Source organism: Hoplias malabaricus, chromosome 11, assembly GCF_029633855.1.
Source record: "Hoplias malabaricus isolate fHopMal1 chromosome 11, fHopMal1.hap1, whole genome shotgun sequence".
Lineage (NCBI taxonomy): Eukaryota > Metazoa > Chordata > Actinopteri > Characiformes > Erythrinidae > Hoplias > Hoplias malabaricus.
The window spans coordinates 8,686,770-8,743,378 of NC_089810.1; the positions used below are offsets into that span (position 1 = coordinate 8,686,770).

At 40.9% G+C, this 56,609-nt stretch overlaps 2 protein-coding genes and 1 pseudogene across 3 annotated transcripts; all 3 read left to right on the forward strand.

The window, feature by feature from the left end:
* Nucleotides 1–505: 505 nt before the first annotated feature.
* On the forward strand, nt 506–8,652 carry ctsh (cathepsin H). The gene is made up of 11 exons (XM_066685565.1): nt 506–666; nt 866–897; nt 1,056–1,161; nt 3,130–3,200; nt 3,282–3,473; nt 4,995–5,050; nt 5,234–5,315; nt 7,210–7,278; nt 7,383–7,489; nt 8,064–8,189; nt 8,340–8,652. The coding sequence occupies exons 1-11, from the start codon at nt 519–521 to the stop codon at nt 8,407–8,409; spliced, it is 1,059 nt and encodes a 352-aa protein (XP_066541662.1). The 5' UTR covers nt 506–518; the 3' UTR covers nt 8,410–8,652.
* Nucleotides 8,653–11,567: 2,915 nt separating this feature from the next.
* LOC136709881 (E3 ubiquitin-protein ligase TRIM39-like) lies at nt 11,568–26,831 on the forward strand (annotated as a pseudogene).
* Nucleotides 26,832–26,997: 166 nt separating this feature from the next.
* Nucleotides 26,998–32,260, forward strand: LOC136709882 (E3 ubiquitin-protein ligase TRIM39-like). 2 transcript variants are annotated; one of them, XM_066685439.1, is made up of 8 exons: nt 26,998–27,205; nt 27,349–27,626; nt 27,714–27,800; nt 30,748–30,843; nt 30,930–31,160; nt 31,261–31,283; nt 31,369–31,487; nt 31,669–32,260. In XM_066685439.1, the coding sequence occupies exons 2-8, from the start codon at nt 27,399–27,401 to the stop codon at nt 32,199–32,201; spliced, it is 1,317 nt and encodes a 438-aa protein (XP_066541536.1). In that variant the 5' UTR covers nt 26,998–27,205; nt 27,349–27,398; the 3' UTR covers nt 32,202–32,260. The 2 variants fall into 2 exon arrangements, with proteins under 2 accessions (XP_066541536.1, XP_066541534.1); XM_066685437.1 differs by having other exon boundaries at nt 26,999–27,205; nt 27,349–27,800.
* Nucleotides 32,261–56,609: the final 24,349 nt, after the last annotated feature.

The window sequence follows — 56,609 nt, forward strand, 5'->3', positions numbered from 1 at the left end:
AGATCATCAGTGGAATCAAGGGAGCAATCACCAATGGGATCAATGCATTATCTTCTTCAGACCTGCATTACACTGCCCACAAACTGAATTAACTTGATTCTGCAGGCCAGGTTTCCCATATTGCTATTAGCTTGGTGAGTTCTGGCAGTGGAAAGATCCATCAGAACTACATCATGCTCACACCTTAAATATTTTTCTCTCACTGCTTAGTAATTAATACTCACACCTTAAATATCTTTATTAGTCATTCCTGTGCTTAAAATAATCAAGACCCTGGCGTTACATTTTTTGTAAGAGGTTCGCACGTCTTATTTTGTTAAGGTGTTATTTCTCCAGCAAGGCTCGGTTAGAAACAGCAGCAGAACATTCAGGACCTTCCTCTTCCTCCACCTCCTGCTCCCTAGGCCCCTCCTCCTCCACCACCTCCTGCTTCCTAGGCCCCTCCTCCTCCACCTCCTGCTCCTCAGGCCCCTCCTCCTGCTCCTCCCTCCAGAGCGCTGTCAGCGGTGTGTCATGTGATGGAGGGACTTTTATTCCTCCTCTCTCCTCTCACACCTCACTCCAGCAGCAGCATCTCCGGCCTCGGGATGAAGAGGCTCCTATTCGCCGCGTCCTCGCTCCTGATCCTGCTCTCCACCTGCGCCATCTCCCTGCCCTCGGAGACGGGTAAGAGTTAACGCGTTTACGGATTACCGTAAATACATCGCCATCGCGCACTCACAACGCGCCTTCACTTTCACTTCTGTTACTGAGCAGCTTTCTTTAGGGGGAGCTGACCATAGCCACCTGCTGAGAATCTGTGTGGTCAGTTTAGGACCTGTCTCATGTATAATATCTCACTCCAGGCCTTTCTTCACTGTTTCAGATGAGTTTTTCTTCAAGTCCTGGATGTCTGAGGTAAGACCAGAGACTGTGTTTTCAGTGTGAGATCAAAGTGTTCTTTGTAACTGCACAAGGAAGTGAAACTGAGCCAAAAACATCTCGAACCTGACAGGCTGACTTGTGGATAACTTACTCTGTGTGTGTGTGTGTGTGTGTGTAAACCCTGCCCACAGCACCATAGGAGCTACAGCTCAGATGAGTACTACCAGAGGCTGCAGATCTTCACGGAGAACAAGAGGACAGTGGACCGGCACAATGCAGGAGATCACAAGTTCAGAAGTAGGACTGATCTTTATCTCAGGAGGCTTTCAGGGAGATTCCAGTGTCTGTAAATAAGCCTGAGCCTTGATGTGGTGCTTTGTAGAAGATATGACCCTAGGGTGGTAGAGGAACCGGGTGCTCCACAGCCTTGTTATCAGTAACTGCAGAGGGGTGAGATGTGAGATTGCGCTTTTACATTAATTCAGTAGCTAGGCTGTCATTTGGCTGTCAGCCAACATTGCTGTCACACGAGGTGTTGCAGGACTCCTCTTTGTTCTGGGGCACACACAGAGCTCAGAGGAGCACAGCTGTACACATCTGCTCTCCAGTAAAACATAGGGTCACAACTGTGCATCCTGTAAACACCCTGTTAAACACTAAAGCTGAAGAGATTTAACTCTAAAGTGGAAGGTACTCTGCTGTGGATGAGAAATGAAGGACAATTTAAAACTAAAGAAGTTACTTTTAATTGCATTCATTCTGTTTACTGTGCACATTGACCTAATAAAAAACAGAAACCGTTTTAATCTGTTTCACCCCATTGACCAAAACTGCATCATCATTTCCTGTGATTCATAGGGTCCACAGAAATGAGAACTGTTCGACTTATTTACCTCCTGCAGTTCCTAGTTTAATACAATGCTGTACAGAAGTGAACAGTTCACTAACGACAGTCTTAAAACGAAGATGATCATGTTGATGTTGTGGGGGTTGCTCTTACCATTATATTCCGAGGGCAGGGAATGTTAGACTGTTTGATTTAGTGATGTATTATGTATATTAGTAGATTATATGGTTATAAACAGCAATAACCAAAGCACATGGCTATGATCTGTCATTACCTCTCTGCTGCGTGGATGACTTACTTTTAAATATTTGCTAACATCACGCTGGAGCAGCAGGTAGTGTCTCTGTCACAGTTTCAGGGTCCTGGAGGTTGTGGGTTTGAGTCCCGCTCCGGGTGACTGTCTGTGGTGTGGCTGAGGAGTGTGGTGTGATCTCCCTGTGTCTGCGTGGGTTTCCTCCGGGTGCTCAGGTTTCCTCCCACAGTCCCAAAAAAAACACGTTGGTAGGTGGATTGGTGACTCAAAAGTGTCCGTAGGTGTGAGTGTGTGTGAATGAGTGTGTGTTGCCCTGTGAAGGACTGGTGCCCCTGCAGGGTGTGTGTAGAGAATCTGGTGCATTGTGGATAATGTAGTTCTTGCAGTGAATGTGTGTGGTGTGCGGCAAAGCAACATTTTACTGGGGCCATGCTGCACTGAACTCGGCCTAATGACACCCCACTAGAGTTTAGTGGGCAGCCCCCTGGATGAGGAGAAAACCCCCAGAGCAGGAGCATGTGTTCTGTTCATATGAGCAAAAGAGGAGGAGCTCTTATTGTCATGTGCTGCTTTGATTTTAGTTTATTTTGTAGCCAGTTAAAGCAGCACTAGGTAGAATTTTTACCTTAAATTTAGGGCTTTAAATCTTTGTGATGCTCCACTGAGCCGTAAGAGGGAGAGTAGAGCCTCTGTCATTGCAGTAGAGTAGGAATCTACCCCCCATCCCTCCCCCATGGCCTTGATTTCAGGACGCTGCTGTAAAAATGAATTACTCTCTGCAAATGTAGGGGCTGCCCAGGACCAGAAACACCCAACCTTACCTAGTGTTGCTTTAATAATACCCAGTAAAATCCTGGACTAATGGGAGAATATGAACTGATGATTTTATTCATAAGCTGCAGTAACTTGTATATTGACAATATTGGTTTAGTTCTAAAAAGAGGAATTTCTTTAAATAAGAGTCATTAAATGCTGTGGACATCTGGTTCCTATCAGCTCCACTGTGGACTGTTCTGACTCCAAGTTGTTGTTGAATGGAGCATTTTGCATCACACCACTCTGAGTGGCATCACAAACTCCCTGGTGATTTGATTCAGCAGAAAAAGACTTTTCCTTTAAAAGTAACAGATGTAATAATCTTATCCCCAGTTGTCTTGTTCCACAGTGGGACTGAACCAGTTCGCAGATATGACCTTCTCAGAATTTAAGAAGAAGTTCCTGCTGACAGAGCCTCAGGTATCCAGCACCACACACCTCTGAATTCCTCGACTCATGCTAATGCTAGACGTTAATTACTTTTTATTTCAAACGCGGCAGAACTGCTCGGCCACCAAAGGAAACCACGTTCGCAGCAATGCTCCATACCCAGACTCCATTGACTGGAGGAAGAAAGGGAACTACGTCACTCACGTAAAGAACCAGGGCCCCTGTGGCAGCTGCTGGACCTTCTCTACCACAGGATGTTTGGAGTCTGTCACTGCCATTGCCACAGGGAAGCTCCTCCTGCTGGTGAGCAACACGTCCTCAGCATTGTACTCTGTACACCCTCCATTTTACTCTGCAAGGCCATTAACCCTGTGGGGTCTAAGGACATTTTCTCAATATTTGCAAATCTTCTAGAATTTACATTTACCTTAACTTCATCTCCAAAAGTTAAAGGAAAAAAAGGAAAATATCACCCCATAGTGGTTTGAGAAGTAGATACAGTGAGGTTTTAATTGCCCTGTGAGACATTTACATGTATGCATTTGGCAGACGCTTTTATCCAAAGCGACTTACAAAAGAGGATCTAACATTCAAACTACAGCACAATTTATACACCTCCAGACCGCCAGGAGAAACAAGAGTGAGGTTTATTCACCCATGGTAGATTGAGGAACAGGCAACTCCAGGTTTAATTGCCCCACAGTAGTTTAAGGAGGTGTCAGAGTGAGGTTTAATTGCCCTGGGGTGGCTTTAGGGACAGACAGAGCTAACAAACCTTCACAAGCAGCTTTGTTTATTCTGCTCTTTCTGTCACCGCATGACGTCACCAAAAAGTCAGGAACATTGTGCTGTAGGTGTCAGCGTGGTCTGCGTCGAAATGATGCTTAGTTATATTTCCATGCGCATCAGATTATGGCATAGTGTGTGGTGTAGTGTAGGGAGTAGGGTACAGTGTAGGGCACAGTGTAAGTGCAGTGTAGGTTACACAGGTCCTACGTGTCACATACAGCACGGATTAGACCCAGAAGCATAAATTGGCCTTTACTGTGAGCCAATAAAAAGAGGGGAGCATTTCTTCTGGGGTGGTCTTGTTTTATGGGAACATCCCGTAGCACAGTTTACTGTGTTTGTTGCATCATTATTTTCATTCTGTTGTGGCTACAGCGGTAGGTGATTGTGGGGTTGAGTCTTGAGCCCTACTGTTGGCCCCTGGTCTTCTGTGGAGGAGTCTGACATGTTGCCCACTACATTACCCCAACCACGTTTTACATGAGGTCCACTCAGTGTATGAGTTACACCCTGTTAGAAACTGTTATAAATCCAGTATAACATCCAGTCCCCTCTTTAAAGTGCAGCATTAATGCTTATTCACACAGTCAAGTTTTGAAAACAAACACATGTATATTAATGGTGTCTTTTTACACCGCTGCATCAGATGTTGAATTAGAACCTGTTCTATTTTCTGTATTTTAAGGATGTGTTAAAATTAGACCAATCAGAGCACTGTTGTCATAGTTACAGACCAAACAAATGAGCAGGAAGATGGCGGCTAAACAGTTCGACTTGTTCGGAGCGGAACACAAAAGTTTAAAAAACAAGCAACACACTGAGAACTAAATACAGTTAAAGAAAATACAATCCCTTTTACTGAGAGGAACAACACGAAGAAGCAGAGCTTCAAACTCCCCCAGTAACCTTCAGAAACACTGTATTTGGTGTGAATAGGCCTTTAGCCTGTTATTTGGTCACAGACCTGTAGCTGAACTCTGGGTCTGCTCTGTGAGTCCTGTGTTAACGCCCTGTTCGTGTCGTCCTTATTTTCAGGCGGAGCAGCAGCTGGTGGACTGCGCCGGAGCCTTTAACAATCACGGCTGCAACGGGTGAGTGAAGACAATCTGATCAAATGTCTCCTTCAAAAAGACTTAATGTCTGTGGCCTGTAACAGACAAATAAGACACAAAAAAGTCAAACCAAAGCTTTATTCATATCACAGCGTCCAGAGTTCTCCTTTTTTAGATCCTCACTCGTACCTGCTGCAGTAACAAAACCCCTTTGTCTTTCAGAGGACTCCCAAGCCAAGCGTTTGAGTACATCATGTACAACAAAGGGATCATGACTGAGGACGACTACCCCTACACAGCTATGGTGAGTGAACCGCAAAATTATGGGAAGTCCAAAGATTAAAAGTTGTATTACTGGTGTTTTAAAGTGTATTTTTGTGTAATGTATAATTATAATTAAAAATTAAAACACTCTCTGCTCTTTGGTGATTGTACAGTGACTGTGTGTCATATTAAAATCACATTGTCATTTTATTCAATAAAAAATAACCTAAAAATGAAGCCGTGTGAAAAGTAAAGAGTTTATTGGGAACTGCATTTGTTCTGAGCTCCATCAGGAAAAAGCTGCAGAAGACAGTGATGGGTTTGTTCTGTTCTTGGGGATAATACTGTGTCCAAAAGTCCGTGTGAGTGTGGGTTTAGACGAGGGAGGGATGCACTGGTTTATAATTTTTGGGCGGATACCAACAATAACTGATTTTATATTTTTGTAATTAAAGCAAATTCACATTGGTTTACAGCAAAAACAAATTATTGTTGTTAAAGGACTAGTATTTTCTTCAGTATTTGTAAGTTTCTGTACTTTTTAATTTCATCTTTTAAGTTCATTAGGTGTAGTTCATTTACACTTTTATCAAAGATTTACTGCTGGTTCCGCATGAATGGGAGAGAGTGTGTGAGCGAGTGTTTGTAATCGTTTATCATTGTGTTTCAGAAATAAATTCAGATGCTGAATGACTCTATTTTCATGTGTTTTGTATATGGAGGGCTCCTGCACTGTGGTGGTTGAGAGTATCTTTCAGTGTTTTAACCTGCTCTCTCTGTGTGTGTGTGTGTGTGTGTGTGTGTGTGTGTGTGTGTGTACTGAGTGTTGTTCATATGTTAATATAGTTTTCAACACAGAGAAATGTAATCCCAGAGACTCAGAGAAACTATGAAAAACGTCCACGCGGCCGACACTTTACAGGTGTCAATGCACAAGCACAAAAAAGGCACCAAGTTGTCTGTGTAAAATCGGCTAAAATTCCAATATCTGACTGATAACAATAACTAAAAACGCCGATATATCATGCATCACTAGTTTAAACGATTTAAAGATGATTTCAGTGTTAGAGAGTGGGAACGGAGCGCATTAATACTGCATTTAGGTTATTTTTTGTTGAATAAAATAAACATTGTGCCTTTTAATACGACACAGTTGTGAGAAAAGAGCAGAGAATGTTTGAATTTTGAATTAAAATTCTACACCACACAAAAACACTTTAAAACCTGATATTTGTGGGTGTTTGATCCTGAAACTGAGATTTTTCAGTTTAAATCAGAGTTAATTCCAGACAGAAAAGCCCCACACTCAGCTTCATCAGGTCGGGTTTATTACTCTCTGTCGCTCAGGAACAGTGTTCCACACCTGGTTCAGGACATTTCTAACACACAGAGCAGTTCCCTTATAGAGCAGCACAGACCAGTCTTTAGAAACACTTCTACAGAAGGGTAGTTCCACAGTTTTTTTATTTTCTTCCTGTATAAAACACCAAATCAGTTTGGAGTATTTGTAGCATCACTTTTACCATTTAGCCATCAACAAACATTTTTCTTCTTCAATTTTAATTCTACTTCTGAGGTGAACCAGAAGGATAATATTTAAATTTAAAGAAATTGCTAAAACTTGGCCTATTACACGAGATTTGACCAGCAGGGGGCAGCATTACCATCCCAAGCATCCGTCGAAATTTGTAGCTTGTAACACCTCAAAATACAAAAATTCATAAGTGGTAAATAGTGCCATTTCTGCAACAGACACATTGTGCCCCTCATAACCCCTAATGACATCATACTCTTATTATATATCTGCTGGTTTTCTGAAGAAAGTGCTGGTCCATCATCCTCCAGGTCTTGGACCAGTTTTAGAAGCAGGATTTAGGGCTTTAAACATCAGGAGTGTCCTCCAGAAAGTGCTGTGACCTCTGCTTTGTTTGTAGGATGGTCCCTGTAAGTACAATCCTCAGCGTGCTGCTGCTTTTGTGAAGGACGTGGTAAACATCACATTGGTGAGTGATCCAGAATCTCCAGCACCTTATAAATCAGTACACACCTTAAACACACACAGAGGAGACCTAGGGCGATGTCTAATGGTACATGGTCTTTCTTCAAGTACGATGAGATGGGGATGGTGGACGCAGTGGCCAGGTTCAACCCCGTCAGTTTCGCTTATGAGGTGACCAATGACTTCATGTTCTACTCAGGAGGAGTGTACAGCAGGTAAGAATCAGAGCAGAAACAGAACATACAACACAGAGTAGAGCTTAGACTGGGTCTTTTGTCTGAACCCTGAACCATCCCACAGCGCCAAGGTTTGAATCTGACCACAAACTCTTCTGACCAAACTCTGACCACTCTAAACCAGAGGTACACTGTGGTTTGAGCCTGATTTGGTCATCATTGACTATACTACAGGGTCTGACTGACCTGCAGTCTGAGGAGGAGCAGTGTCCGATTTACTGCCCAAACAAGCAGCGACTGAGTGGTCAGTATTTCTGGGTGGATTTCTGAAAGCTGAGAATTGTTGGAGGCTGTTGCAGTTTGAGCATGTCACTGCACTGTTTTACTGATCTCAAAATGTCACACCACTGTCAGTGTGTAATAAAACACAATCACACACACAGCAGAATGACCAGGGCTCTGGATGATGCCATTGCAGTGAGGAGGAGAGGTCAGTAGTCTCCTGCATTGAGGTGTAGAGTCTTATTGCATGGCCGGTCCACTAGAGAGGGCGAGAGGGATGTGAGAGTGAGGACAGTGTGTCCTTTACTAACTGTGTTCTGCCTTTTCTCAGCACCAAGTGTCGCAACACTACAGACACAGTGAACCACGCGGTGCTGGCTGTGGGCTACGCAGAGGAGAACGGCACCCCCTACTGGATAGTGAAGAACTCATGGGGAACCGGTTGGGGCATCAATGGGTATGTTCTTCTCTTTCAGCACGGATCAACGGTCCTCACAAGAGAAAGTCCAACCCGTCTCTGATTGGGAGACACACTGTAGGGCTGTAGCTGCAGGTTATAAACTATCCTCTCTGTCGCATTTCAAGACCCTCATGTGTTTCTGTGCAGATACTTCTACATCGAGCGAGGGAAGAACATGTGTGGCCTTGCTGCCTGCTCCTCGTACCCACTGGTGTGAATAAGGACACAGTGTTAAAGTTGTACCTATAAAGGGGAATCATGGAAGGTCCATATTGCATAGGGAATGTCCAGGGGTGGCTTGAACCTCTGAGGACACACAGAACAGGAATCAGTCATTGGCTCCGTTTCGCTGCCTCTATGTTTGTTTTTACTGACAGTTTTATAATGATCCAACTTTACTGACTTTGACTTTAACTGACTCTGTACCTGATGATTTTGTTTTCACAAAATAAATCTGTTTTCAGGGAAGGCTCTGTCTGTTGATTAATACTGTGTTTATTAGAAATCTACTCTTTACAAATTAGAACGGATTCTTACATTCATTTATTCATCTTCTGTAAGAGTTTCATGCTGATCAGTGATACTCAGAGATGGTTGTTGAGACAGCCATAATGCAACAACAACCTTTATTAAGATCCCTGAAAAAGGCACAAGTGCAGAAAGGTGAATGTGAACAGTACCTGTATCAGTACCTGGGCTCTGTAGCAAGATTCAGGGGCAACACAAGCCAGTAGACACCCTTCAACACAGCAAACACCAAACAACATGGTCTCACTACACATCAAGCCCAAACACACACAAATCTGAATTTTATTTTGTTATTTCAGTTTTTAATCTTGTGGCAGGCGTTGTAGCAGGTAGTGTCTCATATATATATATACACCCTCCAGGGTGTGTTCCTGCCTTGCGCCAATTGATTCCAGGTAGGCTCCGGACCCACCACGGCACTGAACTGGATAAGGGTTACAGACAATGAATGAATTACTAATCTTTAATTTAACCTGGGAAGTCATTAAACATATTCAGATATAACCTGATATGAGCAATCCTCAAGTTCTACATAAAATCCCCAAAAAAACTACAAAAAAACAACTATGGAAGTCACTGTGCATGATGGGAGCTCCACTGTGAGCCCTGTCAGGCCCCCGCCCAGAGCCCAGCATTGATACAATGTAAAAGAGAATATCTAAATATAAACAATCCATATTTAAAGTGAGTAGACTTTCATAATTAGAGTGTATCAGTGTTTTAATAATATTAACAATAGACCAAATAATCCATCATGAAATTGCCAACTACTTTATAATAGATATTTATGGATGATGTTGATGACTTGTTGCAGCCTTAATAATGTGTAAATATTAAAGGTTTACTACACTACATTTTGGCACCTGAGGTCACAGTAGAGCACCAGTATCTCAGATATCAAATACAAAGAATCAAATATGTATTATTCAGCCACACCCTCCCCTTCAGCTGAGAAAATGACATGAAACACTGAGTAAGCAATCTGAATGAAGAAGGAACGACGCATGAAGCAACAGTTTAATTTTGAGCACCATTTAAGGTGGAATGGGATATCTGAATAAGAATCCTCTGACCAGGCTGCATTTAGTGTTTTATTTGTCAGTTTATTATTCCAGATCCACCATAAATAGTGTTAGAGTTACACTGTGTTTTTAACTCACACCCTCGTCCTGTCATGCCATGTCTGTTGTTATCCTTGTCTCCTCTCTTGTCCCGCCTTTGTTCCGCCTCCTCGTCTGTCTCATTTGTTACCCTGCCCCCTCGTTATCTGTCTCAGGTGCCTCTTGTCTGTGTTTTGTATTTAAGTCCCCTTCTCTCACTTCCTCTTGTCAGACATTTCACCTTTGTTTTGTGCTCTCTGGTCTGTCTGTTTTACCTATTTCTCATGCCCTCCAAGTCAGTCTTTGTATCTCTTTTGTCTCTTTGTTTGTGTGTTTACTCAGTTTATGTCTATGTTCAAGTTTAGTTTGTTTAGTTTTCTTTGTCTGTTTAGTTATAGCTGTTCAGGTGTCTATTTAGCTCTGTCTAAGATTAGTCTGTTTCTCTCTCTGTATATTTAGCCCCCTCTGCCTAGGTTTCTCTGTCCAGTTCCCTGTCAGTCCAGTTCCCTTTCTCTGTCCAAGTCATTGTTTCCAAGTTTCTCTGTCTCAGTCTTTCTTTGTTTAAGTATTCTCTCTAGTTATCTTAGTCTTTGTATGGTTGTCTTGTATTGTAAATAAGTTGGTGTTTTAGCAAGTGCGTCTGCCTCCGTCAGTCCACCCCATGAGGAAAAACACACAGCATTGGTATGTTTAATTTAAAGCACCATGTAAGGTTGAAATTGAAATCCAAATAAAGAGCTGAACTCAGCTCATGTCTGCTCTCCCAGTCCGCCAGCTCGCCACACAGTAGCGAGTGAAGCAGGGATTTACCTGACAAGAAGAGAAAGAGAAGCACCAGTGAGAGCTGGCTTTCACAGTCCACCATCACACCACACACCAGCGGGGGACAGGAGGCATTCAGCAGGACAGCAGAGCTCATGGAGGAGAAGAAAAAAGAGTTTAATGCTGGAGGTTTTCAGCAGCACTAAACCACATATGAAGCAGGAATAGAGCGACATCCTCATCTCTTTTCATGATTTTCAACATTCAGAGTCTCTCCACTCTTCAAGCGCCTCTAGATGCTGCTTCTTGTGGCTCAGCCAGTGACACACAGAGAAAAAGCCTGAGCTACTTAGGACCAAGAGCTTTAGTTTCTTTCCCCAATTCCAGAGCCAAGGCTGTCTACAAACAAAAGAATGTTTTTTTGTTTCTCTCTGGAGGACTATATGGACTTATATGGATTGTGTAGTGGAATCAGCCATCACACAAATCTTTGTGGGTGGTCACTCTCTCTTGGGGAAGTCAAGAAAAACAAAGTGGGGACCAAAGTTTAGATTCTTTTCCTGCTCGCCTTTACTCCGCTGTATATTTTCATCAAAATTTGTTGTTTATTGCTATAATAACAGGACATCTCTTAAAGCCCTGAAGAAACTCCAGTGTTTCCTGTTGTGTGAGAGATAAATGTGAGCAGTGGTCAGTGGTGATCTTCCCTGTGTAAAGCTCCTCTTACTGAGGGAGTGCTGAGTGTAAGGCTTCTCCCGTCATGTACAAACAGACTGCACTGTGCTGGAGTGAGTCTAGTTTTATAAAGAGCTTTATGGAGAATTCTGAGGCACATTCTCAGTTCTGCATCAAACTGGTGACTAACTGCAGCTGGAAAGACTCCTGTTTAACCTCAAACTCATCTGAACTCAGAGTGGGGTTATTTCCACAGAACTGAAAGTGAAAGAGAGAGAGCTCTGACTGGAGGGAACCACAGCCGAAGGAAATGGCTTCCAAACCTTTCTCAGATGAGGATTTCTCGTGTCCTGTGTGCTGTGATATCTTCAAGGATCCTGTTGTTCTGCTCTGTAGTCACAGTGTGTGTAAAGCCTGTCTGCAGAGGTTCTGGGAAACCAAAGAATCCAGAGAGTGTCCAGTTTGTAGAAGAAGATATTCACTGAGTGATCCTCCTCTAAACCGGGCTTTAAAGAACCTGTGTGAGAGTTATTTACAGGAGAGAAGTCAGAGAACTGCAGCAGAGTCTGAAACACTCTGCAGTCTGCACAGTGAGAAACTGAAACTCTTCTGTCTGGACGATCATCAGCCGGTGTGTTGGGTGTGTCAGACTTCCAGAAAACACCAACCACAAGCTCTCCCCCATGGATGAAGCTGTTACAGACTGCAAGGTAAAAACTCTGTGTACATGAATGGATTTGGACATGAAAAGCTAGGGCACTGTTGATGAGTATAAATACAACTGGGTATATTTTTAATTTATTATTATATCATGAGTTCAGCTGAAGATCTCTTTCTGCGAGAGCTGTTATTACAGTGTAGTAGATACAACACAGTGGGGTACATTGTGATGTTCAGATTAATTTTAGATTATTTCCATCTGAAAAATGAATTCAAAGGCCACAGGTTTAAACAGAATGGCATATTCTCTTCCTGCTGTAACCAACAAATACATCTTAGGAATGATCTGCTTAAACAATTCCACTGTTCAACTGCTGAAGACACTATAAAGTCAGTGCAGTCAGATATGAGCTCATTTTTTTACAGCTCTGATCAATTAGAACTGGTCACTCTGATCTATAGGGGTCAATGTCTCTTTAAAGGCTCTGGTTCAGGCCTCCCAGTGGTCAGATATTGAACTTTATTGATATTGTCTCTATTTCAGGAGGAACTCATGTCTGCGCTGAAGCCCCTGCAGGAGAAACTGGATCTGTTTAAAGAGTGTAAACTGAACTGGGATCAGACAGCAGAACATATAAAGGTAAGAATCAAACACTACAGAGATTACGATGGTCAACATCATCACATCATCACTCACTCCATCTCCTCCTTGACTCCAGACTCAGGCTCGGCTCACAGAGAGGCAGATTAAGGAGGAGTTTGAGGAGCTCCACCAGTTTCTCAGAGATGAAGAGGCAGCCAGGATCGCTGCACTGAGGGAGGAAGAGGAGCAGAAGAGTCAGAGGATGAAGGAGAAGATCGAGAAGATCAGCAGAGAGATCTCGTCCCTTTCGGACACAGTCAGAGCCGTAGAAGAGCAGATGAGCGCTGAGGACGTCTCCTTCTTACAGGTGAGGACACTTTAGTCAGGGTTTGTCCACAGATATTATTCTCTATTTCTTTCTGATTAAAATGACCACAGTGACCCACACTGGCCTCATTGTTTTACAGAAGTACAAGTCCACTCTGGAGAGGTGAGTGCTGTGTCTCCTGTCTCTCTCTTTTCTGTGGTTCTGAACTCAAAGCCACAGCAGCACTGACTCCTGAATGTTCTTCCAGAGCTCAGTGCACACTGCAGGATGCAGAGAGGCTTTCAGGAGCACTGCTCCATGTGAGCAACCACCTGAGCAACCTGAAGTTCACCGTCTGGGAGAAGATGCAGAAGATCATCAGCTTTAGTGAGTCTTACTGTCTCTGTGTGTCTGTGTCTGTGTATGTCTGTGTGTAAATGGTCTGGGGTATGTATCCTAAAAGCATACTTGTTAACTACATTAATAACTTGTATTGATCAAAAGATGTAGTTGTGATACAAGTGATTCTCAAAACCATAGTTGGAACTATCAAGGTATCTATATTAATAGTGAACCATCGTTAAATGGCACAGGTGTTTCTTTGTCCATTAAACATTTGCAAACTCTGTTGTCATGTTGTGTAGTTGAAACTACAGCTTTAGACATGTGGTTAAAAGTTTATTTCCTGGTGAAATACACTATTTTCTCATAGTGTATGAAATATATATACTGTTTCTTGAATGCTAAGATTTCTACATCTCTCCTATTCATTTTTGTTATACATATAATTTTACATATATTTTCTATTTATACAAACACACACACGTATATATATTTCCCATTCCCTGTCTAGTGTGTTCCTGCTCTGTCTGTGTCTCCCTTGTTTCCTTGTTTGCCATGTGCTCATGTAGAATGTGGCTCTGTTACTGTTTTGTTCTTGTCTCCTTGTCTCTGCCTTAGTTCCAACCTCTTGGTTTTGCCTCCTTTGTGGTCCTGCCCCCTTGTTATCTTTCTCAGGTGTTCCTTGTCTGTGGTGTGTATTTAAGTTCCCCTGTGTTAGTGTTTCTTTGCTGGACATTACCATTTGGATTGTTGTTGCTTGAGGCTGTCTGTTTGTATTTCTTCCTAGCCTATTAGTTCTGTTGTGTCTCTCTCTAGTCCATTTATGTCTCTTTCTAGTCTGTTGGTATCTTCTGTGTACCTTTCTAGTCTGGTCTGTTTGTTTCTCTGTGGTCTGTTTCTACCAAAAGTACTTTCCTTGTGTCTTTCTGGTCGGTTTGTACCTTTCTTCTACATTTTTATCTGTCTGAGTTGTTTCTACAGTCATACCAGTCTGTTTGTATATCTCCCTCTTGTCTGTTTGCTCTGTGGTATCTCTAGTCTGTCTGTATGTCTTGTTTAGTGGTTATTTCTCTGTCCAGGTAGCTCTATGTTCAGGTTAGCTTTCAGTGTTTAGTTTTGGATTTAGCTCTTTGTGTTTAGGTTAGCTTTAGCTCTGCCTAGGTCTGTCTAATCTCTGTTAAGTATGTCTTATTAAAGTAAAGTCTGCTGTGTTACTGCATTTGCGTCCGCCTCCGCAGTCTGCCTGGCCGTGACAATGTTCATGCGTTATCTGTTGCAGTGGAACATAATTGATTAGACTGTATATTTTTATGAGGGGACATAATGGATTCATAATGAGAAAAATAATTTCAATGGGGTTTAAAATAAAAGTGAATATGTGATATGTGAAAATATAATGGCTAAATGGAGAAAAAACTGGACAAAAAGTATTCATTCTATCATGTTTGAGATGGTGTGCACCTTCAACATCCTCGACAAAGATCTCATCTTCTGGCAACTGCACATTTGCTTTCAGGGCAAAGTTGTGCACCAGTGAGGTAACCACAGCCACAGCATTGCTTTTTTTTCAGGTGCAGTTGCAGGCTACCAGCAGACCTGCTCAGACACCGAGTTTGTATGCCTCTTCTGCCTCAACACCAAAAACCTCTGTTACATTGTTATACTTTTTATAATAGAGAAACCATTATTTAGAACTCTTCTCTAAAATGTGTTGTATAGAACCATCTATGGCACATTCTGCATAAATCTGAAGAACCCATTCATGATGCAAAGAACCTTTTAATCATGCAAAAGTTTCTTCAAAATCTATATATATATATATATTCCATATAGAATGATTTTCTTTATTAAAAACCCTTGTAGACACATCATATTTATGTTTGTATGATTCACTTCCGAGTCCGGTTGGCTAGAATACATTTGTTTCCACCTCCCATGACTAGGACAAGGGGCTAGGCCTTTTGTGATTTCTAGGCCTATAAAAATGTTATCAAGTTAGTTTATATACTATTAGATGCAGCAACAAACAATACAAAAAATTTGTAAATAAAATTTCTTGATCACAGAGTTGAAAAAGAAAAAAACATTTACACTTAGGTCTCAAACTCAGTGTTAGAGGAATTCAGTGTTGGGTGTACTCGCTGCTCCTGGCTCTCCTCTTTTTATTTATTAATTTATTAGGGCTCCAAGCATTACAGTGCAAGGAACCTTATTGTGTTTGTTAAGATTTTTTTGAAAAAGCAATACTCCACACAAACCAACCCTTTTTCGGGAAAAGTTTGAGCGGGAAGGGAAAAAAAACGAAGGACGCCAGGGGAGACTGGCTACCTCGAGAAACACTGAGGTTTGGTGAGTAACTCCCAACTGAAAAACACACAAAAAAAAAAAAGTAGGAAAAGGAAATGGTGGATGGAGTGGTGTCAACCCTTACAGGACCCCCATCTCGGTGGGGCGGCTCCCGACATCCCCAACTCAGTGGCACGGTGCCGCCGAAAAGCTTGGATCAAGTTGGGGTCCGAAATACGGTGAGCAGGAACCCAAGAACGTTCTTCCGGACCATAGCCCTCCCAGTCCACCAGATATTGCATACGACCCCGCACACGCCAAGCATCTAGCAGGCATCAGACTGTGTAAGCAGGGCCGCCACCTACCATACGGGGACTTGGTGGGTCAGGAGCTCTGGTGGAGCAGAGCACAGGCTTAAGATGGGACACATGGAAGGTGGGGTTAACCCTCAAAGAGGTAGGCAAGGCCAAGCGGTAGGAAACTGGGTTAACTCAGCACACAATCTTGAAAGGTCTGAGGTAATGAGGTGCTAATTTGCCGACATTGACTCAAGATGGGAGGTCCTTGGCTGACAGCCACACCTATTGCCCCAGGCAAAAGGTCAATGCAGGACACTGTCTTTTGTCAGCATTGCGTTTCTGGGAGGCGACGACAGCCTGGATAACTCGCCTGGCTTTCCACCACTTGGTTCGGCACTGCCTGACAAACCATTGGGCTGTTGGGACTCCAGCATCCACCTCCTGTTCTGGGAACATAGGGTGAGCGTAACCATTCTGGCACTCAAAAGGGGACATACCCAGAGACGAGTGCCATAAAATGTTATGCACCACCTCCGCCCATAGTAATTGGTCAGACCAGGAGGTGGGTCTGGATGAGACCAAGCATTGAAGGGTCCTCTCCAGATCTTGGTTGACCCGTTCTGTTTTCCCGTTAGATCCTGGAGGAAATCCAGACGACAGACTTACATCAGCCCCAAGGTAGCGACAGAAGGCTTTCCAAAACCGACTGGCAAATTGCGGACCTCTGTCCGATACCACATCCCTGGGCAACCCATGCAATCTCACCACATTCTTGAGGAAAAGATCAGCTGTCTCCTTGGCTGATGGCAGTTTTTGCAGTGCAATGAAGTGGAATGCTTTTGAGAAATGGTCAACCACCACCAGGATCACTTTGCATTTCCCCTTACATTGGGGCAATCCAGTGATGAAGTCAAGGGAGACATGAGACCATGGGCGAGATGGAATGGGCAGGGGATGTAGAAGTCCAGTTGGTTTGGTTTGCGGGTCCTTATTGTGAGCACAAACCTTGCAAGCTGATAAACTCTAGTGTTCGGGTTACCCCAGGATGGGCCGTATATGGGGAAGTATGACCCCATTGCAGGACCCTGCTTCGGAATGCAGTGGGGACATAGAGCCTCCCCATAGAGCCACCTCCTGGGTCAGGCTCAGTGCTTGATGCCTGGATAACCACATCTTCTACCCCCCAATGGACAGGTGCCACAATACAAGACTCTGGAATTATGGTCTGTGGCACCCGGTCAACAGGGGAGTCCTCTGGTGAGAGATGGCATCTGGATTGGCATTTTTAATGCCTGGCCGGTATGACAATGCAAAGTTGAATCGTCCAAAGAAAAGTGCCCATGTAAAAGTGGATGTAAGTTAGATTATTATGATCCATCCAGACCAAGAAGGGATGTTTGGCCCCCTCTAGCCAGTGCCTCCACTCCTCTAATGCCAGTTTCACTGCTAACAGTTCTCTGTTACCCACGTCAAAATTACATTCCGCAGGAGTAAGATGGTGGGAGAAGTCGTCACAGGGCTGAAGCTTCTGGTTGGGACCAGAGGACTGTGACAGTATTGCCCATACTCCAACCTCAGAGGTGTCTACTTCTACCGCAAATGGGAGTGCTTCCTGTGGTAACTGGAGAACCGGAGCTGTTTTCAGGCATTGCTTGAGCTCCTCGAATGCCTCCTGGGCCTCTGTGGTCCACTGAAATTGGCTGGATGTCTTACAAATTAAGGTGGTCAAGGGCGCAGCCACAGAGCTGAAATTCTTGACGAACCTGTGAAATAAGTTTGCAAAACCCAAGAAGCATTGGACCAAGCGAAGCGACGTCAGCCTGGGCCAGTTTGCCACAGCTCTGATGTAAGCAGGATCCATTTCCAAGAGGTTGTGAGCAACCACAAAGCTTAAGAAGGAGACAGACTGGGTATGGGACTGGGATTTTTCCAGCTTTACAAAAAGATGGTTCTCCAACAACAGCTGGAGAACCCATCTGACATGGGCAAAGTGTTCATCTACTGTTCGACTATATATTAAAATGTTATCCAGATAGACAAATGCATAATGGTCAATGGTTTCCTTTAAAACCTCATTGATGAGTCTTTGGAAGACAGCTGGGGAATTCATGAGCCCGAAGGGCATTGCTAAATATTCATAGTGACCCGACGGGGTGCTGAAGACTTCCACTCATCACCCTCCCTTATGCAAACCAGGTTATAGGCACTGCACAGGTCCAGTTTGGTGAATACTGAGGCCTGTTGCAGTGCCTCAAATGCTGATGTCATAAGGGGTAAGGGATACCCATCTTTGACTGTGATATTATTGAGACCTCTGTAGTGAATACATGCCACCATCATTCTTCCCTACAAAGAAGAAGCCAGCTCCTGCTGGGGAGGTTGATGGCCTTGTAAACCCAGGGCCTCCTGTATGTATTATTCCATCACTTTTCTTTCTGGCCTGGACAAAGAAAAGAGTGTCCCCGGGGGTGGACTTGTATCCGGGAGTATTTCAATGGCCATATCAAATGCGCAGTGGGGTGGAAGGAGCTGGGCTTTTTTTCTACTGAAGACCTTACATAAGTCCCAGTAGCGTTTGGGAACTTTGGCCATATCTAATTCAGTACTACCCTGCGGCCAATTTGGGATGTTAGGATCCTTCTGGACTCTTAGGCAGGTGGACTGACACATGGGACCCCAAGTCAGAATTAAGTGAGCCAATCTAAGCAGGGGTTGTGGCATTGCAGGCACAGGAAGCCCAACACCAGCTGCAAGTTGGGTGCATCCCAAGTGTGTCTATCCATATAAATGGCCCACCCTGTAGTAATGTGAAGGCAAAATATTAATGATATATGTGGAAGGATATAGCTGCAGAGTTAATTTGACATAAAACAGCATCCATGTAAGGTCAAGCATGATACTGTCAGTGAGACAAGGCCAGGATTTTGTACAGGATACACAGGGTCAGGGGCCGTATCAGGGCAAAACCAGGAGAACAGCAGGAACTGAGAGAGACAGAAGAAAGTAAACCAGACAAGGGAGAAAAAAAAATAATGGGATTAGTATGTTCTTGGTAAAGCAGGGGCCTGCAAAAAATCATCCACGGGGCAAGGAAAGAGAACCTAGCAACAGACAAACAGGAAAGAGGGGGAGAGTTAGTGGTTACTAGAAAGCTAACTAAAAAAGCTGTAGCTATAATTGTAAGACAGGGTTAATACAGAGTATACAGTGATAATAAGAATAATGTCACATCTTGGCCCTTTCTTGTTTGTTTTCCCTTGCCATGTGGCTCTGTCTGTCATTGTCTCCGCCTTTGTCCCGCCTCTGTTCTGCCTCCTTTACCCTCGTTATCTGTGTCAGGTGTGTCTAGTTGGTTTGTGTATTTAAGTCCTCTTCCTTCACTTCCTGGTTGGCGTTCATTTGTTCATTGTTCTTTGTTCTTCGTTGGGTCGTACATGTTCTTCGTATTGTTTGTTTCGTTTCTCTTGCTCGTTTCATGCCCCATTCATATAGTCTTGTTCTTTCCCCGCTTCGTGTTTGCTCTCCAGTTCGTTTGTGTTTGTTTTGTTAACTTTTTGTAAATAAAGTCTGTGTTGAAGCGAGTGTTTCCGTCTCCGTAAGTCCACTCATCACGTCCCCGTGACAAATAATAAATGATAATATGAGTGATAATATGAAAACCAGCTCTAACACTAGTACAGAAAGATTAACCTGAAAGTGAGTGATTAACCAAAAGCTTGTGTGAAAAGGTAGATTTTTAATCTAGATTTAAAAATTGGGAGTGTGTCTGAGCCCCAAACAGTAACCAGGCTATTCCAGAGTTGAGGAGTTTTGTGATAAAAGGCTCTTCCTCCTGCAGTGTTTTTCTTGATGCAAGGAACTAAAAGTAAATGGGCGTTCTGTGAATGAAGTGTATGTGGCAGGAGGTCTGAGGTATGAGAAATTCAGTAAGATACTGTGGGCCTAAAACATTTAGAGATTTATAAGCTAAGAGGAGTATTTTATAGTCAATGTGAAATATATGGTCAACTTTTCTAGCTCTAGTGAGCAGTCTTGCTGCTGCATTGTGAACTAACTGAAGCTTGTGTAACACTGTGCATGAGCTCCCTGCTAGTAGTGCATTGCAGTAGTCTAGACATGAAGTTATAAAAGCATGCACTAATTTTTCTGCATATTTTAAGGATAAAATATGCTGAATTTTGGCAATATTGCATAAGTGGAAGAAGGCGGTTTTGACTCTATTGGATATATGAATATCAACTATGAGAGTCGAATCAAAAAACTACACCTAAGATTTTAAATAATGGTACTGTTTATTACTGTTAAGTTATCAACATTAATAGCAGCATTTTTGAGTGAATTTTGCTGAGTATCTGTACCTAGTTTTATCAGAATTTTTATCAGAATTTAACATGCGAAAATTTTGCATCATGCAGTCTTTAATTCCAGTTAGACATTCGGTTATTTTATGTAGACAACATCATTAGGTTTGGCTGATTTATACAGTTGTGTGTCACCAGCGTAACAGTGGAAATGAATACCATGCTTACGGATTAGTCTATGCAGTGGCAGCATATAGAGTCTGAATAATACAGGGCCAAGCACTAACCCTTGTGGAACACCATATTTAACTAAAGTGTGATGTGAGGATTTATTCAGATAAACGTTCAGACAAATAGGATCTGAACCAAGAGAGGGCAGATCCTTTTATACCAGATTTTCCAATCTGTCAAGTAGCATCACATGACCTATGGTATCAAATGTTGCGCTAAGGTCAAGCAGCACCAGAACAGAGATACAGTCCTTATCAAGTGAAATAAGTAAGTCATTAGTTACTCTTGTTAGAGCTGATTCTGTGCTGTGATTTGGTCTAAATCCAGACTGAAATATGTCATGAATGTCATTGTTTTGTAGATAAGAGCACAACTGCTGTGACACAAATTTTTTCTAGAATTTTCACAATAAAAAATCAATCAATATTGACAATCAATGACCTGTAGTTTGTGAGCTCAAGAGGGTCACAATTGTTTTTTTTAATAATTGGTTTGATTACTGCTAGTTCAATGATACGACTATAAAGTCAGTCAACGAAATGCGGCGTAGGGTATCCTGATGCCAGGTGTATTTATGTACACTTTTATGCTCGAACATTTTGTTTATAATGGACAAACTGTGACGGGCACAGAAATCCAATAACTGAACAACACTCAGGTTCAGATCATGGGGCTGTTCCTCCCAATCACGCCCCTCCAGGTCTCAGTGTCATTGCCCACGTGAGCGTTGAAGTCCCTCAGCAGAACAATGGAGTCCCCAAAATGAGTACTCTACAGCACCCACTCTAGGGTCCCCAAGAAAGCTAGGTTCTCTGAACTGCCGGGGGGCTATGAGTAAGCGTACTCCTGCCTTACGCCTCTCACCTTGGGCAACTCCAGAGTGAAAGAGTCTCCAGCCCCTCTCAAGGAGATTGATTCCAGAGCCCATACTGTGTTCAAGGTGAACCAGTACCTCTCAAGCACGTGCACCAGCTCAAGCTCTTTTCCCACCAGAGAGGTAACATTCTATTTTCCAAGAGCCAGTTTCAGTAACAGAGGATCAGAACGCCATGTCCCCGCCCTTGGCTGCCATCGGACCAGGCCCAGATTAATTCCTCTCCCACAGGTGGTGGGCCTGCACAGCTATATTTAAGCACAGCCTCAGATCATACAGTGATTAAATTTCAATTTTGGTGGAGCACGTGTGATTTGGGTGGGGGAGTTTTTAAATCTCTGTGTCAATACTGGACTGAGAATAGTCCAACTGAGAGCACCCTGTGTCCAGTGACAAAGAACTAGAAGATGACAAACATATACAGCATCAGATGAGCTACTGTCTCTAATTTTACATTTACAAGGTGGACCAAGGAGGTGTGTGTATTTACCAAATTGGACAGTGAATAGACACACTGATTTAAAACACCAGAAGCAATAATGTGTCTGATCCACTTGTAACAGCACTATACACACTAATCAAGTGGTGGTCCCAAAAATTGAAGAACAGCGTGAAAGGGGGGAAATAATGTATACAGAGCAATAAATGGTCTGTATTCTTTAATAATAGAACTACAAAGTATTCTGTACACTTCAGTCTGTAGAAATCAGAGAATGAAAAGTGAATGGAAAGTACTTGCAAATGTGAGCAAAATTTACACATAGACTGTAAATCACTGCTTGCGGCTATATTTTTATTTTTATTTTTTTGCTGACCGATGCGGTAAATGTATTAAAATAGCTTGTAGTTTTTCTTTTTTTTTGTTCCAGTAGAAGAATTGATTATTATTACTATAATAATTGCATCTATCTATCTATCTATTTTAATACTGTATATTGTTTAATTCAACTAATGTTCTTCTTTGTGGTCAAATCAAATTAGATTTATTTGTCTAGCGCTTTTTTACAACTGATGTTTTCACAAAGCAGGTTCACAGAATTCCTTTGACACTTTGTGGCAATTACTTTATGAAATATTATATTTATAACATGATTTCAATCACAACTCTCATATTTTGGCATTATCTATGAGTTAGACCAAACACATCACAGACCAAACAAACACATTGTAGTTCAGACTATTGACAAAGTATGTGTTTTGGTAAACACATTTAGAAAAAGTATGTCACATTTCAGAGGTTGTTTATTTTAAGGATATATTGCATCACATTAGTTCAATGCTAGGTTGCTTCATTGTACGGGAAATGCACACCTGGTTGGTGTGCAAGGCAGGAACACATCCTGGTGGGGGTGCCAGTAGTTCACAGGGCGACTCACACATTCACTCACACACTCACAGCTACAAACACTTTTTGAGCCACCAAGCCACATACCAACATGTGTTTTTGGAGCGTGGGAGGAAACCGGAGCACCCGGAGGAAACCCACACAGACACAGGGAGAACACACCACACTCCTCACAGACAGTCACCTGGAAGAAACCCATGCAGACACAGGGAGAACACACCACACTCCTCTCAGACAGTCACCCGGAGGAAACCCACGCAGACACAGAGAGAACACACCACACTCCTCACAGACAGTCACCCGGAGGATACCCACGCAGACACAGAACACACCACACTCCTCACAGACATTCACCCGGAGGATACCCACACAGACACAGGGGGAACACACCACACTCCTCACAGACAGTCACCCGGAGGAAACCCACGCAGACACAGAACACACCACACTCCTCACAGACATTCACCCGGAGGAAACCCACGCAGACACAGAGAGAACACACCACACTCCTCACAGACATTCACCCGGATGAAACCCACACAGACACAGGGGGAACACACCACACTCCTCACAGACATTCACCCGGATGAAACCCACACAGACACAGGGGGAACACACCACACTCCTCACAGACAGTCACCTGGAGGAAACCCACACAGACACAGAGAGAACACACCACACTCCTCACAGACAGTCACCTGGAGCGGGATTCATGTTTTTCTATTTTTAATTATATGTAAATACTGTGTGTATGTGTATGTGTGTTTCATTATATGTAAATATTGTGTGTGTATATGTGTGTGTGTGTGTGTGTATTTAATTATATGTAAATACTGTGTGTGTGTGTGTTTTATCTCCAGTTCCTGTGACTCTGGACCCCAACACTGCTCATCCTGATCTCACTGTGTCTAATGATCTGACCAGTGTGAGACACAGTGAGAAACAACAGCTCCCTGATCTTCCAGAGAGATTTGATGGGGGTCTGTGTGTCCTGGGCTTTGAGGGGTTAAACTCAGGAACACACTGCTGGGAGGTTGACGTTGGAGACAATACAGACTGGATGGTGGGAGTGATGACAGAGTCGGCTCAGAGGAAGGGAAACATATTCTCCAGGAGTGGAGTGTGGTGTGTGGAGTTCTGGAGTGGTAAATACATAGCTCAGTCAACACCACAGACACACACTGCCCTGTCAGTGTCACAGAAGGTCCAGAGGGTCAGAGTGAAGCTGGACTGGGATGGAGGAAATCTGTCGTTTTCTGATCCTCTCACTAACACACAATTACACACGTTCACACACACATTCACTGAGACTCTTCTGCCGTTCTTTCGTGTTTACAGTAAAGAGTCTCCTCTGAAGGTACTCCCAGTGCAGAGCTCTGTCAGATTGAATCAGTTCAGTTAGAGTCACTTCATTAAAGAAACACAGCAGCAACAAAATGTCGGGATGCACGATTAGATACTAATGTTTTTAAGTGTAAATCTGTTAGCAGTGTATCAGTGTTAATCTGCCCCTGTGCAATTTCTCCAATACCAACATGAAGTGGTGTATGGATGTTTACTCAATAAGGACATAGGTGGCATCAAGAGAATACCAAGAACCTCAAATTTAATAATTATCAAAAAAGTCTTGGGATTTAACATGGGTGGAGTTTTATTTCCAAAAATCACACAAAGAAATCTGTTACTCAAAAAAGTTTTCCCCAAAATTTTACAAAACACTTAACACTTTTACAAAAAACTTACACATGTTTGTTATGGGGGTCCAAGCCCATAATTACGTTTTGGAGCAATTTCACACCTAGGTGGCACTTTAACAAGATATAAATATACATAAGTCTACCAAGTTTGTTTCAATGTGCCATAATTTGAGATACAGTTCAAAGAGTGAATTGAGCTCTGGGCACTTGGATTCAATTCAATTCAAATTTATTTGTATAGCACTTCTTACAACTGATGTTGTCACAATTCAGCTTCACAGAATTCCAGTAAAGACAGAAGTTTTAACATGAAATGTAAAAATACAAAAATTAATTAAAAAAACCCAGGAGAGCAAGACAGGGGCAACAGTGGCAGGGAAAAACTCCCTCACGAACTCCTGAGGAAGAAACCTTGGGAGGAACCAAGGCTCACAAGGGGGGACCAATCCTCTTCCGGTCAATCTACCTACAGATTATTGACAAAAATAAATGGACCCTACACATTACATACTTTAGGTTTGCTGTTATGCTCACGTGTATATATAATGTAAGCAATGATGATGACATTATTATTATTATTATTATTATTATTAATAGTATTAGTAGAGGTAATAGCTAGGAGTCCATTAACATTTCAGTGTAGGGTGGGCAACTAGTCCAAGGCAAGTGGTGGTAGCTAGAGCATGAGCAGATCGTCTGAAGCAGGTAGCAGGAAAGCTCACCAGTCATCCAGTCAGCATTCAGCCAGACAGGTGGGCAGCTGTCCACTTAGAAAAAGGTAGAGGGATGGAATTATTTTTCCTGAGTAATCGCATGCAGATGGAGCGACGACAGCACCAGCATCTCAGTATACTATAACTCCTTGTGTCCATGGGACCCCTGAATTAATTACCAAAGGCTAAACTGAACAACTGAGTGTTCAGCTTAGATTTGAAGATTTCGACTGTGTCTGAGTCCTGAATATTTCCTCAGCAAAAGCCTTCAGAACTCTGGGAACTATTAGAAAGTCAGTACTCTGTGATCGATGCAATGCTACTAAAATTAGGCAAAAAAGGCAAGCAAGTAATATAAGCAAGAGGAAAAAAGAAACAAAAGAAAACAATGGCCTAGAAGCAACCAGGCTTGGCTCCACTGAAACAGATTAAACACAGAAACAATTAAAATTTTAGTACACTCCTTTCCTTAAAACATAACACATCTGCTCCCCCTGATTGGAAGAACCCTACCACTCACAAGTACCAATAAAATCTCCCAATGTACATACATCTATATACCTAAAAAATACATACATAGGGCGGCACGGTGGTGCAGCAGCTAGTGTCACAGTCACACAGCTCCAGGGACCTGGGGGTTGTGGGTTTGTTTCCCACTCCGGGTGACTGTCTGTGAGGAGTGTGGTGTGTTCTCCCTGTGTCCGCGTGGGTTTCCTCCGGGTGACTGTCTGTGAGGAGTGTGGTGTGTTCTCTCTGTGTCTGCGTGGGTTTCCTCCGGGTGACTGTCTGTGAGGAGTGTGGTGTGTTCTCCCTGTGTCTGCGTGGGTTTCCTCCGGGTGACTGTCTGTGAGGAGTGTGGTGTGTTCTCCCTGTGTCTGCGTGGGTTTCCTCCGGGTGCTCCGGTTTCCTCCCACAGTCCAAAACACATGTTGGTAGGTGGATTGGTGACTCAAAAGTGTCCATAGGTATGAGTGTGTGAGTGAATGTGTGTGTGTGTGTTGCCCTGTGAAGGACTGGCGCCCCCTCCAGGGTGTGTTCCTGCCTTGCGCCCAATGATTCCAGGTAGGCTCTGGACCCACCACAACCCTGAACTGGATAAGGGTTACAGATAATGAATGAATGAAAACATACATACATAAGTGCGGCTGCTCTAACAGTCAGAAAGAACATTCAGACGAGACGCACTAATAATAAAAAAAAAGGAACTATACCGATCATGAGCTCCTGCTTGTCTTGCAGCAGGAGCTCCTATGATTTTAAAGGGGATTCCTGGTAAGGAGAAGGTGAAGGTTGAATTTGCCTTGATGTATGCCTCTCACATTTTTTGATGTACTAGGAAAGCATTTATGGTGTTGTTGCAATTCTGTAACATATGGGAATCCTCTCAACATGTGTAACAATATTTCTGTAATTTGGAATGTGTTTCTGTCTGGTTAGGGTGTAGTTTAAGTTAGCAACCTTTTTTTAGCTATTATTATCATTATTACATTTTTTCCAAGTGTTTCTGTTAATCCTCCCTGAATGCTAGGGTGTACATTAAGCTCTTGCTACCTCAGCTTCTAGGTGTCTTATTTTATCTTCTAACTGTTACTTTGTAAGGGCAAAAATTGAATTTCCAGGGACAGCATCAACCTTTGTATTTTAGTGTGCATTTTGGCAAATCCATATCCAGTATAAAGTTTCCTACAGATCCCTTTTACAAGAATCTCTTGCTTGTGAGACCTAATATTCATAAGCAGCCCAGAGAAAGTCATGCTTGTTTTAGTTTGGTTGCTCAAAGTCTCTTTCAGATGGAGTGCATATATTTGGGCATGTCTCCTACAGGATTAAAGATCTAAAGATGTTGTATCTCCTGATGCACACTACCTGTTTTAGGGTTAAAGTTAGTAGACATGAATATGCCCTCAACAATGTCGCTGATAGCCCAAAGTAGTGACATTTGTACCAGCCACAGTCTGTTCACACCTCCCACTTTTGGTCAAAACAACTGCACAGGCCCAGAGTGACAGACAAACTGCAGACTGAGAATTTATGAAACAATGGAATAAACAATAAATATATAATCTATCATTAAATTCACTGCTACATATATTCAAAATAAATTTTTATTCAATGTGGTTGAATTAACATTGCAGCTATAATAATGTGTTAGTAATCAACCCCGATGAAAATCCTGTGTTTCCTGTTGTGTGTGAGATGAATGTGAGCAGAAGACAGTTATGATCTTCCTTGTGTAAAGCTCCTCCTACTGTGGAAGTGCTGAGTGTAAGGCGTCTCCCAACCTGTACAGACAGACTTGACTGTGCTCAGGTAAGTCGAGTTTTATAAAGAGTTTTATGGAGAATTCTGAGGCACATTTTCAGTTCTGAAACAAACTTGTGAGTAACTGCAGATGGAAGGACTCCTGTTTAACCTCTAACTCATCTGAACTCAGAGTGGGGTTATTTCCACAGAACTGAAAGTGAGTGAGAATTCTGACTAGAAAGAATCACAGCTGAAGAAAATGGCTTCTAAACCTTTCTCAGAGGAGGATCTCTCGTGTCCTGTGTGCTGTGATATCTTCAAGGATCCTGTTGTTCTGAACTGTAGTCACAGTGTGTGTAAAGCCTGTCTGCAGAGGTTCTGGGAAGCCAAAGGATCCAGAGAGTGTCCCGTTTGTAGAAGAAGATCTTCACTACTTCAGCCTCCTCTAAACTTGTCTTTAAAGAACCTGTGTGAGAGTTATTTACAGGTGAGAAGTCAGAGTGCTGCAGCAGGGTCTGAAACACTCTGCAGCCTGCACAGTGAGAAACTCAAACTCTTCTGTCTGGACGATCAGCAGCCAGTGTGTGGTGTGTGTCAGACTTCAAGAAAACACACCAACCACAAGTTCTGCCCTGTGGAAGAAGCGATTACAGACCGCAAGGTAAACACACTGTGTACATGAATAGATTTAAAAATGAAAAGTCAGGTTATGGTTCATGAGAATGTGAGAATTATTAAGCATTATACAACAGTTAGTTCTGGTCTTCCTCTCACTGAATTGTTGAGAAGGGTTTTAACCATGCTGATATTTCGCAATAAGAGCATGGTTATTATACAATCACTATATCACTCCACAGAGCCATTGCTAACCACTGTCTTTATGCTGAAGATAAATTATCGTTTTTTCACAACAATTAACTGTCCTCAGTTTACTTCAAGAATAATAATACTGATTAAATTCACATAACATTATACCCGTTTTCAGGGATATAAAATTTTAAGTTTAAGATATTTTTTTTTAAATATAGACTGAGGGCAGTGACTGGCAGTAAAGAATTTATTTTCAAGACAATTACAAAATAAGACCATAATCAGTGTACTTTTAGGTGAAAAAATATAATGAAGTATTATCCTTAGTCTGAAAAATCAGAAGCAAAAAACTATGAACTAAGAAAGTAAAACAAAACTAAATGACTGAAGAGGGAAGACAGGTAAAAAAAAAACGCATTCTCTAAATAGTGCACTAATTTTACATGTAAGTCACAATTGTGGGTTCAAATTGTGTACATGGTTCAATATGGATAGTATTATATTAGAAATATAATGTACTGTTTGGTTGGTTAAAACCACTGTGCAGTGAGGTGTTAGTGATAGTAGAGTGAGGTGTTAGTGATACTGTAGTGAGGTGTTAGTGGTAGTGTAGAGAGAGGTTAGTGAGAGTGTACTGAGGTGTTAGTGATAGTGTAATGAGGTGTAAGTGATGGTGTAGTGAGGTGTTAGTGATGGTGTAGTGAGGTGTTAACAGCGGCGATTGCTCTAAGACTGCAAGGGACGCTCAGCTTCCCCTAAAATGTAAAAAAATAAGTGATCAAATATATACTGTTGTGTGTACATGTCACTGAATAAATATGCACTACAACGCGCTCAATTTTTGTTCAGAATCAGCTTCTTATCACTGGTAAAGATGTGGCTTTCCTCTCAATCATTCCTGCAGCTTCAGTGCTTTAAGAGTTCAATAGCGAAGCAGCGAAACGAGACGAGTCATTGGATAAATGCTGGGCTTTGTCCCGCCCATCGGACGCTCAGCGTCTCTGGGGGTCTATGGGGCAGTGGGCTGGCCTTGGCTGGCCCGGACGCTCAGCTTCTGCATGACGATTGGATGATCTGTCTGAGGCTGAATCCCTTTTTGATTGACAGCGAAATGAGCGAATCAGCAATCCTTTGGTTTAAAGATCCGTGGGAGCACAGGTGGACACACTTCACCAAGGCCGTTTAAGCAGCCAAGCTCTGCTGGCCATTGAGAGGACACTAGTCAAGTCCCTGGAAAAGACGCCTTGTTGGTACGACAGGGTCAAAGATCATTTTCTTAAAAAGGAACGGAGGGTAGAATTTACGTATAAACAAACCGACACATTTTATGATGTAGGCCGAAATTGAGCTTCCCCTCCTTGAAAGACCAGCATCCGCCACTGGGTGTTAATATTAGTGTAGAGAGGTGTTAGTGATGATGTAGTGAGGTGTTAGTGATAGTGTAGTGAGATGTTAGTGTTAGCTTAGAGAGGGATTAGTGAAATTGTACTGAGGTGTTAGTGATTATGTAGTGAGGTGTTAGTGATGATGTAGTGAGGTGTTAATGTTAGTGTAGAGAGGTGTTAGTGATGATGTAGTGAGATGTTAGTGATAGTATAATGAGGTGTTAATGATGGTGTAGTGAAGTGTTAGTGATAGTTTAGTGAGATGTTAGAGTTAGCATAGAGAGGGGTTAGTGAAAGTGTATTGAGGAGTTACTTATGATGTAGTGAAGTGTTAGCGATAGTGTAATTAGGTGTTAGTGATGGGGTAGTGAGGTGTTAGTGATAATGTATTGAGGTGTTCGTGATAGTGTAGTGAGATGTTAGTGATAGTGTAGTGAGGTATTGTAGTCAGGTGTTAGTGATACTGTATTGAGGGGATAATGATAGTGAAGTGAGGTGTTAGTGATACTGTAGTTAGTGATAGTGTAGTGAGGTGTTAGTGATACTGTATTGAGGGATTAGTGATATTGTAGTGAGGCATTAGTGATACTATATTGAGGCATTATTGATAGTGTAGTGAGGCATTAGTGATAGTGCAGTGAGGGGTTAGTGGTAGTGTAGTGAGGTGATAGTGTAGTGTTAGTGACAGTATAATGAGGTGTTAGTGAGCTGAAGTGAGTGCAGTGCAGTAGAGTTTGTTACTGTAATGTAGCAACAAGCTTCTTGTTGAGGAACTATACTTTGGTGGAAGGATTCATACATTTTATAAACAGTTTTAACACAGCTTTCATAGCTTTTTGATATTTATTTCATACTTTTATTTATGTTGTATAAAGCAACACAAAACTCAAGGTGGTGTGTTATTGTAAAATAATAGGCTCATTCTTGATCTGCATTACAGTTCTGTTAAAACACCCTCTCATGTTCTATTGCTTAAATAATACATGAGACTGAGTGCTATAATGTGAGATATTGGTGCTTGTGTACTGTGGTCGTAGGCATGAAGTGAATATAAGTCACTAGAGCCAATATCTCACTTTACATCACAGACCACTAGTGCATTACTGTGACTATTCCACAGTACTAAGGACAGATTATAATTATTTTTTTGTCTACTACAAATGTTGGTGCATGATATTGTGTGGGAAGGGGGTCTGATAGTCCTTTTCCACCAACCTTGAGTTCATTTGGTTCACATTCTCACAACTAATTTTAAAAGATTTGAAGCAACCCAATCAAAATGCTCCCATCTGGGACCAAAGAATAGTAGCCACTCAAGTACAAACCGTGACAATTTCCATCAACTTTCATACTAAAGAACTAGAAAAATTAACGAAATTGTATCCAGTTTGTGTGTGTGTTGATGTATTTCAGGAGGAACTCAAGTCTGCGCTGAAGCCCCTGCAGGAGAAACTTGATCTGTTTAAAGAGTGTAAAGTGAACTGGGATCAGACTGCAGAACATATAAAGGTGAGAATGAAACACTACAGAGATTACGACGGTCAACATCAGCACATCATCGATCCTCTCTCACTCCATCTCCTCCATGACTCCAGACTCAGGCTCGGCTCACAGAGAGGCAGATTAAGGAGGAGTTTGAGGAGCTCCACCAGTTTCTCAGAGATGAAGAGGCAGCCAGGATCACTGCACTGAGGGAGGAAGAGGAGCAGAAGAGTCAGAGGATGAAGGAGAAGATTGAGAAGATCAGCCGAGAGATCTCATCTCTTTCAGTCACAGTCAGAGCCATAGAAGAGCAGATGAGCGCTGAGGACATCTCCTTCTTACAGGTGAGGACACTTTAGTCAGGGTTTGTCCACAGACGTTATTCTCTATTTCTTTCTGATTAAAATGACCACAGTGACCCACACTGACCTCATTGTTTTACAGAAGTACAAGTCCACTCTGGAGAGGTGAGTGCTGTGTCTCCTGTCTCTCTCTTTTCTGTGGTTCTGAACTCAAAGCCACAGCAGCACTGACTCCTGAATGTTCTTCCAGAGCTCAGTGCACACTGCAGGATCCAGAGAGGCTTTCAGGAGCACTGCTCCATGTGAGCAACCATCTGAGCAACCTGAAGTTCACCGTCTGGGAGAAGATGCAGAAGATCATCCACTTTAGTGAGTTTCACTGTGTGTGTGTTTGTGTGTATTTAGGTAAATGGGCTGGTTTCGTGTGTGTATTTGTGTGTGCTCATGTATTTGTGTGTCTGTGCATGAATATGTGGTTGCGTGTATGTTTGTGTGTATGGTTTTCTGATTGTGTATGTGTTGTGTGTGTGTGTGCTTGTTTTATCTCTAGCTCCTGTGACTCTGGACCCCAACACTGCTCATCCTGTTCTCACTGTGTCTGATGATCTGACCAGTGTGAGACACAGTGAGAAACAGCAGCTCCCTGATCTTCCAGAGAGATTAGATGAATATTGGTGTGTCCTGGGCTCTGAGGGGTTTAACTCAGGAACACACTGCTGGGATGTTGACATTGGAGACAATACGATCTGGGAGGTGGGAGTGATGATAGAGTCGATTCAGAGGAAGGGAAACATATTCTCCAGGAGTGGACTGTGGTGTGTAGGCTATTGCATTGGTGAATACAGGGTTCGGTCAACGCCATACACACACACTCTCCTCTCAGTATCACATAAGGTCCAGAGGGTCAGAGTGAAGCTGGACTGGGACGGAGGAAAACTTTCATTCTCTGATCCTCTCACTAACACACATTTACACACTTTCACACTCACATTCACTGAGACCCTTCTGCCGTTCTTCGGTCTTCACAGTAAAGAGTCTCCTATGAAGATGCTCCCAGTGCAGAGCTTTGTCAGATTGAATTAGTTCAGTTAGAATCACTTCATTAAAAAACACAGCAACTACACAGACTATGCCCATAACACTGTGCAGTTTTTGTTTAAACTTCTAAGTTACTTTGTTAAATAAAGAGAAATAAATCTGTGAATAGTGTGATCAGTGAATGTGGATTTCTTTTTACTCAATCCTTTCACTTGAATTCAACAGACTAGAGATGTTATCCAACTGTATAAATCAACAAGGTTTCACGTTGTTTAAGACTAATTTCTAGGGTATTTTGGTAAATTACACATACTCCACCTCCTTTGCCTGATAATCTTGGGCTATGTACATAATTATAGTCTAGGGAGTGGCTTCATTTACTGCTGAATATTCATTTGGTCTAACCCACATTTCTGTGTTATGATGACTGCTTTTGAGTTTAGCGATCTTATGTTGAGTAACCCAAATTTTAGTTCTGAGGTGTTGCTGCTATCATATGTGTATGATTTAATATTTATTAGGTTGCTGAAACAGGCTGATTTTGTTTTTCTACTTTTACATTTAATTTGGGGGAAAGACAGTCTCAATACAGTTGAACCTAAGTGACGCCTCAAGACAGTTCGCAGACGGTCGGTTTAGCCTGTCTGTCTGCGGCCTGGTCCCGGCTCTGGATTGTCAGCAGCTGTTTACACTACTCTGCTGACTAACTAAAAGACTATGTGCTACGCTGTAAGAAAGTAAGGCAGCACCCTTGCCTGAGCATGGTGTCCTGGTGGGCTGGCTTTGGCCTCAGCGTTAGCATCAGCCTTAGCTTTCCAGCTATGCCACCGAGACATCACCCATTCACCCTGCTGTGAGGGCTCTAGTCGAGGGGGTGCTTACTCTCCCGGAGTTGCTAGCACTGAATCTCGCTGTTTATCCCTTGATAATAATAAGCTCTGGATGCGCACTTCTAGCTGGTCCACTTTATCCACCAGAGAGCTAGCTGACAGAACTAGCTGACACAACCACTATCATTATCGCTAGAGGTGGAAAAAGGGGTTAAACTAAACATGCCACACTCTGAGCAGGCAAAACAGCCAGTAGTAGCCATGGTATTGCAGGTACTTACCGCTTTTGTTTGATTTTAAGAACTTACACCAGAAACGGTACTACAGGAGCTGGTGGCAGTTTTAGTGCCTCTGTAATAAATAATCCTGCAGTGACAATCTATAAAATAGATCTATTGATAGTTAGTAAGTAGTAAAAACAGAAATAAGTACAGAAATAACAGTAGAAACAAGTAACAGGAAAACCAAAGTGATCAAAACAGCTTCTTTTAAATGGGTACAGGAACAGCCAAACGGGTTGCCAGATCCTCAGAATCTCAGAATCCTCAGTCATCCATCAGTGTCCAGCCAGACAGGTGGGTAGTCATTTACTTGGAAAAAGGTAGAGAGATGGTTTGGCCTGTTTGTGTTTATGTAAAACAGAAAATGTTTCTTGATTAAAGGTATTATGGATGTGGAGGGTTTTTTTTTTTTTTTTTTTTTTCTTTTTCTCTAAGTGTTGTGTGTCTTGTTTACTCTGAGGCAAGGATGACAGTGGAAAGGAAAAACTCCCTCCAAGCTGAGGAAGATACCTTGGGAGGAACCAAGGCTCACATGGGCGACCTATCCTACTCTGGTCAATCTACTGGTAATAGTAGTTAGGAGTCCATGAAAACTTCAATGTAGGGTAGGCAGCTCCAAGGCAATTGGTGGTGGCTGGAGCATGGGCAGCTGGTCTGAAGCGTGGATCAGGAGCTCAACAATCAGTCATCCATCAATATCCAGCCGGACAGGTGGGCGGTCATTTACTCAGGAAACGATAGAGGGATGGAGTCAGTTTTGTTCTGTTTGGGTGAATGTATCTTTACACTTATATAGCGCCTTTCTAGACACCCATGGACGCTTTACAATCCACACTGCTCAGAATGCTCAGAACACTCAATCCACACACACACACACACTGGTGAGAAGCGGCAGCCAAACACGCACTGCGTACTCTTGACCAGGAATGACCGTCCACCTGGAGGACTGCACCGGGCACTAGGGTTTAACCCAGGATAGAGCGCCAATCCATATCTGGGCACACACACATTCACTCACACATACAGACAGATATTCATTCACATACACACTCATTCACTCACACACCAGGACAGTTATTAGAGAAGCCAATTCAGCTACCCTCCATGTTTTTGGACTTTGGGAGGAAACCAGATGATGCCCAATGTAAAGCAGAGAATGTGAACATTTCCAGAGTGTGGCTAATGACTCCGGCAGATCTGACTATGACAGTTTTAACTAAAACGACAGAAGGACACACAGAAAGTCTGCTGATGTGTTTGTTAATTTTAAATTAACTCTCTACAGATACTATCTTACAGCTAATCCACAGAGGCACTGTTAACAGGTTATACTTATCTAGTTCAGGGTCGCGGTGGGTCCAGAGCTTACCTGGAATCATGGTGCACAATTCAGGAATACACCCTGGAGGGGGCGCCAGTCCTTCACAGGGCAACACACTCACATATTCACACCTACAGACATTTTTAAGTCACCAATCCACCTACCGGCGTGTGTTTTTGGACCATGAGAGGAAACTGAACCACCCGGAGGAAAACCCACAAGGACATACGGAGAACACACCTCACAGACAGTCACCCGGAGTGGGACTCTACCTCCAGGTCCTGTGTGACTGTGACACTACCTGCTGCACCACCATGCTGACCAGGGCACAACAGTCATTGCAAAAATAATTCAGGAGGACTTGGAGACCCTTCTTAGGAAAGGTTTAAGACCACAGTGTAAAGATGGGACTTCAGCTCAATTTGAAGAAGACAAAATCATGGTTGCAGTAAAGAACACATATTCAAAGCTGATAAAAAAAAAGTTTTGGAAATGGTTGAAAGTTTTTGCCTCTTTGGATTATTGACATCAAAGGATCCATAAGTCAGCGCATATGACACAGACTGGCACTCGACACAGCAAGAATGAAGGAGCTGGAAAAGATTTTCAAATGTAATGACGTGTCTCTCCAAATAAAGATCAGAATTGTTAAGATTGTGGTCTTTACTCTGGCTCTTTCTATGTGTGAAAGCTGGACAATTAAAAAGTTGGACAGGAAGAATATCAGCTCTTTAAAACTTTAAAACTTGTTGGAGAAGCCTGCTGAGAGAACACTGGCTGCAAAGAAGACAAACAAATGGATTCTGTAACAAATCAGGCTGCTGAGTGTTGACATTTGCACTACTCCCTCATGGCATGAATATAAGTTAGGGGTGTGCATCTCTTCAATAAATGATTATCTGAAATGTATCTCATTACATGTGATACGATACGATTCAGAAAAGATATATATTAAATTGGACTGATTCGGTTCGATTCGATTTAGTACGATTTTGATACGATTCAGTTTACTATAATAGGGTGTGAAATAATATGGTACTTTCTTGTTTAAAGGACATGATCCTTTTACATTATTTACATTTACATTTACATTTATGCATTTGGCAGACGCTTTTATCCAAAGCGACTTACAAAAGATTCAAGAGAGACATTTTTAATTTTCCCAAAGGATGCCTTTTTCAACATGACCACAGATTCAACATGAGTTAATACTAAGGTTGTGTTTTTGCTTGTGTAGCAAATATAAAATTTTATTTTTGTTCATTTATTTTATATAAATCTGCATCAGGTAAATTTGTTTATGATTTATGACATTTGGTATGTACTTTATTTTGTGTGTTTTGAAGTGGTAAAAAAAAAAATCTGTGCTGTCTCTTTAAGAAAAGGTACATGATTCATGGGCTTGCGCTTTCTCATTCAGTCTGCAATAGAGGTGGGCGATACCGGGAGTTTTGGTATCGATCCGATACCAAGTAAATAAAGGGCCAGTATCGCCGATTCAGATACCGATACCGCTAGTCTTCACCACACCAGGTGCCAAAGCAAAAGACAGATGTAGGGGGGAGGAGCACTCGCACCTGCTCTGCGCTGACTCACCCATATGGCATTATTTTTGTGCCACAATTCTGCACACAAGCCCGGATATTTCGAGCGAGCAAGAAGGTTTCTGCGTGCACGTGGATATTTTTGAGCGAGCAAGAAGGTTTCTGCGCGCGCGATGTCTGTGACCTGCGCGCTCACTCCACATATACAGCCATCACATAGTGCCTCAGATTCAGCCAATCTTCAAATGTCAAAGGTAATTTCTGATTGGATGGCTTGACCTCCAAAAGGTAGTGTCGCAGTCACGCAGCTCCAGGGGCCTGGAGGTTGTGGGTTCGATTCCCACTCCGGGTGACTGTCTGTGAGGAGTTGGTGTGTTCTCCCTGTGTCCGCGTGGGTTTCCTCTGGGTTCTCCGGTTTCCTCCCACAGTCCATAAACACATGTGAATTGGTGACCCATAGGTGTGAGTGTGTGAGTGAATGTGTGTGTGTTGCCCTGTGAAGGACTGGCGCCCCCTCCAGGGTGTATTCCCGCCTTGCGCCCAATGATTCCAGGTAGGCTCTGGACCCACCGCGACCCTGAATTGGATAAGTGGTTACAGATAGTGAATGAATGAATGAATGAATGAATGAATGCTCAGCAAGGGAGTGTTGAGGCTGGTTGTACTACCGGTGTTCTTCAATGCAACTTTGCATTCTTTGCAAAGAGCAACGGTTTTGTCTAGTTTTCTGTTGTGAAAACCAAATTCCTTTCAAGGTTTAGATTTTAAGCTCGGTGGAGCATTGTCGATAGTGTCAGACAATCTTGTCTTTCAGACATGACTGATGAGTATTGCAAGAGTTAATCAGAGAGAGAGAGAGAGATGCAGCCAGAGAAGCACATTAGCAACACCAAACCAGCCATCGGTCGGTTCATGCTATAAATTGACAGATTCAGGGGTCTGTGTACCGATGTATTCGCATTATTTAAGTCAAAACCGGATATCCAATTCAGATTGGTTATTATTTACACCCCTAATACAAAGCGTAAAAAGATATATACAATAAATACTTAATGTTGAAATTTTAAAAAAGGGGGAGTGGCCCAGCTAAATTCTGTCTGTTTATACCTCCCACTTTTGGGCATGTCCATGCGATTCCTCAGAGGATTCTGAGAAATGGAGTTCCTGGACCTTTGGCGTACTGAGGTACACAATGGCATGGCAAAAGTGAAAGTATGCATGAACTTATTATTAGAAGAAAAGTTTGTTACCTTTATCAGCTTATTGTTATTTAGTTGAATGTGTAATTAGGAAACTTGCATTTCAATTTCATTAGTTGTTAAAAATTGTTTTATTATTATTATTATTATTACTATTTTGGCAAAGGATAAAGATTAGCACATGGCTCGGTTTATTCTTCCTGTCTCCGCCCTAGTCCCGCCTTAGCTCCGCCCTCTCATCAGAGTCTCCTTTGTAGTCCTGCCCTCTCGTTATTGTCCCCAGGTGTTCATTGTCAGTGCTCTGTGTATATATAGTCCCTTTGTTTCAGTGTTCCCTGGTCAGTTCTTGTGTGTGTAGATGTGTTTCTTTGTCTGCTGTCTTACACATTACCACCAGTTCACAGTTATGTTCCTGTTCTAGTTATTTTCCACTGAGTTCTAGTTTGTTTTCTTGCCTCCCTGCTCCTGTTTGTTTTCTGTTTGTTGCGTTTGCCTTGGTTTTGTTTAAATAAATCTTCCTTGCGTGTACGTCCACCTCCTCATCCTCCTTCAACTGTGACAGCTAGATTGAGATGTGGTAATGCTCTCTGCAAAATTACTGTGAGAGTATTCTTATTAAGCCATGATAATTTTTTTGTGTCCCCATACCACCAATTAGTCACTTCAAGCTCACCTCAAAACCTTGCAGTCCTGAACATAGAGATGCATTTCTCAAATTTTATGTCACAGTAGTCGTCTGGATACAGTTTGTGGCTCAGAGGTGGTTTTCTAAATGTAAACCTTCACAAGAAGAGTTTGAGTTTTCCAACTTTATTTATTTGATATTGTTGTGTCCCTTTTTCCGGGGTGTTGTGAAGAAGAATCTCTGCCAGACACTGTCTAGAGTTTTAAATACATTTCTCAAAAGAACAGTATCTTGCCAACAATAAGGGCTGGGAGAGAATCAGCCAATTCCATTCGTCTCTCTATTCATCTCTCCATATTTGTAGTCCTCTCTCCCCTTCAGTGTTATACTCCTCACTTATGTTGGTTGGTTTGTGCCTACATAAGTTAAAGTTATGGCCTTTGTTTACTTAATTTCCTGTCCTGGTAAAGAGAGATAACTTGTAAGGACAGCCTGTCTTGCTACCTCCAGGAAAGCTTACCCAACAGCCCATTCTCACAGAGACAAAACCCCTATATAGGCAAAATTTATGAACAATGGGTCATCCCATGTATGGCACACACTTAACATATGCATATGTGGACATTAAATACACATTAATATTTATTCAGGTCTAAATATAGGATCACATGTGGTGTCTCAAAGTGTTCGTTTGGGCATTTCCCAGTGTTTTTTGGTTAAATAATGAATGTGTGAATAAATAGTGAATGTGTAAAGTACAGTCTGAAACCGCCAGTGGTTTACTTGAGTGCAACAAGTCATTCCCACAGTAAACTGTGACTCAAGTGTCAGTTCACTACTGTACCTCAGTTTGTTCTGTAAATCAGCTACATTTACTCTGTAAACATCCAGATGCCTGGTTCCTATCACCTCCTCAGTAAAGTTTTCCTGCTGGATTTCTCTACACTGCACCATTCACACAGAACCCTCTAAATTACTGTTTACATCTTAACAACTGGAATAAGGCGAAACTGTCACAATTGGGGGATTACATCTTTAAAAGATAGGGTACAATGGTGTTGTCCCAAGAGAAGTGTGCATTATTGAGTTTGTAGTGTGTAAAAGCAAGATTTAGGATGAGACCACAGTGTGAAGTAATCAATCAGAGCATGTCCTAAGGCTATTGTGTTGTAGCTTATGAATATCTGCTTTAAAGTCCTATAAAGGCTGTGCACTCATAAGTGTGTTGTAGTGTCTTCTGTTTTGGATTGTTTATTGTTTGTGCTCCTCTTGTCATGTGAATGTTCCCCCGTGTCTTGTGTCTGTTTCCTGCTTGTTCCCAGGCCATGCGATACCCTTCCCTTGTGTTTCTAGTGTCACGTCTTGATCAGTTCCAAGGTGTTTCTTGTTTGTCTTGATATAGTCCTTGTCAGTGATTCCTGGTTGTAGGTCATTGTATATGTTTGTGGTCTGTGCTTCATGTCTCTGTCTTGCTGTGTTATATCTTGTTTTATGTTTAAAGCCTTGTGTTTAGCCTTGCTCTGTATTTAGCTTTACTCAGTGTTTAGACCCATTGTTCTGTATTAGTTTTGTTTAGCCTTGTTTAGTGTTTAGCCTTAGCGTTTAGCCTAGTCTTTGTATATAGCTCCCTAGCCTTTGTATTTAGCTCCCTAGTCTTCGTGTTTGAGTTCACTGTCTTATATTAAAATCTCCTGCACTTACCTCCATCCCTTCTCCTTGTACCTTGTCCTTCCGACCTTACCCCCCACCTGTGACAGACCATGATTTGTGTTGTGTGGTTTGGGATGTTGCCACAGATTGACTTGGAAAATGTACAAATCAGGGCATGCCATTGGGTGCTAGTGCCAGAATGTCACTTAATCATACATCCCCATCGTGGTCGCCTTCCCAAGGATCATCGGACAACAGACGTTACGCCTGATTAAAATACACAACTTTTTGCACACTGTAAATGAGGTACACAAACCAGTCCACAATCTTCTGAATGTGTTCTGTTTACCAAATACTTCATTCCTATACAAACATCAGTCAAATATAAGGATATACTGCATCATATTTGATCAATGAACTTCTCCAAAAAAAGGAAAAAAACAAAATGGAGTCAGGGGATGCAAGATTCCAAGCTAACATTTTAAGTGTTTTATTAGGGTTAATCTGTCCCTGTTCAATTCTTCCAATATGACACACATTTTTGAGCATGAACTGGTCTCTGGATTTTAACCCAGTAAAGACACATTTGGCTTCAGGATAATCCAAAGGATTTAATAGTAAATTTAATAGTTTTCAGAAAAGTCTTAGGATTTTAATACAGTGGCTTGTGGGCTCTGCCCATTTCACATGGGACATGGGCGGACCTTTATTTCCAAAAATCACACAAATAAATCTCTTACTCAGAAAAGCTTTGCCCAAATTTTAAAAAATTTCACACACATTCCTCATGGGGGTCGGAGACATGGTTAGGTTTTGGTGCAACTGCATATCTAGGTGGCGCTTTAATTGAAAACAAACTCTCTTATGCAAAATAATATTGTCCCCTTGTAGCACCCCCATTTGAACATGTTGGAATGTTGTCTTCAGATTATAGATATACAGAAGTCTAAAAAGTTTTTTTGAATGTGGAAAAATTTGAGTTAGAGTTCAGAGAGTGCACTGAGCTCTGTGCACTTGGATTCATTGATATATATTCAGCAACAGTGGGTCTGAAAGTAATATAAATCTTTTAATTATTTACTTGAACTTTATAAACTTTGCATTATAACTTATTTGTTGGTAACTGGATGAAAATCCAGGGACTAGTTCGAAAAGAACAATATTCACACAACTACCAGATTGGGAAATACTTTGAATTTCTTTTTATCATAATTGTATCTGCAAAGTGAACAGACTGGGTGCAGAGTATAACATGGATGACGTTTAATTTACATACACTGCAAATCAGCATCAGATATGTTTACTTTTCAAGTTGTGAAATATGAATTGTGCCCCCTAGTGGCTATTGTAGTGATACTTCAGAATCTATTAGGACAAGGACATACCAAACACCTGTCAAACACCTGCTGGACTCTGATTGTGACTTTTGGCCTGCTGAGTGTAGTGGATATGATGAATGTGTATTAATTTCTAATAAGAAATTTTGACTTTCTGAAGATTGATATACTGATGATTTGATATACTCAAACTTTAGCTCACTTCAGAGACACACCAAGCAAGATCGGAATTTGAAATTAGCATCCAGAGCAGGCTCATAAAACCTCACTCCAGGATGTTTACGACCCAAGGTCCCAGGTTCAAGAGGAGAATCTCTGCAAAATGCAGAGAGACACACAGACTCAAATTTGATTAAAACTATTCTCTCACACATTTTGAAAGATTGTTAAACACAATCACAAACCTTAATTCCGATTGGTTTAAAACAATTTGAAGTTACATATGTGCACAACTGTTTGGGATTAATCCTGTTTTGACAATCAAAATAGGTGGAACTAATTTACATGTGTTTAAAATCATTTTTGTTTTATATGAATTTATGTAGAACCAAGGTAGTCACATACTATGTGTTTAGTTGGTTAATGATTATATAGAACATGGTTGTCTTTTTCTTAATGATATTACTTTGTGTAACATATAATCTTTTATATTGCAAAGTATGATTCAGAATCCTGGGATATTCACTCACCAGGGATGGTCAAGTCTTTGTCTTGTCAAGTGTCATAAATTCTATGTGATGCCACTCCCAATGTACAGGAAACAGCCAATCAGGAGCAAGAAAAGCTCAAATTCTCCCTCATTGAGGACGAATCAAGAATTCTGGGCGGGTTTTCTAAACTCTTAAAAAACTCTTAAAACAGTTAAAAATCTGTGGCGCCAAATGACACAGGCTTTTTAGGCTTCTTCCCCTTTTTCTCCGCTGTTTGACTCTTCACTTCAAGGCTCCAGATACTTGGAGCGTTATCTCTTTTAGCCTTTTTCAAGGCTAAAGAATAAAATGACCTGAGTTTTTGAAATGACTCTGCAGGCGTCAGACTCATGGCTTTCTTAAACTGTCTTGGGCCTTTAAAGCGTGGTCCAGATAGAAACTACAGATTAAGAAAAGCTATAGTTTAACCCTAGCGAAATTTCAACGCCACACCCAGAGCCTGAAGGAAACCTTAGACCTCTGACCCTCAAAAGGACGACAACGCCACGAAGAGAATGGCCGCAAGCCCCCTCAGAATGACTTTCTGAGATGAGGCCTCAGGAGAGACCTGCTTGGACTGTCTCTCACAAGGCGGAAGATCAGCAACAATGAAGAATCCCCATAGAGACCTTCAGAACGCCACCAGCCCCAACGGCTGCGTCTGAAAGCCTCGGGAGAAAAGGAACGTCCGCGGCTGCAACCTACAAGGCCCACGTCTGCAATTCTCCAGGAAGTCGTGCCGGAAGGCACTGTCAGCAACATGCTCCCTGTCCATCTCCAGATAAGTAAGGTCACATGGTCTCATGTCTTTCATGGCTCATGGGTTGGTACTGAAAGCTTGCTAGGATAAACAATAGCCTTTCTTAGAACTTAGGGCAATAATTATCATAGAGAAATTCCCTCATATATTAATCTCCCTGTTCCCTCATATATCGTGGTAATCCATTTATTATATGAATGTCTAATCAATATTCATTATTTGATATTACAATTAATAAACCAGTTGTGTGATAAAAACCAATCCTTGGTTATTTGTTTGTGTGTGCACCTTTCTTGTATGGAATTATAATTTCTAGTTCAGATTCCATTTCAGAGTCAAGAACACACGGCGGGTCAATGAGCATAATTCATTAATAATAGTTAAGTCTAGCTAATTCTGCTGTATAATATGTGAAGATGATCTACTTGTCTGAGCTAAAATTAAGACAGGTAAGGACACTACATATTAGTTAATGGCTCCCAAACATGGAGCTTAGCAAAATTAAATAATTAATTAATTATTAATAAAATAATAAATAATTATCATTGACTTCGCTATGTAGTGCTAATGCCACTGCAACGTGTGCATACTATTTCCACTACATATATATATTTTATTGGCGCCCAACAGTAAGGCCTCTGATTAATAGTTGTGATCAGAAGTTATGATTCCTGTACAAGAAAAAATCGCACACCAATAATTTAAGTGCAGTCTTGTGCTTCAGCAATAAGAGCGACCTGTTTAAGATACGGTCCTCAGAACTGGATTCTCCCACCTCTAATTCATAACTAGGACCTGTTCCTAAATTAAGCCTTAAATGTGAGTGATAATTGTCATTTCACTGTTGTTTTGATTTAATGATTAATGTGAATACGCTTTTCATTTGTGAAATTATTAGGCTGCCTCCGTGCGCCTAATTGTGAAATGAAGATATAATGAGTGCCTAGTCAAATTGTGGGTGTGTATACAGAAGTCATGTGATATTGCTGAGTGTTGTTTTTTTTTTTTTTTTTAATGAAATTGAATTTCACAGGGACCCCTAGGGACCCCTGACTTTGTGAAATTCAATTTCATTAATTAAATAATTAGTTAAATAAATAAAGAAATAAAACAAACCATCAACAGTATCATGTTACTTCTATAGACACACCCACAACTTGACTAGCCACGCTAGGCCAGAAAATGACCTCTGTTGGCTATTTGAGTTCAGCTCAGATGTTTATTCTTTTTATTCGTGGTGGCAAAAATAAGGCGGGAATTAAAGCTTACACCTTTTCTTCACCATCCTTGAGAACTTTAGTCATTTCATAGGATATGTTATCATTTTAAACCTGGCCGAAAAACCATCTGTCTCTTTCTCTGAGTGTGATTTGGGAGAGTTTTCTGACTTGCGTGATCTAATCTCTGCCCAGTGTGGGCGGATCAAGTAGGACTACCCACTGTTGACACGTTCTTTTGAGCGGGTGAGGCAGACTGGACAGCCTGAAATTATCTTGTTCTCTGCTCCTTTGAGGCCAGAGTGCATTGCACCAATCCCCTGAAAAAAGACTAAACTCAGACTCAAAATTTTAGTCACCATCGTTGAAAAACCTAGTTGATTCTCCAAAGCCAAGAGCACCCTGGGTGAGCAGAGTGGGGTCCCCTAACCTTGTCAAATTAAAAAAAAATTTTTAAATTAAATTGATATTTATTAAATTTTTCTTAAATAAAACCTTCTTACCTTCAATTGTACTGGAAATTAAGAATGTTTTCCTTCACAGGTAAAGTCACTTTTTGGGATTTTTTTAACATGTTTTTATTCCTAAAAGCATTACAGTGTCACTGAAGGCCTTTGAACATCTTTGAATTTAAGGAACAATCTTTCATTTTACAACCTCAAAGTCGAAAAAGATTTGCTGCAATCCAGGATGAAGCAGTTGCATTGGATAAACGAATGAATATAAATATGTTTATAGACATATAAATATGTTATTTACAGAATGTCTCAAGAAAGCAGTGAAGACCCTGAGTGTTCCTCTTTATTCCTCCATCTTAGCCACAGCTATTTACTCAAGTAAACACAACACCCCAGTACAGTTTAAAGGTATTTGTTTGTTCTGTTATTTCACAAGACATAGTGATTTTTTTTTTATACAACTTTTTTTGAGTTGTATGAAAAGCACTATATAAAACTGATGTATTATTTTTAATATTACTGAGGCTGCTAAATGTTTTAAATCCATTAATATATGAGATAAACATCTGAAATATAGTATAAAAAGAGAATTCACCAAAGGGTGCCATTTAAATTTCTTTTGCTCTTGTGATCTGTGAAGAAAATACTACTACATTATAAAATATGCCTGCAACATAATCCCAGAGAAGGAAAGGCCCTACTTTTGAATCTTTGTTCATTCACTGTTTCTGAGTGAGCTTCTTGTTTTGAGTGAGTCTTGGTTGCTCCTGTAAATTTTCTTCAGCAGTAGGTTGTTGTTGTTTTTTTTCATTTTGATTCCTTCCAGTGGTTCTTTTTCTTGTTTTGAAGGATGATTTTTTTTGTTTTTAAATGGTAATGTAAAATCGTAATTCAAAACTATTAAAACATTCTCTTTTAGACAATTGTCAAAAAAAAAGAAAGCCCTAAAACTAAAAGTGAAGTATTAATACGCTGTTCTCAAACTCTAACATTGAAATCCCCATCTGTAAATCATCTAAACCCAAACTCTCACATACTTCTGAATACAATATTATCACCAAGAACAGAACAAACCTTTCACTGTCTTCTGCAGCGATTGCAGCGCCCAGTAAACTCTCCACTTGTCGTTTTCAAACTGCTTCATTTTTAGGTTATTTTTTGTTGAATAAAATGACAAACAATTTTTAATATGACAACAGTTACCGCAACATGACAAAAGAGTTGAGAATGATTGAATATTCACTTACAATAATACATTACACATAACACTTTAAAGTTTATTTATAAACCTTATACCTTGAGCTGTTCTTTGCATTTTACTTAAAAAACAAATGTTTTATTCTGTTTCAACCACCCCAACCTGGCATAAAATCCAGATCTAAATTTTGAATACTTAGTAAATTGTTTTGAAACTCACTGTAACATGGTGGAGAATTAATGAAACAAAATTCTTTTTTATGGTTCATTTGTTTGACTCTTCTGAAGATGACAGAATTAGTTGCTGATGTTCTCGAAAGAACAATCGAATTTAAAGTAGGGAAATTTGAGTATATACAACCAGATGGATAAGCATTCAATGTATCACAAAAATAATAACATTATCCACAGGAAATATAGTCTTTTATGTTTGAGTTAGTTCCAGAATCAACTGAATGAAGATTTCTGCTCTGTCAGAACTGTTTAACACATGTATGTTGTCTTTTCTGTTTTACTGTAGTTCAGTTTGCTCAGTTTAAAGGAGACTCTTTTGGCCAGTTTGGATTAGCCCTGTTATGTTCAGCAGTGGTGATATGTTTTATTGGTTCTGTCCTTTCAAGTAAATGTTTAAAAATTGCTACTAAGTATATCTTCAATGTAATTTTTACTAACATTTTTGTAAGCATACAGGTGCTGTTCCTAAAATCAGAATATCATGAAAAAGTTGATTTATTTCAATAATTCCATTCAAAAAGTGAAACTTTATACTTTATACTCATTCATTGCATACAGCAATGCGGTGTGACATGGAGTCGATCAGTCTGAAATGCAAAATTTACTTTCATCAGTTTACATAACTTTGGACCACTCAGCAGCAGTCTAGTCGTCTTTGGAAGCAGGACGCCCCTGACACTGTCTCTTGTTCAAGAGTGGCTTGACACAAGGAATGCGACGCTGAAACCCATGTCTTGCATACATCTGTGTGTGGTGGTTCTTTAAGCACTGATTCCAGCTGCAGTCCAGTCTTAGTGAATCTCCCCTACATTTTTGAATGGGTTTTGGGCTTGCACGCTTTTTTTTCTACCACACCTTTTCCTTCCCTTCGCCTCTCTATAAATGAGCTTGGACACAAAGCTCTGTGAACAGCCAGCCACTTTACAATTACCTTTTGTGTCTTGCCCTGCTTGTGTAAGGTCTCAATGGTGGTCTTTTGGACAACTGTCAAGTCAGCAGTCTTCCCCATGATTGTGGAGCCTACAGAACTAAACTGAGAGACCATTTAAAGGCCTTTGCAGGTGTTTTGAGTTAATTTGCTGATTAGAGTGTGGCACCAGGTGTCTTCAATATTGAACATTTTCACAATATTCTAATTTTCTGAGATACTGAATTTGGGGTTTTCATTAGTTGTATGTTATAATCATCAAATTAAAAGAAATAAACATCAATAAAAGAAATAAATATCAATGAGTGTAATATACAAGCTTCACTTTTTGAATGAAAGTACTGAAATAAATCAACTTTTTCATGGTATTGAAATATTATGACCAGCACCTGTACATGATTACTGAATTACTTATTTCCCAACAACCTGGAATCCCAGTAAAATGTGAACAATATTCTAAAACAGTTACACATAGTTGACACTTCATTTGAAAATACAGCCTTTTTTCAAATCCTTTAGTTACCATAATATTTCTTATATTACACATATGTTTTGTTTTTAGCTAAGTTCACCTTGAGGGGAACTTCATTTTTGGTCTTGGTGATTTACAACAGTGTCCTGGTTACTATTTTTCTTGATGATGAGCTAAGCACACCAGGTAGGTTAAACTGAAAAAGTTTCAATATAAGAAAGGAAAGAAAAGAAATCCTAGTAAAATTACATTAAAAGTATGCCATTTTGCCATCTACTTTGTTTGTCTGCAACTTATTATTGAAGTTATTCCACCCATTTTCAGTACAGCACTTTAAGATATTGCCATAAAGGCAATGTACATGATTTTAATCCAAAAATTTTATACAATTATGAGGATGTTTCCTCATCCTTTCCTCTAAAATGACCTAATATATTTATGAAGCCCAAGGCAGTGAACAGGTAAAAAAAAAAACAAAAAAAAAAAAAAACAAGGGGCTTGAATTTGGAAGCTGTGTCTTTAGTTATCACCAATAACCATCAGGTGTCTTTACTCCATTGCTGACTGACGCAGCTAGAGGTGATACATGAATTGCTCCTGAGGCATCCCATTTGAGGAGGATGATTGGCAATATTTATGTTACTACCTACATATATTCTCTCAGCAGCCATTTTGATTGTGCTACTGCTATCAACAAGCATTTGAAATGTCACATAGAAACATTTTGAGTGTCACCAGTGACTCATTTTGAGACAAGAAATCAAATGGCCACAATGTCTATGGACCTCTGTCCTACTGACAAGCCATACTTGGCTGCTGCCCATGTTCCCCTAGTCTAAATCCCACACTGCACTGCAATAAACACTAATGCAAAATCTTGTTTTTGATTTAAGTGAAATATAGAATCTTCCTAAAAGTATGAGAACAATGATCTCATTTGTTAGGTGATGGTCCCCTACAATATTTATTGGAGAGGGGTTATCCCAGTAATCCTTTGTTCTATAGATACAACCTTCCATACAATCTCCCAAACCAAACAATTAGAGAGTAAGTGCCTATAGTGCACCTATAAATATTCCTCATTCTTCATACCATCTTTAATGTCCTTAAAAAAGAGAACCACTGTGCCCTTGTGATAAAATAATTAATATCCACAGACCTTGGCAGGTGGGATGAGATCTAGACTCCTAAAAACATAATACAATTGACTATTTGCACATGTTTTCCATTAATTATTATTAGCTGTAATAGTTCTTTGATTTTTCTGTAACAAATGCAAACTTTCACACCTTTTCACCAATCCCTCTATTTCTTGCCTGTACTTTTTCTCATCCTCAGTGGCAAAAAAAAGGACATGTCATCAGCATTTTTAACACCCAGATTACAGTCATACGCTTGGCAATCATGTGTGAGCCAAGACAATATGACAATGGATTAAAAACACATCACTGAGCACAGCCTAAGCTTAAAACCCTTGTAAATACAAATTAAAAAATGAATTCTCACCTTCTGAGGTCTGTCATTTAAAATTTCAAGATCCAAATAAACACCATATCTCCAACTCAAGGTTGTTTTCATTCAAAAACCTCCACTGAGGGCAAGACTGAATTAAATGCTAAACTGTTATCAATAAACAGCATCTGGACATCTCCGTTACTGTCTCTGAAGTATCCCTGCTTTCCAAACAGGACTGATATTACAGGATAAAATCACCAACTCATTATCTGACTTTGTCTGAGATTCACCTCAAGAAAATCAGTAAAAACCAATATACAGTGTGAGGTCTGTATTAATAATATCTCATGACTTTGCAGATGTTAACAATGTGATGTCAGCAATACTCATGATACAGTGCTTACTGCTCACTCTACAAACCCACTGTTTCCCACTGTTTCCAAAACAAACCATTTAAACGTAAGTTGGACAAAGGGTAAATTATTTTATTACTATGTCTTAACAAGGCTGGTTTAATATAGTCATAATAACCAGTTTCATATTCTAATGTTACATATGATTAGAATCTGTGTAAATCATGCTTCCAGAAATATAGACATTTTATAAAAGCAGTAAAAACAGGAATCTGTGCTGTGTTAATATTACCAAAGCTTTATTTAACAAACAAACAAAAACAAATAACAAAAAATAATCTATTTTCAATGTTGTCCCTGTCCAGAGAAAATAAGAATAAAAAGGAGATCTCCTTAATATTTCTGTAGTTTCTACTAGATAACAAGGAAACATTAGCATCGGTCTCCTGCAGCTCATATGAGTCTCCTCAGATAAAGTCCTCCATGATCTCATGTGCCTTCTCTTGAGTCTTAGTGGAAATCTCAGTAAAGTCATACACTGCTCAGATTTGGTAGATGTACACTAAACCCTGCTCTTCATCGCATATTTTGTTTTTAGCTCATGTCTCTTCCTTTTTGTCTCATTCAGAGTATCCTAAGGAGTTTTAGGAGAATCAGTATTTATAATCAAGGTCCATCTTTTTGAACCATTCCACTATAAGCAGGTGAATGTTAAATGTATGAAAGTATTGTTCACCAAAATCCCAGTCTGTGCTGCATAATGTGGGCAAAAACAAAGATATTTTTTCAGTCCAAGATCACAAAGAGTTTAGGATTTTCAGTGTCTACCATTCATAACACTGTGATTCAGAATCAGAGAAATCTCAGTCTTTGTAGGATGAGGCTGGACACCACTGCTGAATGAGTGTGACCAGTCGTCAGCACTTTTCTTAGAATTCATCATGCTTCTGTGATAAATACAACTACATGGGCTCAAGAGGTCTTTTGAAAACCTCTGTTACTGAACAGTCTGCTGCTGCATCAAGAAATTCAACCTCTGAAACCCTGTAACTGAAGGAGAAAACAAAACCTAGAAAGGGATCATCCAATATGTTATCAGAGAAAGGGGCAAAAGCCAACATCTGTCTTGGTTTGGGGAATATCAGTGCCCACAGCATGTGTAACCTGAATATGTGTGATGTACAATTGATGTAGAGGCAAATACTGACAGACATGTGACTTTAGAAAAGGTGATGTCTTTCCTGTGAAGTCCATGGTTATTTCAAAAATACAATGCCAGGGTTTTCAGATACAGAGCAAAATATTCAAAGGCACAGGAGAGCAGGAAGGTCTTTAATCTAGTTTTGAAGATAGTAATATTTGGGGCATATCTGATGTTTTCCAGGAGTCTGTTCCAGATGCAGGGAACATAGTGACTGAAAGCTGCCTCCCCCTGTGTGGTTCTGACCTGAGGCACCACTAGCTGACCAGTCCTGAGTGATCTGAGGGCGCTACTGTGTTCATACAATTCTAGCAGATCTGAAATATATTTTGGTCCGAGGCAGTTTATTGCTTTAGAAACAATTAATAGCACTTTAAAATCAAGGAAGTGCTGTAAAATGCTGTGATCAATGGTATCAAATGCAGAACTTGGACTAAGAAGCACTAGCACAGTGAAAATCCAGACAAACACAATTCAAGAACCACCTCTATGAAAATCTTAAAAGCATTAAAGTGTACCCTGCCTGGGAGAGGGTTACCAGGACCTACCCCTGGAGCCAGCCATGGCAGCATGGGAGGATCATGTGGGCTCACCACCCACAAGATCCAGAGTAAGGGTGCAGTGCAATGCCCATCAGGAACAGAACAGGGGCAAAGGGGCACCTGGTGTCATGGAACTTGGCAGAGGAAAATGGTTCTTGGCACGTGGAACGTAACTTCACTGGGTGGGGGTGGTGGAGCCAGAGCTGGTGCGTGAGGTTAAGAGATACCAGCTAGATATAGTTGGGCTCACCTCTACACACAGTGTGGGCTCTGGAACCAAACTCCTCAATAGGATTTGTCTCTCTCCTACTCAGGAGTTGCACTGGGTGATAGTCCCCAATGTCACCTCAATGCAGATCCGGATTGCAGAGAGAAGAACTTTGACTGTTGTGTGTGTGTGTGTATGCACCAAACAGTAGCTCAGAGTCTTCGGCCTTCTTGGAGGTAGTGAGTGAAGTTCTAGAGAGGATTTCTTGCAATGACTCTACTGTTTTGCTGGGGGACTTCAATGCTCACGTTGGCAATGACTGGGAAACCTGGAGAGAAGTGATTGGAAGGAACGACCTGCTGATCTGAACACGAGTGGTGTGATGTTGTTGGGCTTCTGTGCTAGTCATAGTCTGTCCATAATGAACACCATGTTCGAACATAAGATTGCTCATAAGTGTATCTGGTACCCGAGCACTTTGGGCCAAAGGCTAATGATCAACTTTGTGGTTGTGTCTTCTAATCTGAGGCCATACTCGGGTAAAGAGAGGGTGCAGCTGTAGCAGTTGCTGAAGCAAAATCCAGAGCATGGGAGGAGTTTAGAGAGGCCATGGAGAATGACTTCCTGGCTGCCTCAAAAAGGTTCTGGAAAACACTCCGACAGATCAGGAGGGGGAGGGGGGACACAGTCCAAGCTGTGCTCAATAACGATGGTGAAACTCTGAACTTGACTGTGCGTATTGTTGGGCATTGGAAGGAGCACTTTGAGGAACTCCTAAACCCAAGTGACATGCCTCCTGTGCAGGAGGTAGGGCCAGAAGTATCTGGGGTGTCAGACTCCATTTCCTTGGCTGAAGTCACTGAGGTGGTGAAAAGCTTCACCGTGGCAAAGCTCCAGGAGTGGATGAAATTAGTCCTGGAGTTACTGAAGTCACTCGATACTGTAGGGCTGTCTTGGATGACATGCCTATGCAATATTCCATGGACCTCAGGAACAGTGCCTTTGGATTGGCAAATGGGGGTGGTGGTTCCTATTTTTAAAAAAGGGGACCAGAGAAAGTGTGCCAATTATCATGGCATCACTCAGCCTCCATGGGAAAGTCTATGCCAACGAGCTGGAAAGGAGAATCATATATAGTGGGGTCTAAATTGCTCCTTTTTAAGAGAGGTTTAATTACTTCAGTTTTTAGTGCTTGATGCTGCAGTTTCCTCTAGAGATCTCTGATCAATAGCAGTGAATTCAGACAGGATACCTTTCTGATTTTGAGGCTGTATCAGAACAGCACTTCAGAATTTTATTGCTGAAGAAACAGCAATTTTATTAAACTTTTCCACAGATTCTGTGTTAATTCTGAGTTAAACCTGTGGTGGTGGGTTTCTCTGCTGATCAAATATTGTGAATAATGAGTGGTCGTTGTTAGAGCTTTTACTGATGATCTCAGTGAAATAGGTTTGTCTGGCCTTTCTAATTTCCAAGGTGTACTCATGGAGTTTCTCTTTATACATTTCCAAGCGAATGTGAAGTTTAGTGTGCCTCCATTTACACTCAGACTTCCTGCACTCATTTTTCTTGGATTTTACCCCCATGCTGCATCACCATGGTGCTTTCTGCTTACCAGATACAGCTTTTTTTCAGAGGGGACAAACAGTCAATAAGATTCAGAGCTTTGGAGTTAAGGTTCACAAGAGCACTTTCAGGAGAATGAGATAATTTCACTGTGTTTTGGATATAGCTCCATAAACATAATTTCTTCACACAGACGGACCTAGTTTGAACAGCTGGTCTGGTTTCAATATTTAAAAAAACATACAGAAGTGGTCAGAGATCCCTAAATTTTTCCAGCTATAGAAAAAATATTCAGCCCTTTGGTAATGACCATTAAAGTCTCCTGAGATGACAAAGTGATCAAAGTCTGTTGCAATGACTGTTAGCAGCTCAGTAAATTCATCAATAAAATCTGTAGAGAATTTGGGTGGTCTGTAAATAATATATTATATTTTATTATATATTAAAATATAGGGCGGCATGGTGGTGCAGCAAGTAGGTGTCGCAGTCACACAGCTCCAGGGGCCTGGAGGTTGTGGGTTCGATTCCCGCTCCGGGTGACTGTCTGTGAGGAGTTGGTGTGTTCTGCCCGTGTCCGCGTGGGTTTCCTCCGGGTGCTCCGGTTTCCTCCCACAGTCCAAAAACACACGTTGCAGGTGGATTGGCGACTCAAAAGTGAGTGTGTGAGTGAATGTGTGTGTGTCTGTGTTGCCCTGTGAAGGACTGGCACCCCCTCCAGGGTGTATTCCCGCCTTGCGCCCAATGATTCCAGGTAGGCTCTGTACCCCCACGACCCTAAATTGGATAAGCGGTTACAGATAATGAATGAATGAATATTAAAATATAAAATGCACCTTTTAGCACAGTACTTAGACACTCAAAAGAGAGAAAGTCACCAAACGCTGCATGCTTGCATTGAAATATATTTTTAAACAGGGCGGCTATTCCCCCACCTTTTCTGTTTCCAGATCTGACTGGTGCCTAAGGACATACTTTAGGTTGGAAAATTTTCTACTGTCTGTTGTGTACTCCCTGGTTTTTCTGTGGCAAGTTTGGCAGCACTGTTCAGAGTCTCATGCATGGATGTTGCTATCCAGTCTCTTCCAGTATGCTGCTCTCCCAGCAGAGCACTCTTTATGATACCGCTGATCAATAAATGAATCAATTAAACTGTTGGATATCTCCTATCCCTGGAATCAGCCAAGTGTATGAAAATTTTAGAAACTTGCCACAGACCCAGGAAACTTTAATACAATTAACATTACCAAACAGAATTATGGTCAGTGTAGTGGCCCTTAAAAACATTTTCAACACACCAAGCTTAAAAATAATGTCCATATTCTTAGTTATGTCACTAAAACATACTCCACGGTCCAGTACAATGTGCAATGTGTAATTTTTATAAATTTGTCTTCCGCATTTCACCCATCTGTGGCAGTGAACACATGCACACACTAGTGCACTAGGGGCTGTGAATACACACCCAGAGCGACGGCAGCCATCCCCAGAGCCCGGGGAGCATTTGGGGGTTCAGTGCCTTGCTCAAGGGAACTTCAGCCATGGATGTTTCTACCGGTCCTAGGGATCGAACCAGCAACCTTTCGGTACAAAGCCCGGTCTCTAACCATTGCCCCATTTCAGTCAGAGTAAGACCAATAAGATAAACACATCTCAGTGTATATCATAGGCAATGGCGCTGGCAAAGATGTAGACATTACAATTTGTTTGTGCAGCTGAATGTACACACATTTATTGTGGTACATAGAACATATTATTTCTCCAAGCATGTTAAGAGAAAAAATCTATATATGTGACTATACACAGGCAGATTACACAAGTTCACAGACATGTATTGAATGATTAACAGTGAATATACTATATAAAACATATACAGACAAATAAAACTACTACAAACCAACAACAACAATAATAATAATGCATAGACTGATAAAACGAATTGCAGGAATAATTCACTGAGAATTATTGCTTCAGTTAATTATTAAAGTAAGCATAAATGTCCACTGTGATTGATGTGCTGTGAGTATTATCTGGCTTTGCTTTGATTAGATATAATTTTGCTAAAAAGTTTCATTACATGCTTGTCTCATGTTCAAAAGCATTATATCCATTTATCAAGTTCCCTGTTCTTGAGGTGGAGCAACCACACCACATGGTTATCAGAAATGTCAGTTAGGAGGATAGATCTGATGACTGCATAATATGAACATTGTACTCTGATGTTAATTCGTTCTGCATGAAAAATGAACAATTCATTTCATAACATTTTCAACCAGTCGTATAATGTTAGGAATATAAATGAGAAGACAAATTCAGTGTTAAAACACAAAACTACAGTGTTTTGATATTAAATAATTGACACACTCAGGTGCTGTACTATCATTGTTACAAAGTGAAACTGGTGTGTAATAACAAGAGTATTCCATTTAATAAGTTTAAACATAAAGGAAATACAACTGTTAAATTGTCATTTACATGGCTGTTGTTCTGGCATTACTAACCAGAATGACCTGACATTAAGTGAGAGACATATTCAGGTGTTGTTATCATTATGAAGTGAAAATGGTGTGTGCAAACTAATGATTTCCTTTTATTAATTATATGAGTTTGGAATTAATGTCACAGAGATGGGACAACAATGGCCTTTATTTTATAATGGCACATCAGAATGACTTGATATTAAGTGAGTGACATAATCAGGTGTTGTTCTATCATTATGAAGTGAAATTGTTCTGTGCAAACTAATGGTTCCCTTTTAACAATGATCTAAATTTGGAATTAAAGCTACAGAGATAGGACAACACCAATGGCCTTTATTTTGAAATGACACATCAAAATTATTTCATATTCAGTGAGTGACATAATCAGGTGTTGTACTGTCATTATGAAGTGAAATTGTTCTGTGCAAACTAAGGGTTCCCTCTTAATAATGTTCTAAATTTGGAATTAAATTAAAAGAGATGTGACCATTCAAAGGGCCTTTATTTTGAAAGTACACATTAGAATGACTTCATATTAAGTGAGTAACAATCAGGTGTAGTACTATCCTTAGGAAGTGGAAATGGTGTGTGCAAGATGGATTTCTCTTAACAATTAGAATAAAAATATGTCATTTTTATTCTAATTGTTAAGAGAAATCCATCTTGCACACACCATTTCCACAATAAACGTTCTTTAAAGTTATATATAAATATAAATATATTATAATATATACATTTAAAGATCCTTTATTTTACATGTTCTGATATCTTCATTTTATCCAAAAAATAGCACATATTTGTTTTTTATTCATGTATTATTTGTTTAGAAATGTATTTATTTATAACATACATTTCCTTCCTTTCAGTGACTTTTGCCTTTATCTTGACATTCGTTCCGCTACACGCTCTTACCGTAATGTTCAGAATACGCAGTTCCACCTAAACTAAACGGGGGTCTAGTTTGACCACGCTATTCCAAGTAAAGGCTGGCTTGACTCTAGTGATGGGAATTTCGGCTCTTTTTGGGGAGCCGGCTCTTTTGGCTCGGCTCTTCCGGCTCCTAAATGGCTCTTTGTTTTACCACTTATTTCCACTGGTACAGAACAAAAATTTTCCTACATTTTACATGACTGTATGGACAAAATATTATTGTTCAATATTAAAAATAATAAATAGTGTTGCAATGGCCAATTGTTTTTATGGCTGTCTCGTAATAACTCACTGATTGCACTCACACATTCAATTGTATAAATAACTGGATTTTTATTTAAACACCTTAATAAAAAATCACTTGTAAACTCTGAAATACAGCCAATGGAACCCAAAAGGTAGGTATTACAAAATACCTTATTAAATTAAATAATCATCTATTTCTGGGGAATAAAATAAACAAATACTCTGCAAAGTGCAAAACAGCAGCATTCAACGGTAGTGATTAAAACAACCACAACTGTCAACAAACACTTAACTGATTTAACATTTTCTTCAACTATTTTTGGAAGGCAGGTTGGCATTCAGGAAAACCAAGTGTCTCAGCTTGGAGGGTTTGAGCTTCCTTGTTGTTCTCTGATTGGTTGAATGACAAGCCTTAGAAAAAAATGGCTCCGTTTTAGACGGGAACCGGTGTTGTGCCGAATTCAGCACCCCCGCCGCGAGATGCATCCCCGGTATATTTAGTCCTAAGGGAGGTTAATCGGCGTTTTATGACAAAACGGGCAAAATATGCTGTTAAATATAATGTTCATTTCCGTCAAAATAAAAATAAATCGCCTTTTCCCCAGTAGAAACACTCTAGATATTGAGATGTAAAAAAGAAAAGGTCGCTTGTAAATAATAAAATGATATAATCTACATGCACCGCTGCTTTTTCTGAAGTCAGCTTCGACTTATTCTAAAACAAACGTGTACC

Excerpts from the sequence above, each read along its gene's own strand:
- ctsh (XM_066685565.1), top strand. The coding sequence starts at position 519 with ATGGAGGGACTTTTATTCCTCCTCTCTCCTCTCACACCTCACTCCAGC. Across the intron at positions 898-1,055 it reads TCAAGTCCTGGATGTCTGAG|CACCATAGGAGCTACAGCTC; the intron begins GTAAGACCAGAG and ends CCCTGCCCACAG. Across the intron at positions 8,190-8,339 it reads ACCGGTTGGGGCATCAATGG|ATACTTCTACATCGAGCGAG; the intron begins GTATGTTCTTCT and ends GTTTCTGTGCAG.
- LOC136709882 (XM_066685437.1), top strand. The coding sequence starts at position 27,399 with ATGGCTTCTAAACCTTTCTCAGAGGAGGATCTCTCGTGTCCTGTGTGC. Across the intron at positions 27,801-30,747 it reads AAGCGATTACAGACCGCAAG|GAGGAACTCAAGTCTGCGCT; the intron begins GTAAACACACTG and ends GATGTATTTCAG. Across the intron at positions 31,488-31,668 it reads GCAGAAGATCATCCACTTTA|CTCCTGTGACTCTGGACCCC; the intron begins GTGAGTTTCACT and ends TTTTATCTCTAG.